The sequence below is a fragment of the Streptopelia decaocto genome (genome assembly GCF_964273445.1).
Source record: "Streptopelia decaocto genome assembly, chromosome: 22".
Classification (NCBI taxonomy): Eukaryota; Metazoa; Chordata; class Aves; order Columbiformes; family Columbidae; genus Streptopelia; species Streptopelia decaocto.
The window spans coordinates 1,642,540-1,712,859 of NC_138677.1; the positions used below are offsets into that span (position 1 = coordinate 1,642,540).

At 48.8% G+C, this 70,320-nt stretch overlaps 6 protein-coding genes and 1 pseudogene across 7 annotated transcripts; 4 read left to right on the plus strand and 3 right to left on the minus strand.

Moving 5' to 3' along the window:
* Positions 1–3,182: 3,182 nt before the first annotated feature.
* Positions 3,183–3,488, plus strand: LOC309449210 (feather keratin Cos2-2; the record flags this gene model as incomplete). Its single annotated transcript, XM_082071175.1, has 1 exon — positions 3,183–3,488. The coding sequence occupies one exon, from the start codon at positions 3,183–3,185 to the stop codon at positions 3,486–3,488; it is 306 nt and encodes a 101-aa protein (XP_081927301.1).
* A 4,028-nt stretch (positions 3,489–7,516) lies between these two features.
* On the minus strand, positions 7,517–7,822 carry LOC309449216 (feather keratin Cos1-1/Cos1-3/Cos2-1-like; the record flags this gene model as incomplete). Its single annotated transcript, XM_082071181.1, has 1 exon — positions 7,517–7,822. One exon carries the CDS (start codon positions 7,820–7,822, stop codon positions 7,517–7,519), a length of 306 nt encoding a protein of 101 aa, XP_081927307.1.
* Positions 7,823–14,083: 6,261 nt separating this feature from the next.
* Positions 14,084–42,264, plus strand: LOC309449213 (feather keratin Cos1-2; the record flags this gene model as incomplete). The annotated part of the gene is made up of 2 exons (XM_082071178.1): positions 14,084–14,151; positions 41,938–42,264. The coding sequence occupies exon 2, from the start codon at positions 41,959–41,961 to the stop codon at positions 42,262–42,264; it is 306 nt and encodes a 101-aa protein (XP_081927304.1). The 5' UTR covers positions 14,084–14,151; positions 41,938–41,958.
* LOC309449035 (feather keratin Cos1-2-like) lies at positions 35,453–35,758 on the minus strand (the record flags this gene model as incomplete). The annotated part of the gene is made up of 1 exon (XM_082070945.1): positions 35,453–35,758. The coding sequence occupies one exon, from the start codon at positions 35,756–35,758 to the stop codon at positions 35,453–35,455; it is 306 nt and encodes a 101-aa protein (XP_081927071.1).
* A 16,096-nt stretch (positions 42,265–58,360) lies between the features above and the next one.
* Positions 58,361–58,666, plus strand: LOC309449214 (feather keratin Cos1-1/Cos1-3/Cos2-1-like; the record flags this gene model as incomplete). Its single annotated transcript, XM_082071179.1, has 1 exon — positions 58,361–58,666. One exon carries the CDS (start codon positions 58,361–58,363, stop codon positions 58,664–58,666), a length of 306 nt encoding a protein of 101 aa, XP_081927305.1.
* A 3,140-nt stretch (positions 58,667–61,806) lies between these two features.
* LOC309449201 (feather keratin Cos1-2-like) lies at positions 61,807–62,562 on the minus strand (annotated as a pseudogene). Its single transcript has 2 exons — positions 62,427–62,562; positions 61,807–62,128 (listed from the first exon to the last, which is right to left on the minus strand). The product of its transcript is annotated as a feather keratin Cos1-2-like (transcript).
* Positions 62,563–67,052: 4,490 nt separating this feature from the next.
* Positions 67,053–67,358, plus strand: LOC309449211 (feather keratin Cos1-1/Cos1-3/Cos2-1-like; the record flags this gene model as incomplete). The annotated part of the gene is made up of 1 exon (XM_082071176.1): positions 67,053–67,358. The coding sequence occupies one exon, from the start codon at positions 67,053–67,055 to the stop codon at positions 67,356–67,358; it is 306 nt and encodes a 101-aa protein (XP_081927302.1).
* Between the last annotated feature and the right edge of the window lie 2,962 nt (positions 67,359–70,320).

Genomic DNA, 70,320 nt, shown 5'->3' on the forward strand with positions numbered 1-70,320 from the left:
TTCAAAGGTCCAAATGTAATTTTAGAATTCAGCGTGCAGGCCTTGTGGTTGCCCCTTGGTTATGTGCATTATACTTCTTTATCATCAATACTGTCTCATAACACAAAAGACATACTGTTTTTTCTCCTTGAAACACAAACATGTATTTGCCTTCACAGCTATCATTACATCGCCTTCCTTCTGCATCAATGTTTCTCTTACTGGACATTTTGGGATTCAGATTGTTCCACCAGAGATGGTATGGTGTGCCACCTAAGTAAAAGACCAAGATGTCCTTTAGGACCAGGTTAAATAATAGTCAGGACCTCTCACACAGGCTCACCTTTCCTTCAACCCCCCTTCCCCATAAACAGCAGTGACGCTTTCTCCATCGCTTCTCCCCCTCTGTCTGTCCCAATAACATTCTCCTTATTCTCCCATCGGCAGTTCCTTGGACAGCAACATTATCCTTAATGCCATTCCCCTGCATGAACATTTTCCTCATTCTTCATAGTGGAATAAGGACAATGTTCCTTTGGGGGTGGACATGCATACTGATATTCTCCTTTTATCACCCCCCATGAGGAGCATTTGCCTTATTTCACACCTCCCCAGTAGAGACATTTACTTTATTTCACCATTACAAATCCCAGCAGGCACTTTCCTTCTTACCCCATTTGCTCAAGGCATCCCCTCTTAAAGGGGTATTCCCACCTCAGTCACATTCCCACCGGCAGTCACATTTCATTTGATGAATTAGCCAGATGCATGAACTTTAGCAAGTGGCCATGACTGTGGGACTATGCCTAACTACTGCTTGTGCCCCAGAGCTGTCCTGTTATTAAATGACATATTATTAAATGACATCAGCATGTCACTGTGCAAGCACGGCCATGACTGCTGGACCACAGGGATGGCCTTATCCATGGAAAACAATGTAGAATTATGGAGTGGGACCCTGGCTTCTGGTTACCAAATATCTTTTTACAGGTCCTTTTAAAAATAACATGTAGTTGATAAAGCTCATGTATCTGGCTAATTTATTAAAAAATTAAATGAGAGTTGAGAGTACGCCTTTAAGCACCTCCACCCTCCCCATAATTCTTGTCTGTCTTGTTTTTCAGTGCCCCAAGGCAGTTACTGGTGTCCCACTTCAGTCTCACCTGTTACTCTTCTTACACAGGCTCACCACTCTCCTGTAGCTACAACGGCAGCTCCTGCCCTTCTCCTGCTCCTGCAGCGCAACACCTGTCACGCACGCTGCACATGGGATGCTGGCAGGACCCTGGGGTTAAGGAGCTTGGCACTGCCACTGAGTAGAAACAAAGTGCCAGGCTGGATAAAACAAGGTGGAGGGCCGAATTTGGCCCATGAGTCATGTGTTTCACATCTGTGTCATAAAGGCTTTGGTACCTAGGGGACTGACAGCATATTAGAAGATGTAGGAATAAGACCTTCTGGTAGAGAAATCACATTTCAGCATTATGCTGTGTTCCATTTGAATGGGTGTTTCTGGTGGGAATTGCAGCACAGAGACCTGCGCTTGATCTGTGCAGTCAAAACCTCATTTTTATGCTGTAGGATTGTGTATCCAGCTATGCGTCACTTTATCAGCTCACTCATTCAGCTTAGTCCATCTCACTTTCTATAATCTAAAAAATGCTGATCCATGTATCTGTACAATCTTATGCCGCAGGATCATGTAAATCCTGATACTCAAATCTGGCAGCGCATACTGCTTTCCACAGTCTCTCACAAGGGTTTGAATCAATGAAGTTTTTTCTATATTACCTAATGACCTGTAGTAACAGTCAGTTTCTTGTTCACAAGGAGGAGACCTAATCTTTGTTACTTCTCATTCTGCTTGAGCTTCTTAACAAATATTTCTTGCATAATTCATGCCACACAACCTACCCATGTCTAGTGCTTGAACATTTCATCTCTTCTAGCATTGAACTATAATTCTTTCTGTGGCTTCAAGGACTTCATCCATTCCTACAGATGTACACCTCATTTTTTCAGAATGATAGAATCGTATAATGGTTTGGTTTGGAAAGGAACTTTAAAGATCACATTATCCAACCCCTCTCCCACAAGCAGTGATGTCTTTCATTGGATGAGTCATTCAAAGCCTCATCCAGCCTGACTTTATTTTTAAAATAATTCTGGAAGAGAAGGACTATATAGTCTCTCTTTCTTTCTTCCTTTAAACATCTATGTAAGCACAATACATCAAGAGGAACTTGCAGATATTAACAAACCAAACCAAACCAAACCAAACCAAACCAAACCAAACCAAACCAAACCAAGCAACAACAACAACAAAAAAGCAAACAAAAGTGTAGAGCCTTAGTGCTGTATTTATCTAAATGGGAACAATATCAGGTCAAAGCAGATGAAGCAAGTGTGCAGGACCGGGAGCAGCTGGGGCCTTTCCTGTCAACAAGATAATAAAAAAAAAGATTTCCCCAGCTGACATCACCTGCCTCCACTGGACCCCTCTGGTCTATCTTTTCTAGCAGAACTGATGCATCCTTGCCCCGGAAATCCTGGGACCTCTCATCCCAGCACTCAAAAGAAGCATCTGTGAGGGAATGGGCATGACATAATCAAGGAAATACACAGGCAGCATAGAGGGAAACAGCAGCACATGCCATGTCATTACCTGGGATGTTTCCGTTCATTAGGAGGAAAATTGTGGCTTACATAGTGACTGCCTAGGGCCCGAGGCCCTGTGAATATAATATAAAAGCCAGATCAACTTGTCGCTCTCTCAAACACTTCAGTCACCTCCTTCTGCTTGGGAACCAGGTGAGTTGGAACTCCCTTTTCTACTTCCCCTCCTCCTATAGGTCAGGGTCCAGCCATCAATAACAGTTGAGCTGATACCAGCTCCCTGGTCTTATGTTAGTCCTCTGAGATTGTGATTGTGGGACAGGGCTGAAGAGAGACAGACTGTTACAGAGAGATTCTGATGCTGGGCTGAGGTCTCTGTTTGACACAGGCCAGGCAAAAGGATCCCTGAGTTTGGCTTCTATCCAAGGGATCCTGTTGAGCTTTTGTTCCCCACAGCACAGCTGGCACCTCCCTAGCCAGCAGGTGCCTTGGCTTCCTTTTGGCTGGATTTCAGGTGGTTCCTAAGGTGTTCCTGTGCTTTCCTTCCTCCCTGAAATCTCTCCCAGGTGAACTACCAGCTCCACAACATGTCCTGCTGCAACCCGTGCCTGCCCTGCCAGCCCTGCGGTCCGACCCCACTGGCCAACAGCTGCAATGAGCCCTGTGTCAGGCAGTGCCAGAGCTCCAGTGTCATCATTGAGCCCTCTTCTATGGTGGTGATTCTTCCTGGCCCCATCCTCAGCTCCTTCCCACAGAACACCGCTGTGGGCTCCTCCACCTCTGCTGCTGTTGGCAGCATCCTCAGCTGTGAGGGAGTTCCCATCAACTCCGGGGGCTTTGACCTCTCCTGCATTACCAGCCGCTACTGTGGCAGCAGATGCCAACCCTGCTAAAGCTGCTGGCAATGTCCTTGGGCAAGAACCATCCAAGACCTTGGAACATGGTCCTTGAAAGCAGATAGAGCTTCACAGCATTGCATTCAGAGCTTTGAACTCTTGTTTCCTTCTTCGACTCATGTCTCTCTCTCTTGCTTTTGCTGATTCTGTCTCCCAAGGGCAGTGTGGCAGGGACCTGTTCTTGTCCCTCCGTCTGCAGGGCAGGCAGACTGACACTCTGCAGGAGTTTCACTGCAATCTTATGGCTGTCCATGGTGCTCCCTCTGAGCCACCTCCTTTTCTTCTTGAGTCTTATTAAACTTGTGCTGCATTCCAGTCTGGGTCTCTGAGTCCTCCTTTGTTCTGAGGCAACTCTTCCAGTCTGCTCAGGGAAAACGTGGAGGAAGGGGAGGGTTGGACTCCCTGCAGTGGATTGTTTTATGGCCTTGCCTTTGGAGTTGAAGAACACATTCATGGCTAATGCTACAGGCAATGGCCTTAAGTGAGTAAAGGGTTCCAGAGGGTGGCAGGAGTGGGGCTGGGAAACAGCAAGTCCTGGGGACAATCCACACTTTCATCTCTCTCATTCCTTCCTCTCCATTATCCGTCAACACACATGGGCACAGAGAGCGAGACAGAGGAACTTCATGCAGTCCTTCAGCATCTGGCAGGGCCCAGTTGCTCTCCAGACATGGGTCTGCATCTTGATCATAGAATACCAGGATAAAGGGGACCACAAGGATGACCTGGACCAACCTTTCTTTTCAAAAGCGCAGGCTAGCCAAGATGGTCCAGCACCCTGTTTAACTGCATGTTGTATGTGTCCAATGTTTCAGAATCCACCACTTCCCTGGGGAGATTAATCCAACATGTCCTTGTTCTCATCATGAATAATTTTGCTCTGGTGTTCAATCAGATACCTCCCAGGAGTGGTTTGTACCTATTGCCCCTCATCTTTTCCATGTGACTTCTGGCAAAAAGGGAGTCTCCATTTTCTGTCTAGGCTCCCATGAAATACTGGAGCATACTGCTGAGGTCTCCCCTATGCTTCTCCAAGCTGAACAACCCCAGTTCTCTCAGCCTTTCCTTATGCTGCAGATTCTTATTGCATTGATCATCTTTGTGAACCTTCTTTGGAACATTTCTAGTCTGTCCACATCTTTTTTTTGTATAGCAGTGACCAAAATTGAACACAATATTTAAGATCTGGCCTGACAAGCTCTGAGTAGAGTGTGATAATGACTTATTTGTTTCCACTGGTGATGCCCTTGTTAATGTAACCGGCATCTTGTTGGCCTTCTTTGCTGCAGCAGGACGTTGTTCACTCCTATGGAGCTGCTTGTCCAGCAGGACCTTTCCACAGAGCTGCTCCCCAGCCAGCTAGGTCCCAGCCTGTGCTGGGATTATGTTTTCCCATGGGCAGCACCTTACACTTGGCTGAGATGATTCCCCAGTTAGGATTGGTATGAGCCCACCTCAGGCCACATAATAGAGACCCCTCTTGCTGTGAACCCAACGATCGTAAGGGCCACCACAGCCCCAGGACAGCGCTGAGTGTTCAAAGGTGCATTTTCTGGCCATTATCCTGTCATGATTGCACAGAGGGTGACTGGGCAGATGGCTTGCATAACAGGGTCTTCCCTGCAGTACACTCCCTGGTCGTTGGAGAGCTGTCCTGCAAGAAACCCTGCACACCCCTGGGAACCCCATGGGCACACCAAAGTGCAGGGCTGTGCCCTCATGGTAGGACACCTGTCCCCCCACCAAGCTCTACAGTAAACAGCACCAGTCTTGGCAGTTATACTGAGAGGAAAAGTACTGGTCCTTAACCCAGGAAGGCAAGCATGGTGCCATGGACCCTCTCTGCCCTGGGGCCCAGATGCTCCTATATTGAGCATCTCCATGTACAAGAAAGCTGTCACCTACAAGAAGACCCAGGCAATCTATACAGTCTTCTAGGTACGTACATCTGCTAGTCTAGATGGAAGTCTCTTATAGACCTGCTGACACAGCTTTGGGGGTTCTCATTTCTCTTGACCATGACTGTTCTTCTAGAGAAGAAGACCAAAAGTTCCTGTCCCTCTTTGCTATTCCCTGCCTGCAGAGTATGTCTTTTACAGTGAAGAAGTCTTGGAAATCAAGAGGACAATAGCCATGCACTATCCTATTTTCTCTGCAAAAAAAAAAAAGTGAATCTCAAATGCAATAAACTCTTTTGGAATGAGGATTTTCTTTGTGATGACAATGGTGCAGTAGAGTGGATGGCATATTGTAACATCAGGATTGAAGGGTATCACTGGGAGGGACAGGGAATCATAGAATATTGAATAGTGGAAGTGACCTTAAATGATCACCTGGTCCAATCTTTCATGGGAAAGAGAGACAAGATGAGATTGGCTACCACCCTGTCCAATCACATCATGGAAACTTGTGGTGATGGGAACTCTACCACATTCCTGGGAGATCATTCCAGTGAAGGATTGGTCTTACTGTAGAAAAGGTATTTCTTTTTTCAAACTGAAAACTCCCGCAGTGACACTTGGACTCATTGGCGCTTGTCTTCTCCATGTGGCTCCTTTGAATGAGAGAGCTGCCATCCTCTTTGTCGATATTATTTAAGTACTAGAATATGTTGAGGAGGTCTGCCCAAGCCTTCTGTTCATCCAGCAGAAATAGACCTATCTCCTTCAGCCTTTCCTCAGAGAACAGGTTCTCCCTCCCTTTGGTCCAATTAGATGCATACACGAGAGTGGTGGTGGCTGTCAGATCAGGATCAGGGAAGGCTGAGTCAGGGGACTTGGATTCCAGCAGTGGCTTTCTTGATGCAGAAGGGCCAGTCAGCAGAAGTGGCAATAGTGTGAAGATGACCAGAATCCCAATGCCATTGCTACCAAGGCTTGCAGGAAAGGAGTTTTCTCTCTCATGGGAGTTTTCTCTCTCATGGGAGTGTTGCAATGAATCCTCTTTGAATCCTCCTCCAGGATTCAAAGATACATGGAGAAGATAATGGCACATGGGGCCATGTGCCCACCCTGGGAGGGATGGAAGGCCCAGGGGAACGACATCAATGACAGGTGTCTTCTTCTCCATTGCCATGGCCCAATACATGACCAGAAGGAATCCAGACAAGAGGGAAGGAGCAAAGCCATGGTGGGTTAAATCTACTATTTTAGTTGCTTTCAGAAGGACAAACCACCTTTGTTTCTGACTGAGAGAAACCACTTACCCCAGATAAGGGTCTGACCATGCCAGAGCTCAGGTGTGGAAATGGACCAGAGCAGAAAGGACCTGGCAGAGTTTTGACCAACATTCCTGCTCTGCTGGAACTCACCATTGCCATGGAATGGCTGATTCTCGTTCCTCATAATTGGATGTGTGAGAGTTCCTGGGTGCATTGGTTTCTTAATTGCCTCATTCTTAATTGTTTACTTTAAATGACCACAGTGCCTATCAGGTTTAATGTAGACCATGGTTGGAGATTACATCAGGTGTGACTGGGAAGAGCAGAAAATGTTGGGTAAAAAATGCCAATGTGTTCACCCAAGGGAGCAAAGCAAGTGTGAGACACCCACTATGTTGACTGTCCCTCACGACCAGCTCCACTCAATTTATTTATGAAAATATGAAATTGATTAATTGTGTTGCAAAGTGACAAAATCCACTGCAAGGAGTCCCACCCTCCCCTTTATCCACCTTTTTCCCTGAGAAGAATAGAAGAGTTGCCGAAGAGCAAAACAGGACTCGGAAGCCCAGGCTTGGATGCAGCAAAACTTTAATGAGTCTCAAGAAGGAAAGGAGGTTGCTCAGAGTGAGCACCACAGACAGCCCCAAGGATGTGGTGAAACTCCTGCAGGAAGGTATACCAACAGGTCACTACTAGGCTGGCCTTGGAGACAGAACCGGCAGAGGAAAGAGAGAGACACACAAGTGGAAGAAGGAAACAGTGGTTTGAAGCTCGGAATGCAATGCCATGAAGCTCTATCTCCTTTCAAGTACCATATTCCAAGGTCGTGGGAGGTTCTCGCCCAAAGTAGTTGCCAGCAGCTTTAGCAGGGTCGGCACCTGTTGCCACAGTAGCGGCTGGTAATGCAGGAGAGGTCAAAGCCCCCAGAGTTGATGGGAACTCCCTCACAGCTGAGGATGCTGCCAACAGCAGCTGAGGTGGAGGAGCCCACAACGGTGTTCTGAGGGAAGGAGCTGAGGATGGGGCCAGGCAAGGTCACCACCACGGGGGAAGGCTCAATGACAACGGTGGAGTTCTGGCACTGCCTGACACAGGGCTCATTGCAGCTGTTGGCCAGTGGGGTTGGGCCACAGGGCTGGCAGGGCAGGCACGGGTTGCAGCAGGACATGTCTCTGGGCCAGAGGTTCACCTGGGAGAGAGGGCAGGAGGAAATAGAGCATGAGGGGTTGCTCTTAAGAAACAGCACTGCACTAAAACACAGTGGGGCCAAAGCACTAAAGTACCAAAAGATGAGTGCTATTTTTCTGTGTACAATTCTGGGTATGGCGTTGAGAATTTGTCTTTTTCTTGGGAGGAGAGGGGTAGGTGCTTTGGCTCCTGGCCCAGCATACATTGCCCACCTCAAATCCCAGAAGCCACCTCCACTAAGTCCTAAACTCTCTCTGCAGAAGACCTTCTCTCCCCTTCCCTCTCCCATGGAAAAATGTTCCCATCCCAAGGTCAGAACACACCCTTTTTGGCTGAGACACACATTGAGGAAAGACACCTGATTCAGAAGCAGGAGAAGAGGCTTCACACTCACCTGATTCCCAAGGAGAAGAAAAGAGAGAAGTGGATGAGATAGCAGAGAGTTGGGCTGCCTTTTAAAGGAGTCCTGCACTGCGTCAGGCCCAGGAACCCTTAGTGGAAGTAATAATTTTCTGACAAATTCATGGTGAATGCAAAACATTCCAGCTAATGGTATGGACTGTGTCCTGGTTTCCTGCACTACCACCTTTCCATGTCCTCGTGTCTGCCACATATTTTCCTGTATGAAGGCTTCTTCTGTAAGTGCCGGGATTAGAGGCCTGAGGATTTCCCAGTTTGACACGTCACTATGCATTTCTTTTTAGTTCATGCCCATTCCATCACGGATGCTGCTTTAGAAGGCTGGATGAGAAATCCCGGGATTTCTGGGGCAAGGATGAATCATTGTGTTCAGAAGACAGGGGCTAAGAGCAGGAGGGTCAAGTGGAGGCAGGTGGTGTCAGCCTGGGGAACTCTGGTGGGTTCTTTTATACGATCTTACTGACAGCAAGGGGCCCAGCTGCTCCCAGCACTGCAATCCTTGACTTTTCCCCAAGGCCTTCTGTGACTGTGTGCAATGACCTCTCTCATTCTCTCCAGGCTCCCTCCACCAGTCATTCGCTGTCGTATTCCTGGGCAGGTGGGCTCCACTTCATATTTCCATCTCTCTTTCACTCTAAGCTGGCCACAGGAGGAAATTGCAATGTCTTTGGCCTTCTCCACTCTCTGGCAGTTTGTGGACCACTGAGACTCCTCGAGCAGTGCTGCCAGTGCACCTGCCCTGCTTAGGATGCCCCATCCCTGCTATGGAGGGGGTGTCCCCAGCAGCTCCTCTGTCAGATCCATTCCTATGTGGTCATCTGCAGTAGTGTGCCTGTTAGTGTGATCGTGTACCAGTCTGTGTGATTCTCTGCATGCACATCCATGTGCTTGCCTCTCCGTCTGTGCACACACCTGTGTACCTCTGGTGAGACTGTGTTTCTATTTGCCTGTACAATTCTTTGCGCGACTAGTGCCTCGTGCACATTTGCTTGTGCACATTTCTTTAAATCCTGGTGCATATGTGAGCATATTGGATATGTGTTAGTGCATGTGTGTGTGTACATAGTTGTGCCTGACCATTCCAAAGTCGCATTGGCGCCCCTCTGTGTCAGTGCCAGGCCTTACAACAGTCTCAGTCCCTCGTGTCAGAGAGCTCAGATATGGCCACAGCACTCTGGTCTAAGTGAGGAGAATGCCCAATCCTGGACTACTCATTTTATCTTGGCTCCAGGCAACTTCAAAGGGTTGACCTGTTTCCCAGGGTCTTTGTTCCTGACTCTTGTAAAAGCTTTGAGGTTACAGGATTCACCTGGATAAATGACTGACACTTATCCAGAGGCAGGAGCTATGGGAAAATGAATGAGAGCCTGGGGAGGCTGAGAGGTGGAAGATGGTGAACACGAGGCGTATAGTTAACAGAACCAGTCGAGAGCACCAACAATGCACAGGGCCAAGGATCCCAAGTGCTAGCAACACTAGATAAGCAGTGCCATAAGGTCTCTTTCCAAGCCTCTGATGAGACACTGACTCCAAACTGTTCTTACAAACTATCTGTCTGTGGCTGAGATGCAGGAGATGTAGCTTCTGGGACCTATGGCCTGGAGAAGGAGAGTGGAACTCAAGCATCAACTTCACCATACAGGGGAAGGCAACCACTGGCTCTCCTCTGAAGAGATTTGCACAGAATCAAATCATAGAATCACATAATGCTCGAAGTTGTAAGAGTCCTCTGTAGGTCATCTAGTCCAACCCACCTTCTTGAGCAAGTCCACCTATAGCAGATTGAGCAGGAATGTGTCCAGAAGGAAACTCTACAACCTCTCTGGGCAGTCTGTTCCTGTGCGCTGTAAAACCAGAATAAAATTTTTCTGCATGTTCAGATGGAGCTCTTTTGCCTCTGTCTTTGCCTGTTGCCTATCATCCTATCATTGGGCACCACTGAAAGGACTGGTACCATCATCTTGACATCCACTCTTAAGATACCTGTAAACATTGAAAAGATCGCCTCTCAGCCTTCTCTTCTCAAGTCTGAACTGACACAGCTCTCCCAGCTTCTCCTCTTAAGAAAGATGCTGTAGGCCCTGAACATCTTTGTAGCATGCAACTGGACTCCATCCAGTAATTCCTTGTCCTTCTTAAACCTGGGGACCAGAACTGGATGCTTTTCCTTACATGCAGGCATTCTGGCTCACACCACAGTGCCTTTCCTCTTCCCCAAATGATGGAGAGAAAAACTCTCCTCAGGATCCTCAGAGTGTTCTGGCAGGTGGTGCATCCCCTGCATAAGACACCTCTCAGTGGTAGACAGAAGAGGGCACCTCTGGACTAGCTGGGCTGGGAGTCCTGACTGTGCACTGCTCCACACATGCCTCCCATCAGGCAACTGTGGGGAAAAACCTATTCCCTTGTAGGATTTGGGGTCACTGAGAAACCCCAGTGAGTTGGGAACTCTGCAGTGAGTGGAAAGGGGCATGGGGGCTCTGTCTGCCTTGAAGAACCCTTCCCATCCCACTTGTGCAGCTGCTGATAAAAAGAAAAGCTTTTTCACTGTGGAGATGCACAAACATTGGAACGGGTTGGTCAAGAGAGGTTGTGGAGACTTAGCTGTGGAGATACTCCAATCCTGTCTTGATAGAGCTCTTAGGCAATGTGCTCTAGCTGACCCTACTCTAGCAGGGGCATTGGGTGAGGTCATCTGCAAAGGTGCCTTCCAACCTCAACAATTCCAAGATTCTGTGAAATGCAGAGCTCAAGGTGCAGCAGCAATACCAGGAAATTCAGGTTTCTCTCCGGGTCAAAACACAGGGGCCCTGAATTGAATTGCCCCCCATCACTGCAATGCTCTTCTGTCCAAATCCTCCCCAGGCCCATGCTGAAGTCCAGCAAAGCTCTTGCGCTCACCCCTTCAGGAGACACCGCTGCAACCCAGCCCTGTCCAGAATGTCTCTCCAGAGCTACTCTCACTTCTTAGCCAAGCACCCTTGATGGGGCAATCAGGGCACTGTGAGGCCCTGTCATAAAGCGGGAAATCAAAGGCAGCATAAAGAGAAACAGTAACACGTGCCATGACATTACGGGCGATGTTACGGGCGATGTTACCATTCATTAGGAGCATGCAAGACAATTGTAGCTTATGCAGTGTGTGCCTTTGAGCCCGAGGCCATGTGAAGACAAATGAAAAACCAGTTCAGCTGGTCACTCCCTCAAACAGTTCACTCACCTCCTTCACCTTAGGAACCAGATGAATGGGAACTCCCTTGTCTCCTTGCCCTCCTCTTATAGGAAGGGGTCCAGCCTTCAAGGACAACTCCATTGATACATTTCCCTTGGTCCCATGTTAGTGCTCTGAGACTGTGATTATGGGAGAGGGCAGAGGAGAGTTGGTTTCTCATGGAGAGGGATTGAGGCTGGGCTGAAGTGGCTTTGTGGCTACAGGCCATGCAGGAGGATTGCTGGCCTCAGGAAAATAAACCCTTGCTCCCCGCTGCACAGCATCTACCTCCCCTCCCATCAGTTGCCCAGGGTCTTTTTTGGTGGGGTTTCAGCCCTTCCCTTGCTGTATCTCTGCTCAGAAATATTCCCCTTGGCCTCTGAGAATGCCTTAGCATGGTGATCCCAACTTGTGCTGTGTCCATGGGAAGACCCCAGTGCTGCAGGAGACCCTGGCATGACAGCAGCATCATAAGCACTCGAGGCCATTCCTCTTGGTCTGGATGGAGGTGGTCTTGGGCAGGAGGCTCAGACACAGAAGATGGCTACGGGGATGTAAGGAGAGGATTGTAGGAGAAATTGCTTTGGCCAGAGAGGCTCATCTTGAGCTTCCCAGCATCTCCAGAAACAGGGGGCATGACATGCAAAGGGATTGCATGTCCCAGGTACACGAGCACAAATATCATTTGACATTATTGCCTATCAACCCCACAGCATGGCAAGAGCAGGAGAAAGAGACTGTTTCTGATAGCACAGATAGAAAGCAGAAATAAAGCACGGAAATGACAGATGCTCCTGGCACTTCTGACTACCATTAACTGTTGCAAATCCAAGAAGACCTTGGCTGGCTTCCAGGCACCCACCCACCTGGATACTCTCTCCTTCCTCTATGAGACAGGAGGTAAACATAAGCTGGAAACTGTCATGGATCCAGGTAAAGACAGGAGTATTACTCACCAGTGATCATTAGGGGCAAAATAGGCGTGGCTTGGAGAAGAATTATTTATATTATTAATAGTAAGACATCAAGCAGAATGGTGAAAATCATCCAAAATAGCCTTAAGAATTTCCCCACATTCCATAACTCTTTTTAAAAAATTCATTTCCCTACTTCATTGGAGACTTCTCTATATGATTTACTCTTAAACAAAACAGTGGGATGTAGGATAGGGGGTTACGGTCAATACACAACAGTCCTTTTCTGATCAAACTCAGACTTTGACTACCCTACATGTGAAAATCATCAGTGTTTGTGTCTTTCTATAATTCACATCTACCTGCATTTCCAGACACAGCTGATGGGCCCTCAGACTCAGGTTTTTTATTGTTGACCTTGAAGCCCTGGTGCTTGAAAAGCAAAGAAGTTTGACTGAAAAATGCTTGACTACTCCTATTGCACCCAGAGATTTTTGTCCTCCATCTCACAGCAGAGCTACACCTGGACCCCGGTCTAATACACATTGATCAGAGCTGTCAGCCACTGCATCAACTCAGCACCAGGATGGCCAGCTGCAGAAATACATATAACATTGTCATGGACATGAGGAACCTGTGTCCCACCCCAATCACCAGCAATACTACATCAGCGGGGTATCACCACAGGGACAATGTCCTGCACAGGTGGGCAGGGTTTCTTGGACTTTCTCCTTGTTTTTAAAGCAAGAAGAGGATGGTACAGGAGGCAGAGACTGCATTTCTGTTCTCTGAGCAGCTCTTTGCCAGGACTAAGGCACCACCATTCAGCTGCAGGTGGGCTGCTTTTGGCATGGGCAACCTGCTGCTCTAGGCTGCTCTTGGACACACCAGGGAAGTCCCCTGCTACAACATGCACGTGTCTTCATGATGAGGGTTACAGAGGTACAGAGGGACACAAGTGTGCTCGTGCAGGTCTGCATCGAACCATGCAACAATCTGTATGCTCACAGAAAGCCAGAAACCCATCAGCAAATGGGTAATTTGTTGAGAACATGTTGGGGACCACTGTGCTAGAGAAGGATTCAAGTTCCAAAGGGAAAACCAGGCCCCAAACAATCTCCTGGCATTTCCTGAGGACCTGCAGAGAGTGCAAGGAGAGGGCATGAGGCAAAGGAGCCCAGCAAAATCATCCTGAGAGCACTGTTGGTGTCATGATAGTATCAGACACTCCCAGCAGAGGCCCACCTGCATCCAGCAATGAACAACCATTAGAGAGGTGGAGGAAATAAGAGAAAAGGATATGGCATGTTGTCCCAAATGTCCGTCCTTGGCCACCGGATGGGAAACATTACAGCATTGCCCTTTTCCGGACAACTTTGCCACAAAGGAGCCCACAGTAATGACCCAACTGAAAATCACCTACTTGCACAGGATGCCACCAGCACTTGGCCTGAATATTCTGCCCACGCTGACGTCTGTCTACCCTGGCAATCCTCAGGCCTTTCATCCTGGCACTTACTGAAAAAGCCTTCATATGGGAAAGCACATGGCAGAAAACAGGAAATGAAAAGGCGACAGTGCATGAAATCAGGACACAGCCCATGCCATTAGCCAATGTGTTTTACATTCATCATGGGCTTGTCAGAAAATTATTGCTTCCACAAAGGCTGCCTGAGCCTGAGGCAGTGCAGGACTCCTATAAATGGCAGCCCAACTCTCTGCTCTCTCATCCACTTCTCTCGCTTCATTCTCCTTGGGAATCAGGTGAGTGTGAAGCCTCTTGTCCTCCTGCTTCAGGATCCGGTGTCTTTTTTCAAGGTGTGTCTCAGCTGATAGGGTCTGTCCTTGCCCTGGGGTGAGAGCTGTTTCTCATGGGAGAGGGAAGGGGAGAGAATGTCTTCTGCTGAGAGAGGCAGCGACTTAGTGGAGGTGGCTCCTGGGATTTGAGGTGGGCAGCGTATGCTGGTCCAGGAGGTGTCTTGTGTCCTCTGTGGTTGGTTGCAGTGCTGCTTTTCATGTGCACGTCATGCTCTGTTTCATCCTGTCCTCTCAGGTGAGCCTCTATCCCAGAGACATGTCCTGCTGCAACCCATGCGTGCCCTGCCAGCCCTGTGGCCCGACCCCACTGGCCAACAGCTGCAATGAGCCCTGTTGCAGGCAGTGCCAGAGCTCCACCATCGCCATCCAGCCCTCCTCGGTGATTGTGACCCTGCCCGGCCCCATCCTCAGCTCCTTCCCACAGAACACCGTTGTGGGCTCCTCCACCTCTGCTGCTGTTGGCAGCATCCTCAGCTGTGAGGGAGTTCCCATCAACTCTGGTGGCTTTGACCTCTCCTGCATTACCAGCCGCTACTGTGGCAGCAGATGCCGACCCTGCTAAAGCTGCCGGCAATGTCCTTGGGCAAGAACCTTCCAAGACCTTGGAACATGGTCCTTGAAAGGAAGAAGAGCTTCATGGCATTCCATTCAGAGCTCTGAACTCTTGTTTCCTTCTTTGACTCATGTCTCTCTCTCTTGCTTTTGCTGATTCTGTCTCCCAAGGGCAGTGTGGCAGGGACCTGTTCTTGTCCCTCCGTCTGCAGGGCAGGCAGACTGACACTGCAGGAGCTTCACTGCAATCTTATGGCTGTCCATGGTGCTCCCTCTGAGCCACCTCCTTTTCTTCTTGAGTCTCATTAAACTTGTGCTGCATCCCAGTCTGGGCCTCTGAGTCCTCCTTTGTTCTGAGGCAACTCTTCCAGTCTGCTCAGGGAAAAAGTGCAGGAAGAGGAGGGTTGGACTCCCTGCAGTGGATTGTTTTATGTCCTTGCCTTTGGAGTTGAAGAACACATTCATGGCTATGCTACAGGCAATGGCCTTAAGTGAGTAATGGGTTCCAAGGTGTGGCAGGTGTGGAGCTGGGAAACAGCAAGTCCTGGGGACAATCCACACTCTCATCTCTCTCATTCCCTCCCCTCCATTACCTGATCTAGTGTGCATGGTCAACACACGTGTGTGGAGGGGTCTTGATAGATAAAGACCTGTTGCTGAATTAGTCAGGCTCAAAGGAATCTCAAGGCCTCTTCGAGAAGCTGAGATCAGAGTCTGCTGTGAGAAAGAGGGGCGTTCCACAATCACCGGGGTCCTGGCGTGGCGTGAATCATCGGACGTATCATCAGTGAGACTCCAGAGCACGGACAGCCCACGATACTCATTTAGCGAATCCATGCTTGGAGTGTGGACGCGTGATTAGAATATAGTTACGTATATAAGGAGACTTGTTTCTGTAATAAATGGCTTAGCGTGATTCACATTGAATCGACTGGTTTTGCTGAGTCCTTATCTCGCTCTGACAAATGGTGACCCCGACGTGATACTCTGAACGGCGTACCACTGAAGTTGGGGAAAAGCCTAGAGCAGGCCCAGCCGGAGGCGGATCAGCTGGACTGAAAACCGGGCGGAGTGTACGGACGCTCCGCATTAATTGAAGAAGTCACCGTAAAAGGGTGAGCGGCTGGGAGCGGGAGGAGGGGAGAATGAAGTTATGGAGCAAAATATATCCTCGAGGAAGAAGTTATAGTTAAACTCCTCCTGCCTATTCTCTCTATGAGAGGACTTAAATAAGAAGAAAGTAACATATGTAGACTATTAATTCGGTACAGAATTAATGGCTACCCGGGAGAAAACGAGAAGGCTTATAAATGTTAACTTTGGGATGATAAAGGGCAGAAATTATGGAATAAGGTCAGCAATGGAGATGATAAAGAAACTAAATCATTAGTGACTACATAGAAGCTTAAAATTTCCACCTTAAAAGACTTTAAGGCCGAGCGGGCTACCGTTGCCAGAATTTTTCCAGCGTTGCAGCCTGATAACAAACCTAAAAATGACTGTGAAGTTTACCCGGATCGTGTTTTTTGACCCCCTCCCCACTCCATCCCCCGTCGTGCCGTCCCCCCGATGATAAAGCAGTCTGGGGCGGGGGGAGGAAAAATGCCGAGCGGGTGGCCTCCTGTACCGTCATCTAACCCTGGTGAGAACAGCAAGTCCAGAGGATTGGAGTCAGACAACTTGCTCAAAGAACCTGTGACAGATGAGAATGCTAAAGTCGTAAACAAGTGTACTATCAGTCCTTTTACCAATTTTACCAATCTGCTTTTACTGTCTTTCAACCCTCTAACTCCTACAAAAGAGCAGAAGGAGTCGCCGGATGAGAGCTGGGCAAAAGAACTCTGTGAAAGGTAACAGCTATAGATCATTTAGGACAGAACAATGCGGATTCTTTGAAAGGGGCAGGTATCCCACAACTCCTGGAAGAGACACTAACTGACACACCACAGCTACAGACACGATAAATTTCTGAAATCCTGAGGCAGTCAGCAGATCTTGCATATCAAGCTATGAGAGAGGTGTCTGAAACCAACAAAACAGCCAAATAATTTGCAACTGTTAATCAGGGTCCCAATGAGAATTACATGCAATTTATTGACTATCTTCAAGAGGCCATCAGTAAGCAGGTCGAAAACTTAGAAGCTAAGGAAGCATTGGTGTTTAAATTAGCAGTAGAGAATGCTAATGTTTGCTATCAACATGTTATTTGTGAGTTTTACAGTACATATTATGTGCTCCTGTGTATTGCCTCTCTGAAAATCAAGCAGCTTGTCAGGAATGTGAGTTAATTGTTTTCAAGCAGGCCTGTGCATTCCCCCCCCTTCCCCTCTCTCCCCCTCCCTCCCTCCCTATTCTCAAGGTTTTTACTTGCAAGATGGGGTCAGGAATAATTGTTTTCAGTTGTGTTCCTAAAAAATCAGTATTGGGAGGTGTTTTAAAACTTGGGAAAGCACTCGGAATTATAAGGAAGGAAGATCTTGTAAAACATTGTAATTAGTGGTGGTTGCGGCATAAGTTAAATGATTGGGAATAGTGTCTGGGGAATAGAATCTTAAAGTATAACACCTTGTTGCAATTAATGTTGTTTTTAGGGCGAGAAGAGTGGAGCAAAGTAAATCCCTACAAGAGATCATTAAATCATTTCAGACAGCTGAGAGAGAGTTAACTGATAACACACAGGTCACAGCAAACTTGTTAGAGTCTGCAAGATGCTTTCCTTATTAACCTGTTTTCTTTGTGGGTATCTGTTTAAGTACGTTGCAATTTTAGTAGGTCTGTGCTATATGGTATGATAAGTTCACAGTCTGTTAAATCATGAGACTCCGTTGACTCAAAATGTGCATTTTGTGATAATTCAGAAAATCATGAGTAATTTGGTTCTTTACTGCGTGAATGTGATCGTAAAATTTTGCGTGTAGTAGCTGTTATTTTTCTCTCCAGCATGCTACCTTTATTCCAGCATTCAGACTTGCGCAACTCTGTGACAGGCTGTCTCTCATGTCGGTGCACTAAATTTGGCTTTTTCGTATGCACATCAAGTAAAGAATCCAGGTTTTGGAATAACAGTTGTAGCGCACCAGATGAGACACTGAAAACAAAACAAAGCAAAAAATCTCAGTCCGGCGGGGGTGCCGATGGGCTCCGGCGCCACTGACCTGTTTTGTCAGGGAGACCCAGAGGTACCTCCACCTGGCTGAGCAGTGAGCGGCCCAAAGGTGCAATGCAAAAATTGAGATATTGTCTTAAATTAGTGTGACTGTGATCCATCTGCATATTTGAACTGGGTATTTGGTTTTCACATCTGAGCTCAGTATTTTAGTTTGCATATTCATATTTGGTACCAAAAGAATCTTTTCTGGGGAGATAATTACAAAATGGGAACCGGTTCCACTGCTAAAATTCCACCTTGCTCCCCATTAGGATGCATCCTTACATATTAGAGTAATTGCTTATATTGTTAGAAAAGCATTTAAATTGTTAAAATGCTATGATAGATGTGAATTTAGAAGAGGTTGTATTTAAAAGTTGCTAGAATATTAACTGATTTAGATTTAGGAAAATAGAATAATGGATTGATGTTTATTATACTGGTTTATACTGGTTTTTGACATCTCTAAAGTGTAAAAGGTAGATGGAGCTAAGGAATGTAACTATTGTTGAGCTACTTGAAATTGCATATAAAGTGTATTATGGCTGGAATGAAATGGGAAAACAAAAGACCAAAACATCCCAGGCCTGTGTGCAGCTCATTGTAACTGAGGAGTTTCCCAGAGCCTCCCACTTTGTACCAGCCATTATGCCAGCTGCGTGACCTTGGTTATCTCTAAACTGCAGCAAGAAGAGAAAGAAAAACAAAAATGGAAAAACCTGGCTGCCTGCTTTTAAAGCAGTGAAAGGGGGGTTTTCTCTCCCCCCCACAGCAGAGATGTAATACTGAATGGAGCAGTCTGAGGGTGCAGTTTAAAGGCATCCTTAGTAGACCCACAGTTCTAATGAAACTGGAAAACTAAATCAAAAATTTGTTGATAGACTTATTCTGTGGTAATTAGTTGTAAGAGACTTCTTAGTAAATTCACCATGCTAGTTTTTGAGGTCATGGGAGAGAACGAAAGAAAGGCCATTTTTTGAGACCAATGGCATGTCAAATTTGGAACAAAGTTTTAATACGTAAATTCTTATAGTTGCCAGAAAGTCCTATAGTTCTCTTAGGTTAAGATTTGTTAAGTAAATTAAGCTCAAATAACATTTTCTGAGAATTCTGTTTAGTTGCATGGCCTACAAGAAGCTGCTGGGATGGTGCAGATCTGCTTGCTGCAAGTGAGAAATCTCCAAGGAAATTTCAAATGCTGTATTTCCACTAGTATTAACAGCCAATGTTTCGATAAAGCAAATTCTACACTGATAGATCTGAAACAGGATTTCGATCTGGTAAGGGAAAACAATATCCAATAACTATGACAGCCAAAATGGAGTTAGAAACTTTGAGGAATGAATTTATGACAACATTACAGGCTGGCTGCATTCGATTGGACTTGCAGATTTGTTTATAGCTACAACATAGAAACAACCTGTGGCTATTGTGGGACAGTATGATGAGACTGCTAGCAAACTGATATACCGACTGTTATATACCAATTGTCACTCTGATCAAGAAAATGCAGGGAATGAATTTAAGTCTTAATAGGCCATGATCCTTTTGTCATATATGTACCATTTGTGAAATTTAATTCTGATTTTTTATTTGTAATCTATGTCTTTATAGATTGCACTAGCTGATTTTCTTAACAGCACAGCTTTTGCCTAAATGTAAATTGCTGCAGAACCTGCAAGTCCTTAACATCAGGTCATAGGCCATACTTGTATTTGGTCTGATCTTACATACTTGCAAAGTTTTTGTTGATGGTTCTGGGAAGTCTCATAAAGCTGTAGTGGTTTGATGTGGAGATAACAATTGGCATCATTCTGAAAAAATTATTGAAGGTTCAACCCAATTAGCAGAACTTGGCACAGCTTTAAATTACTTAGAGCTTTTTAAGGAGGAACCTCTAAATTTGATTTGTGACTTTGAGTACGTAATCAAGATCTAACACACGTATCTGGTTCTGAACTTTTTGTTTGTTTGTTTGTTTGTTTGTTTTTATAAAAAAAAAAAAAAAAAGGGGGAAGTAGGGGAAACACCACAAAACCAATTGTCAAAAGCATTGTATGTGATGAAATACTTTGCAAGCATGACCCAAAACCATGCTAAATCAGAAAGAACCTACATTAGTTATGGTCAAATCACTAGTCATTGGAAAAGGCCTCATCAGTTGATAACCTGGGGAAAAGGTTATGTTTGTGTCATTACAGGCCGAGGATTGAAGTGGATTCAACAAAGATTCAACGGATGCACAGGAGGGAGATAAGTTGTGAGGACTGATTCAGATGTAAACCATGGATCCCAATTCAGTGTTACAGATGCTCGCAGACCTGGTGGTCTAGAAGCCTATTAGCAAGCAGGTGGTGTACCTTCTGTGGAGAATGGCAATTTGAACAATCAGCAGGAGATCCAAAAGGGTGATATTATGATTAGATAGTTAATGCATAGATAAGGTAAAATTATGAGATATCTCTACCATAGTAAACTAAGTTTAGCAACTGATAAAGTTTTAGAAGGGTTATCAAGGTTAAGCTATTGATCTTTTAAATAGGTTAAGATAACTTTTAAGATATTAATTCAATTATTAGTATATGCTGATGATATTAAGTATATTACTCTATAAACTGCGCAGTTATAGATATTTAGGAGGTTAAGAGAAAATATTGTATTAACTTGTCTGGTTATTTTGAATCTATTAAAATAGTGTGTTGATAAGGTTGTTATAGTAGAATTAAGGTTTTAAGAATAGGCAGGTAGTAGTTTGATCTTATTAAGTAAGGTTTAACTGCATTATATGTAATTGTAATTATGTTGTTAATCACGTGTTCTATGTTGCAGTATATTTCAAAAATGATGCACCGTGCGGTTTAAGGGGCCTGACTAATTCAGGAAAAGAAAGGGGGAAGTGTGGAGGGGTCTTGATAGATAAAGACCTGTTGCTGAATTAGTCAGGCTCAAAGGAATCTCAAGGCCTCTTCGAGAAGCTGAGATCAGAGTCTGCTGTGAGAAAGAGGGGCGTTCCACAATCACCGGGGTCCTGGCGTGGCGTGAATCATCGGACGTATCATCAGTGAGACTCCAGAGCACGGACAGCCCACGATACTCATTTAGCGAATCCATGCTTGGAGTGTGGACGCGTGATTAGAATATAGTTACGTATATAAGGAGACTTGTTTCTGTAATAAATGGCTTAGCGTGATTCACATTGAATCGACTGGTTTTGCTGAGTCCTTATCTCGCTCTAACACACGTGGGCACAGACAGCGAGACAGAGGAACCTCATGCAGTCCTTCAGCATCTGGCAGGGCCCAGTTGCTCTCCAGACACTGGTCTGCATCCAGATCATACAATAGCATAGAATAATTTTGCTCAGGAGTTCAATCAGATACCTCCCAGGAGTAGCTTGCACCTATTGCCCCTCGTCTTTTCCATGTGATTGCTTGTAACAAGGGAGTCTGATCTTCTTTCCAGGTGCTCTTCTAATCCTGGAGCATAGTGCTGAGGTCTCCCCTATGCTTCCCCAAGCTGAACAACCCCAGTTCTCTCAGCCTTTCCTTATGCTGCAGATTCTTATTCCATTAATCATCTTTGTGAGCCTTCTCTGGAATATTTCCAGTCCATCCACATATTTGTTGTATAGAAGTGACCGAAATTGATCACAAATTTAAGATTTGGCCTGACAAGCTCTGAGTAGAGTGTGATAATTACTTCTTGTGTCTCCACCGGTGATGCCCTTGCTAATGCAACCGGGCATCCTGTTGGCCTTCTTTGCTGCAGCAGGACATTGTTCACTCCTATGGAGCTGCTTGTCCAGCAGGACCACCAGGTCCCTTTCTACAGAGCTGCTCCCCAGCCAGCTAGGTCCCAGCCTGTGCTAGGATTATGTTTTCCCATGGGCAGCACCTTACACTTCGCTGATATAATTCCTGAGTTAGGATTTGTATCAGCCTCACTCAGGCCACAAAATGGAGTCCCCACTTGCTGAGAACCCAATGACCCTAAGGCCCACAGCAACCCCAGAACAGCACTGGTTGTTCAAAGGCGCTTTTTCTGGCCATTATTCTGTCATGATTGCACAGAGGGTGACTGGGCAGATGGCTTGCATGGCAGGATCTTCCCAGCAGTGCAGTCCCTGGTCGTTGGAGAGCTGTCCTGCAAGAAACCCTGCACACCCCTGGGAACCCCATGGGCACACCAAAGGGCAGGGCTGTGCCCTCATGATAGGACACCTCTCCCCCCACCAAGCTCTGCAGTAAACAGCACCAGTGTTGGTGGTAATACTGGGAGGAAGAGTACTGGTCCTCAACCCAGGAAGACAAGCCCCCTGCATGCGACCACTGACCTGCTCTGCCCTGGGGCCCAGGCAATGGACCCCAGCATGGAGCATCTCCATGCACATGGGAGCTGCTGCCTAGAAGACCTAGGCAATCAAGACTGTCCTCTGGATACATGCATCTGCCACTCTAGATGGAAAATGGTCTCATATGGACCTGCTGACTCACACTTTGAGGGTTCTCATTTCTCTTGATCGTGACTGTCCTTCTAGAGAAGAAGATCGAAGGTTTGTGTCACTCTTTGCTATTCCCTGCCTGCAGAGTATGTCTTTTACAGTGAAGAAATCTTGGAAATCAAGAGGACAATAGCTACGCACTATCCTATTTTCTCTTAAAAAAAAAAAAAAAAAGTGTATCTCAATTGCAATAAACTCTTTTGGAATGAGGATTTTCTTTGTGATGACAGTGGTGCAGTAGAGTGGATGGCATATTGTAACATCAGGATTGAAGGGTATCACTGGGAGGGACAGGGAATCATAGAATATTGAATAGTGGAAGTGACCTTAAATGATCACCTGGTCCAATCTTTCATGGGAAAGAGAGACAAGATGAGATTGGCTACCACCCTGTCCAATCACATCGTGGAAACTTGCAGCGATGGGAACCCTACCACATCCCTGGGAGGTCATTCCAGTGAAGGATTGGTCTTACTGTAGAAAAGGTATTTCTTATGTCAAACTGAGACCTCTCCCAGTGACACTTGGACTCATTAGCGCTTGTCTTCTCCATGTGGCTCCTTTGAATGAGAGAGCTGCCATCCTCTTTGTCGATATTATTTAAATACTAGAATATGTTGAGGAGGTCTGCCCAAGCCTTCTGTTCATCCAGCAGAAAAAGACCTATCTCCTTCAGCCTTTCCTCAGAGAACAGGTTCTCCCATCCTTTGGTCCAACTACATGCATACACGAGAGTGGTGGTGGCTGTCAGATCAGGATCAGGGAAGGCTGAGTCAGGGGACTTGGATCCCAGCAGTGGCTTTCTTGATGCAGAAGGGCCAGTCAGCAGAAGTGGCAATGGTGTGAAGATGACCAGAATCCCAATGCCATTGTTACCAAGACTTGCAGGAAAGAGGTTTTGCATATGGTGACATTACAATTCCAGGACATAAGTGAGAGGATCATGAACTCAGAGATAGCCAGGAAGACTGGAATCCATCAGAATGACTGTGCCCGGAAGCAGGCAACATAGATGATTTTCCTCAAGGCAAGGAAAGTCTCCATCATTTTTGACACAACAGTGGTGGTTTATCCTGTCTCCACCAAGGAAATACGAGGAGACAGAAGAATGGAGGTCATTCTCTTCCAGGATTCAAAGATACATGGAGAAGATAATGGCACATGGGGCCATGTGCCCACCCTGGGAGGGATGGAAGGCCCAGGGGAACGAGATCAATGACAGGTGTCTTCTTCTCCATTGCCATGGTCCAGTACATGACTAGGAGGAATCAGTTGTCCAGACAAGAGGGAAGGAGCAAAGCCACAGTGGGTTAAATCTACTATTTTAGTTACTTTCAGAAGGGCAAACCACCTTTGTTTCTGACTGAGAGAAACCACTTACCCCAGGTAAGGGTCTGACCATGCCAGGGCGCAGGTGTGGAAATGGACCAGAGCAGAAAGGACCTGGCAGAGTTTTACCAACATTCCTGCTCTGCTGGACCTCACCATTGCCATGAAATGGCTGATTCGCATTGCATATAATTGCATGTGTGACAGTTCCGGGGTGCATTGGTTTCTTAATTGCCTCATTCTTAATTGTTTACTTTAAATGACCAAAGTGCCTATTTGGTCTAATGTGGACCATGGCTGGAGATTATATCAGGTGTGACTGGGAAGAGCAGAGAATGTTGGGTAAGAAATGCCTATGTCTTTGCTCAAGGGAGCAAAGAAAGTGTGAGACAAACACTATGTTGACTGTACCTCAGGACCAGCTCCACTCAATATATTTATGAAAACATGAAATTGATTAAGTGTGTTGCAAAGTGACAAAATCCACTGCAAGGAGTCCCACCCTTCCCTTCATCCACCTTTTTCCCTGAGAAGAATGGAAGAGTTGACAAAGAGCAAAACAGGACTCGGAGGCCCAGGCTTGGATGCAGCACAACTTTAATGAGTCTCAAGAAGGAAAGGAGGTTGCTCAGAGGGAGCACCACAGACAGCCCCAAGGATGTGGTGAAACTCGTGAAGGGCGAGAGAGAAACAGGTCACTTCTAGGCTGGCCTTGGAGACAGAATCGGCACAGGAAAAAGACAGAGACACAAGTGGAAGAAGGAAACAATGGTTCAAAGGTCTGAATGCAATGCCATGAAGCTCTATTTCCTTTCAAGGACCGTGTTCCAAGGTCTTAGCAGGTTCTTGCCCAAGGACGTTGCCAGCAGCTTTAGCAGGGTCGGCATCTGCTGCCACAGTAGCGGCTGGTAATGCAGGAGAGGTCAAAGCCCCCAGAGTTGATGGGCACTCCCTCACAGCTGAGGATGCTGCCAACAGCAGCAGAGGTGGAGGAGCCCACAACGGTGTTCTGAGGGAAGGAGCTGAGGATGGGGCCGGGCAGGGTCACCACCACGGGGGAGGGCTCGATGACAACGGTGGAGCTCTGGCACTGCCTGCAACAGGGCTCATTGCAGCTGTTGGCCAGCGGGGTTGGGCCACAGGGCTGGCAGGGCACACATGGGTTGCAGCAGGACATGTCTCTGGGCCAGAGGTTCACCTGAGAGAGAGGGCAGGAGGAAATAAAGCATGAGGGGTTGCTCTTGAGAAGCACCACTGCACCAAAACACCATGGAGCCAAGGCACCTCCTGGCCAGGCATACACTGCCCACATCAAATCCGAGAAGCCACCTCCACTAAGTCCCAAACTCTCTCTGCGGAAGACCTTCTGTCCAAATTCCTGTCCCACAGGAAAAAGCTCCCATCAGGACAGACCCTTTCAGATGACACACACATTGAAAAAAGACACCCGATCCAGAAGCAGGAGAAGAAGAGACCTCATACTCACCTGATTCCCAAGGAGAAGGAGGCAAAAGAAGTGGATGAGAGAGCAGAGCGTTGGGCTGATTTTTATAGGAGTCCTGCACTGCCTCAGGCCTAGGCACCCTTTGTGGAAGTAATAATTTTCTGACAAGCTCGTGGTGAATGCAAAACACACCAGCTAATGGTATGGGCTGTGTCCTGGTTTCCTGCACTGCTGCCTTTCCATTTCCTGGTATCTGCCACATATTTTCCTACGTGAAGGCTTCCTCTTTAACTGCCGGGATTAGAGGCCTGTCGATTTCTGGGTTGGACACATGTTGGCATGTATTTCTTTTTAGTTCATGTCCATTCCATCACGGACGCTTCTTTAGAAGGCTGGATGAGAAATCCCAGGATTTCCGGGGCAAGAATGAATCATTGTGTTCAGAAGACAGGGACTCCGAGCAGGAGGGTCAAGTGGAGGCAGGTGGTGTCAGCCTGGGAAACTCTGGTGGGTTCTTTTGTATGATCTTAATGACAGCAAGGGTCCCAGCTGCTCCCAGCACTGCAATCCTTGACTTGTCCCCAAGGACTCCTGTGACTGTGTGCACTGCCCTCTGTCATTCTTCCTTTGCTCTCTCCACTAGTCTCTGGCTCTCATATTCCTAGGAGGGTGGGCTGCGCTTCAGGTTTTCATGTCTCTTTCGCTCTAAACTGCCCTCAGGAGGAAACTGCAACCTATTTGGCCTCCTCCTGTCTCTGGGCAGTCCATGGATCCCTGAGACTCCCTAAGCAATGCTGCCAGTGCATCTGTCCTGCTTAGAGTGCCCCATCCCTGCTCTGGAGGGGAGGTCCCTGGCAGCTCCTCAGTCACGTCCATTTCTATGTGCTCATCTGTAAGAATGTGCCTGTTAGCGTGACTGTGTACCAGTCTGTTTGATTTCCTACATGCTCATCCATGTGCTTGTCTGCCTGGCCGTGCACACACCTGTGTGCCTCTGGTGAGACCGTGTTTCTATTTTCCTGTACAATTCTTTGCGCGTCTCTGGCCTCGTGCAGATTTGCTTGTGTCTGTGCATCTCTGAGATTCCTGTTGCACACGCGAGCACGTTGGATACGTGTTTAGTGCATGTGTGTGTGTACATAGTTGTGCCTGACCATTCCGAGTCCCACGTTGACACCCCTCTGTGTCAGTACCAGGCACTGACACAGTCTCAGCCCCTCATGTAAGAGGTCAGGGACAGTGCCCCAGCCCTCTGGTCTCAGTGAGGAGAAAGCCCAACCCTGGACAACTCATTTTATCTTGGCTCCAGGCAGCTTCAAAGGGCTGAGCTGTTTCTCAGGGTCTTTGCATCTGACTCTTGTAAATGCTTTGGTGTTACAGGATTCACTTGGCTCTGTGAATGAGGCTTGTCCATAGCCAGGAGTTATTGGAAAAAGATTGAGAGCCTGGGGAGGCTGAGAGGAGGAAGATGGTGAACATGAGGCGTGTAGCCAACGGCACCAGTAAAGAGCACCAGTGCTGGACAGAGCCAAGCATCCCAAGTGCCAGCAATACTAGATAAGTCCAGCAGTGCTGTAAGTTCTCTTTCCAAGCCTCTAATGAGACACTGACTCCAAACTGTTCTTACAAACTCTTTGGCTGTGGCTGAGATGCAGGAGATGAAGCTTCTGGGTCCTATGGCCTGGAGAAGGAGAGTGGGATTCAAACACCAGCTAACATCACCACACAGAGGAAAGCAGAGGTCTCCAGAGAAGGAGACTCCACAACCTCTCTCGGCAGCCTGTTCCTGTGCTCTGTCACCCTAGAAGAAGTTATTCCTCATGTTCAGATGGAAGCTCCTGTGCTTCAGCCTGTGCCCATTGCTCATCATCCTATCACTGGCCAGCCCTGCAAGGATTCTGGTACCATCATTTTGAAATCCACTCTTAAGATACTTGTAAACATTGATAAGATCACCTCTCAGCCTTCTCTTCTGCAGGCTGAACTGACACAGCTGTCTCAGTCTCTCCTCTTAAGAAAGATGCTCTAGGCTCTGATTGTCTTAGTAGCATGTCGCTGGACTCCATCCAGTAATTCCTTGTCCCGCTTAAACCGGAGGCCCAGAACTGGGTGCTTTTCCTTACATGCAGGCATTCTGGCTCACACCACAGTGCCTTTCCTCCTCCCCAAATGATGGGGAGAAAGACATTCCTCAGGGTCCTCAAAGTGTTCTGGGAGATGGCGCATGTCCTGGGTAGGACACCTCTCTGCAGTAGACAGAAGAGGGCACCTCTGGACTAGCTGGGCTGAGGGTCTTGACTGTTCACTGCTCCACACCTGCCTCCCATCAGGCAACTCTGGGGAAAGACCTCTTCCCTTGTGGGATTTGGGGTCCACTGAGACACCCCAGTGACTTGGCGACTCTGCAGTGAGTTACCAGTGGTGGAAAGCCGCATGGGGGCTCTGCCTGCCTTGAAGAACCCTTCCCATTCCACTTGTGCATTCACTGCTCCAAATAAAAGCTTTTTCACTGTGGAGGTGCTCAAACACTGGAAGAAGTAGTTCAAAGAGGTTGTGGAGTCTTAGCTGTGGAGATACTACAATCCTGTCTTGATAGAGCTCTTAGGCAATGTGCTCTAACTGACCCTACTCTAGCAGAGGCATTGGGTGAGGTTGTCTGCAAAGGGGCCTTCCAACCTCAACAATTCCAAGATACTGTGAAATGCAGAGCTCAAAGTGCAGTAGCAATACCAGGAAATTCAGGTTTCTCTCCGGGTCAACACACAGGGACCCTGAATTGAATTGCCCCCTATCACTGCAGTGTTCTTCAGTCCAAATCCTCCCCAGGCCCATGCTGAAGTCCAGCAAAGCTCTTGTGCCCACCCCTTCAGGAGACACCGCTGCAGCCCAGCCCTGTCCAAAATGTCTCTCCAGAGCTACTCTCACTTCTTAGCCAAGCACTCTTGTTGGGGCACTCTGGGCGGGAATTCAAAGGCAACATAAAGAGAAACAGCAGCACGTGTGATGTCATTACCTGCAAAATAACCATTCTTTCGGAGCATGCAGGAAAATTGTAGCTTATGAACTGTGTGCCTTTTAGCTTGAGGCCATGTGAAGACAAAAGGAAAACTAGTTCAACTGGTCACTCCCTCAAAAAGTTCAGTCAACTCCTTCACATTAGGAACCAAGTGAATGAGAACTCTCTTGTCTCCTTGCCCTCCTCTTAAGAGGAAGGGGTCCAGCCTTCAAGGACAATTCCATTGATACCTTTCCCTTGGTCCCTTGTTAGTGCTCTGAGATTGTGATTATGGGAGAGGGAAGAGGAGAGCTGGTTTGTCATGAAGAGGGGTTGAGGTGGCTTTGTGGCTATAGGCCATGCAGGAGGATTGCTGGCCTCAGGAAAATAAACCCTTGCTCCCCGCTGCACAGCATCTACCTCCCCTCCCATCAGTTGCCCAGGGTCTTTTTTGGTGGGGTTTCAGCCCTTCTCTTGCTGTATCTCTGCTCAGAAATATTCCCCTTGGCCTCTGAGCATGCCTCAAGCATGGTGATCCCATTTCTGCTGTGTCCGTGGGAAGACCCCAGTGCTGCAGGAGACCCTGGGGTGACAGCAGCATCATAAGCACTCGAGGCCATTCCTCTTGGTCTGGATGGAGGTGGTCTTGGGCAGGAGGCTCAGACACAGAAGATGGCTACGGGGATGTAAGGAGAGGATTGTAGGAGAAATTGCTTTGGCCAGAGAGGCTCATGTTAGGCTTCCCAGCATCTCCAGAACCAGGGGCCATGGCATGCAAAGGGATCGTGTGTCCTGGGTACACGAGCACAAATATCAATTGACATTACCGCTGATCAAGCCCACAGCAGAGCAAGAGCGAGAGCAGAAGAAACAGGCTGGTTCTGATGGCACAGATAGGAAGCAGAAATAAAGCACGGAAATGACAGGCACTCCTGGTCCCTTTTAACTGCCATAACTGTTGCAAATCCAAGAAGACCTTGGCTGGCTTCAAGGAACCCACCCACCTGGCTACTGTCTCCTTCATCTATGGGACAGGTGGAAAACATAAGGTGAAAACTGTCATGGCTCCAGTCAAAGACAGGGGTATTACTCACCCATGATCATTAGGGGCAAAATAGGCCTGACTTGGAGAAGAATAATTGAAATTGCTAACAATAAGAAAAGAAGCGGGATGGTAAAAAACATCCAAAATAGCCTTAAGAATTTCCCCACATTCCTTAACTCTTTTTAACAGATTCAACTTCAATCCTTCAGTGCAGGCTTCTCTATTTGATTAACTCTTAAACAATACAGTGGGATGCAGACTATGGGGTTGTGGTCAATACACAACAGTTCCTTTCTGATCCAACACAGACATTGACTGACCTACCTGTGAAAACCATCAGAGTGTTTGTGGCTTTCCCTACTACACACGTCCCTGCATTCTCAGACACAGCTGATGGGCCCTCCGACTCAGTTCTTTTATGGGGACGTGGAAGCCCTGGTGCTTGAAAAGCAAAGGAGTTTGACTGAAAACTCTTGGACTCTCCCTAATGCACCCAGAGATTTGGTCCTGCATCTCACAGCAGAGCTACACCTGGACCCCAGTCTAATACACATCTGATGAGAGCTGACAGCTACTGCCTCACTCAGCCACCAGGCTGACCAGCTGCTCTCTGAGAACCTCTCTGCCAGGACAAAAGCATCACCACTCAGCTGCAGATGGGCTGCTTTTAGCATGGGCAGCCTTCTGTTCTACACTGCTCTTGGACTCACCAGGGAAGTCCCCTGCTACAACATGCATGTGTCTTCATGATGAGGGTCACAGAGGTACAGAGGGACACAAGTGTGCTCGTGCAGGTCTGCATCGAACCATGCAACAATCTGTATGCTCACAGAAAGCCAGAAAACCATCAGCAAATGGGTACATTGTTGAGGACATGTTGGGGACGACTGCGCTAGAAAAGGATTCAAGTTCCAAAGGGAAAACCAGGCCCCTAACAATCTCCTGGCATTTCCTGAGGACCTGCAGAGAGTGCAAGGAGAGGGCATGAGGCAAAGGAGCCCAGCAAAATCATCCTGAGAGCACTGTTAGTGTCGTGATAGTATCAGACACTCCCAGCAGAGGCCCACCTGCATCCAACAATGAACAACCATTAGAGAGGTGGAGGAAATAAGAGAAAAGGATATGGCATGTTGTCCCAAATGTCCGTCCTTGGTCACCGGATGGGAAACATTACAGCGTTGCCCTTTTCTGGACAGCTTTGCCACAAAGGAGCCCACAGTAATGACCCAACTGAAAATCACCTACCTGCACAGGATGCCACCAGCACTTGGCCTGAGTCTTCTGCCCACGCTGACGTCTGTCTACCCTGGAAATCCTCAGGCCTTTCATCCTGGCACTTACAGAAAAGCCTTCATATGGGAAAGCACATGGCAGAAAACAGGAAATGAAAAGGCGACAGTGCATGAAATCAGGACACAGCCCATGCCATTAGCCAATGTGTTTTACATTCATCATGAGCTTGTCAGAAAATTATTGCTTCCACAAAGGGTGCCTGAGCCTGAGGCAGTGCAGGACTCCTATAAATGGCAGCCCAACTCCCTGCTCTCTCATCCACTTCTCTCGCTTCATTCTCTTTGGGAATCAGGTGAGTGTGAAGCCTCTTGTCCTCCTGCTTCAGGATCCGGTGTCTTTTTTCAAGGTGTGTCTCAGCTGATAGGGTCTGTCCTTGCCCTGGGGTGAGAGTTGCTTCTCATGGGAGAGGGACGGGGAGAGAATGTCTTCTGCTGAGAGAGGCAGGGACTTAGTGGGGGTGGCTGCTGAGATTTGAGGTGGGCAGTGTATGCTGGTCCAGGAGGTACCTTGTGTCCTCTGTGGTTGGGTGCAGTGCTGCTTTTCATGTGCACGTCATGCTCTGTTTCATCCTGTCCTCTCAGGTGAGCCTCTATCCCAGAAACATGTCCTGCTGCAACCCATGCGTGCCCTGCCAGCCCTGTGGCCCGACCCCACTGGCCAACAGCTGCAATGAGCCCTGTTGCAGGCAGTGCCAGAGCTCCACCATCGCCATCCAGCCCTCCTCGGTGATTGTGACCCTGCCCGGCCCCATCCTCAGCTCCTTCCCACAGAACACCGTTGTGGGCTCCTCCACCTCTGCTGCTGTTGGCAGCATCCTCAGCTGTGAGGGAGTTCCCATCAACTCTGGGGGCTTTGACCTCTCCTGCATTACCAGCCGCTACTCTGGCAGCAGATGCCGACCCTGCTAAAGCTGCCGGCAATGTCCTTGGGCGAGAACCTCTCAAGACCTTGGAACATGGTCCTTGAAAGGAAGTAGAGCTTCATGGCGTTACATTCAGAGCTCTGAACTCGTTTCCTTCTTTGACTCACGTCTCTCTCTCTTGCTTTTGCCGATTCTGTCTCCCAAGGGCAGTGTGGCAGGGACCTGTTCTTGTCCCTCCCTCTGCAGGGCAGGCAGACTGACACTCTGCAGGAGCTTCACTGCAATCTTATGGCTGTCCATGGTGCTCCTTCTGAGCCACCTCCTTTTCTTCTTGAGTCTCATTAAACTTGTGCTGCATCCCAGTCTGGGCCTCTGAGTCCTCCTTTGTTCTGAGGCAACTCTTCCACTGTGCTCAGGGAAAACGTGGAGGATGGGGAGGGTTGGACTCCCTGCAGTGGATTGTTTTATGGCCTTTCCTTTGGAGCTGAAGAACACATTCATGGCTATGCTACAGGCAATGGCCTTAAGTGAGTAAAGGGTTCCAAAGTGTAGCAGGTGTGGAGCTGGGAAACAGCAAGTCCTGGGGACAATCCACATTCTCATCTCTCTCATTCCTTCCCCTCCATTACCTGATCTTGTGTGCATGGTCAACACACATGGGCACAGACAGCGAGACAGAGGAACCTCATGCAGTCCTTCAGCATCTGGCAGGGCCCAGTTGCTCTCCAGACACTGGTCTGCATCCAGATCATACAATAGCATAGAATAATTTTGCTCAGGAGTTCAATCAGATACCTCCCAGGAGTAGCTTGCACCTATTGCCCCTCGTCTTTTCCATGTGATTGCTTGTAACAAGGGAGTCTGATCTTCTTTCCAGGTGCTCTTCTAATCCTGGAGCATAGTGCTGAGGTCTCCCCTATGCTTCCCCAAGCTGAACAACCCCAGTTCTCTCAGCCTTTCCTTATGCTGCAGATTCTTATTCCGTTGATCATCTTTGTGAGCCTTTTCTGGAATATTTCCAGTCCATCCACATATTTGTTGTATAGAAGTGACCAAAATTGAACACAAATTTAAGATTTGGCCTGACAAGCTCTGAGTAGAGTGTGATAATTACTTCTTGTGTCTCCACCGGTGGTGCCCTTGCTAATGCAACCGGGCATCCTGTTGGCCTTCTTTGCTGCAGCAGGACGTTGTTCACTCCTATGGAGCTGCTTGTCCAGCAGGACCACCAGGTCCCTTTCTACAGAGCTGCTCCCCAGCCAGCTAGGTCCCAGCCTGTGCTAGGATTATGTTTTCCCATGGGCAGCACCTTACACGTGGCTGAGATAATTCCCGAGTTGGGATTTGTATCAGCCCCAATCAGGCCACAAAATGGAGTCCCCACTTGCTGTGAATCTAATGACCGTAAGGTCCACCGCAGCCCTAGGACAGCACTGAATGTTCAAAGGCGCATTTTCTGGCCATTATTCTGTCATGATTGCACAGAGGGTGCCTGGGCAGATGGCTTGCATGACAGGATCTTCCCAGCAGTGCAGTCCCTGGTCGTTGGAGAGCTGTCCTGCAAGAAACCCTGCACACCCCTGGGAACCCCATGGGCACACCAAAGGGCAGGGCTGTGTCCTCATGATAGGACACCTCTCCCCCCACCAAGCTCTGCAGTAAACAGCACCAGTGTTGGTGGTTATACTGGGAGGAATTGTATTGGTCCTCAACCCAGGAAGACAAGCCCCCCGCATGCGACCACTGACCTGCTCTGCCCTGGGGCCCAGGCAATGGACCCCAGCATGGAGCATCTCCATGCACATGGGAGCTGTTGCCTAGAAGACCCAGGCAATCAAGACTGTCCTCTGGATACATGCATCTGCCACTCTAGATGGAAGATGGTCTCATATGGACCTGCTGACTCACACTTTGAGGGTTCTCATTTCTCTTGATCGTGACTGTCCTTCTAGAGAAGAAGGTCACAGGTTTGTGTCCCTCTTTGTTATTCCCTGAGTATGTCTTTTACAATGAAGAAGTCTTGGAAATTAAGAGGACAATAGCCACGCACTATCCTAATTTCTCTGAAAAAAAAAGAAGTGTATCTCAATTGCATTAAACTCTTTTGGAATGAGGATTTTCTTGTGATGACAGTGGTGCAGAAGAGTGGATGGCATATTGTGACATCACGATTGAAGGGTATTACTGGGAGGGGCAGGGAACCATAGAATATTGAATAGTGGAAGTGACCTTGAATGATCATCTGGTCCAATATTCATGGGAAAGAGAGACAAGGTGAAATTGGCTACCACCCTGTCCAATCACATCGTGGAAACTTGCAGCGATGGGAACCCTACCACATCCCTGGGAGGTCATTCCAGTGAAGGATTGGTCTTACTGTAGAAAAGGTATTTCTTATATCAAACTGAGACCTCTCCCAGTGATGCTTGGAGTCATTGGCGCTTGTCTTCTCCATGTGACTTCTTTGAATGAGAAAGCTTCCCTCTTCTTTGTCGATATTATTTAAGTACTAGAATATGTTGAGGAGGTCTGCCCAAGCCTTCTGTTCATCCAGCAGAAAAAGACCTGTGTCCTTCAGCCTTTCCTCAGAGAACAGGTTCTCCCATCCTTTGGTCCAATTACATGCATACACGAGAGTGGTTGTGGCTGTCAGATCAGGATCAGGGAAGGCTGAGTCAGGGGACTTGGATCCCAGCAGTGGCTTTCTTGATGCAGAAGGGCCAGTCAGCAGAAGTGGCAATGGTGTGAAGATGACCAGAATCCCAATACCATTGTCACCAAGGCTTGCAGGAAAGAGGTTTTGCATATGGTGACATTACAATTCCAGGACATAAGTGAGAGGAACATGAACTCAGAGATAGCCAGGAAGACTGGAATCCATCAGAATGACTGTGCCTGGAAGCAGGCAACATAGATGATTTTCCTCAAGGCAAGGAAAGTCTCCATCATTTTTGACACAACAGTGGTGGTTTATCCTGTCTCCACCAAGGAAATACGAGGAGACAGAAGAATGGAGGTCATTCTCTTCCAGGATTCAAAGATACATGGAGAAGATAATGGCACATGGGGCCATGTGCCCACCCTGGGAGGGATGGAAGGCCAAGAGGAACGAGATTAATGACAGGTGTCTTCTTCTCCATTGCCATGGTTCAGTACATGACTAGGAGGAATCAGTTGTCCAGACAAGAGGGAAGGAGCAAAGCCACAGTGGGTTAAATCTACTATTTTAGTTACTTTCAGAAGGACAAACCACCTTTGTTTCTCACTGAGAGAAACCACTTGCCCCAGGTAACGGTCTGACCATGCCAGGGCACAGGTGTGGAAATGGACCAGAGCAGAAAGGACCTGGTAGAGTTTGACCAACATTCCTGTTCTGCTGGAACTCACCATTGCCATTAAATGGCTGATTTGCATTGCATATAATTGCATGTGTGACAGTTCCGGGGTGCATTGGTTTCTTAATTGCCTCATTCTTAATTGTTTACTTTAAATGACCAAAGTGCCTATTTGGTCTAATGTGGACCATGGCTGGAGATTATATCAGGTGTGACTGGGAAGAGCAGAGAATGTCGGTTAAGAAATGCCTATGTCTTTGCTCAAGGGAACAAAGCAAGTGTGAGACACCCACTAAGTTGACTGTCCCTCACGACCAACTCTACTCAATTTATTTATGAAAACATGAAATTAATGTATTGCAAGGAGTCCCACCCTCCCCTTCATCCACCTTTTTCCCTGAGAAGAATGGAAGAGTTGACGAAGAGCAAAACAGGACTCGGAGGCCCAGGCTTGGATGCAGCACAACTTTAATGAGTCTCAAGAAGGAAAGGAGGTTGCTCAGAGGGAGCACCACAGACAGCCCCAAGGATGTGGTGAAACTCGTGAAGGGCGAGAGAGAAACAGGTCACTTCTAGGCTGGCCTTGGAGACAGAATCGGCAAAGGAAAAAGATAAGAGACACAAGTGGAAAAAGGAAACAATGGTTCAAAGGTCTGAATGCAATGCCATGAAGCTCTATTTCCTTTCAAGGACCGTGTTCCAAGGTCTTAGCAGGTTCTTGCCCAAGGACGTTGCCAGCAGCTTTAGCAGGGTCGGCATCTGCTGCCACAGTAGCGGCTGGTAATGCAGGAGAGGTCAAAGCCCCCAGAGTTGATGGGCACTCCCTCACAGCTGAGGATGCTGCCAACAGCAGCAGAGGTGGAGGAGCCCACAACGGTGTTCTGAGGGAAGGAGCTGAGGATGGGGCCAGGCAGGGTCACCACCACGGGGGAGGGCTCGATGACAACGGTGGAGCTCTGGCACTGCCTGCAACAGGGCTCATTGCAGCTGTTGGCCAGCGGGGTTGGGCCACAGGGTTGGCAGGGCACACATGGGTTGCAGCAGGACATGTCTCTGGGCCAGAGGTTCACCTGGGAGAGAGGGCAGGAGGAAATAAAGCATGAGGGGTTGCTCTTGAGAAGCACCACTGCACCAAAACACCATGGAGCCAAGGCACCTCCTGGCCAGGCATACACTGCCCACATCAAATCCGAGAAGCCACCTCCACTAAGTCCCAAACTCTCTCTGCGGAAGACCTTCTGTCCAAATTCCTGTCCCACAGGAAAAAGCTCCCATCAGGACAGACCCTTTCAGATGACACACACATTGAAAAAAGACACCCGATCCAGAAGCAGGAGAAGAAAAGACCTCATACTCACCTGATTCCCAAGGAGAAGGAGGCAAAAGAAGTGGATGAGAGAGCAGAGCGTTGGGCTGATTTTTATAGGAGTCCTGCACTGCCTCAGGCCTAGGCACCCTTTGTGGAAGTAATAATTTTCTGACAAGCTCGTGGTGAATGCAAAACACACCAGCTAATGGTATGGGCTGTGTCCTGGTTTCCTGCACTGCTGCCTTTCCATCTCCTGGTATCTGCCACATATTTTCCTACGTGAAGGCTTCCTCTTTAACTGCCGGGATTAGAGGCCTGACGATTTCTGGGTTGGACACATGTTGGCATGTATTTCTTTTTAGTTCATGTCCATTCCATCACGGACACTTCTTTAGAAGGCTGGATGAGAAATCCCAGGATTTCCGGGGCAAGAATGAATCATTGTGTTCAGAAGACAGGGACTCTGAGCAGGAGGGTCAAGTGGAGGCAGGTGGTGTCAGCCTGGGAAACTCTGGTGGGTTCTTTTGTATGATCTTAATGACAGCAAGGGTCCCAGCTGCTCCCAGCACTGCAATCTTTGACTTGTCCCCAAGGACTCCTGTGACTGTGTGCACTGCCCTCTGTCGTTCTTCCTTTGCTCTCTCCACCAGTCTCTGGCTCTCATATTCCTAGGAGGGTGGGCTGCGCTTCAGGTTTTCATGTCTCTTTCGCTCTAAACTGCCCTCAGGAGGAAACTGCAACCTATTTGGCCTCCTCCTGTCTCTGGGCAGTCCATGGATCCCTGAGACTCCCTAAGCAATGCTGCCAGTGCATCTGTCCTGCTTAGAGTGCCCCATCCCTGCTCTGGAGGGGAGGTCCCTGGCAGCTCCTCAGTCACGTCCATTTCTATGTGCTCATCTGTAAGAATGTGCCTGTTAGCATGACTGTGTACCAGTCTGTTTGATTCCCTACATGCTCATCCATGTGCTTGTCTGCCTGGCCGTGCACACACCTGTGTGCCTCTGGTGAGACCGTGTTTCTATTTTCCTGTACAATTCTTTGCGCGTCTCTGGCCTCGTGCAGATTTGCTTGTGTCTGTGCATCTCTGAGATTCCTGTTGCACACGCGAGCACGTTGGATACGTGTTTAGTGCATGTGTGTGTGTACATAGTTGTGTCTGACCATTCTGAGTCCCACGTTGACACCCCTCTGTGTCAGTACCAGGCACTGACACAGTCTCAGCCCCTCATGTAAGAGGTCAGGGACAGTGCCCCAGCCCTCTGGTCTCAGTGAGGAGAAAGCCCAACCCTGGACAACTCATTTTATCTTGGCTCCAGGCAGCTTCAAAGGGCTGAGCTGTTTCTCAGGGTCTTTGCATCTGACTCTTGTAAATGCTTTGGTGTTACAGGATTCACTTGGCTCTGTGAATGAGGCTTGTCCATAGCCAGGAGTTATTGGAAAAAGATTGAGAGCCTGGGGAGGCTGAGAGGAGGAAGATGGTGAACATGAGGCGTGTAGCCAACGGCACCAGTAAAGAGCACCAGTGCTGGACAGAGCCAAGCATCCCAAGTGCCAGCAATACTAGATAAGTCCAGCAGTGCTGTAAGGTCTCTTTCCAAGCCTCTAATGAGACACTGACTCCAAACTGTTCTTACAAACTCTTTGGCTGTGGCTGAGATGCAGGAGATGAAGCTTCTGGGTCCTATGGCCTGGAGAAGGAGAGTGGGATTCAAACACCAGCTAACATCACCACACAGAGGAAAGCAGCCGGTCTCCAGAGAAGGAGACTCCACAACCTCTCTGGGCAGCCTGTTCCTGTGCTCTGTCACCCTAGAAGAAGTTATTCCTCATGTTCAGATGGAAGCACCTGTGCTTCAGCCTGTGCCCATTGCTCATCATCCTATCACTGGCCAGCCCTGCAAGGATTCTGGTACCATCATTTTGAAATCCACTCTTAAGATACTTGTAAACATTGATAAGATCACCTCTCAGCCTTCTCTTCTGCAGGCTGAACTGACACAGCTGTCTCAGTCTCTCCTCTTAAGAAAGATGCTCTAGGCTCTGATTGTCTTAGTAGCATGTCGCTGGACTCCATCCAGTAATTCCTTGTCCCGCTTAAACCGGAGGCCCAGAACTGGGTGCTTTTCCTTACATGCAGGCATTCTGGCCCACACCACAGTGCCTTTCCTCCTCCCCAAATGATGGGGAGAAAGACCTTCCTCAGGGTCCTCAAAGTGTTCTGGGAGATGGCGCATGTCCTGGGTAGGACACCTCTCTGCAGTAGACAGAAGAGGGCACCTCTGGACTAGCTGGGCTGAGGGTCTTGACTGTTCACTGCTCCACACCTGCCTCCCATCAGGCAACTCTGGGGAAAGACCTCTTCCCTTGTAGGATTTGGGGTCCACTGAGACACCCCAGTGACTTGGCGACTGCAGTGAGTTACCAGTGGTGGAAAGCCGCATGGGGGCTCTGCCTGCCTTGAAGAACCCTTCCCATTCCACTTGTGCATTCACTGCTCCAAATAAAAGCTTTTTCACTGTGGAGGTGCTCAAACACTGGAAGAAGTAGTTCAAAGAGGTTGTGGAGTCTTAGCTGTGGAGATACTACAATCCTGTCTTGATAGAGCTCTTAGGCAATGTGCTCTAACTGACCCTACTCTAGCAGAGGCATTGGGTGAGGTTGTCTGCAAAGGGGCCTTCCAACCTCAGCAATTCCAAGATTCTGTGAAATGCAGAGCTCAAAGTGCAGTAGCAATACCAGGAAATTCAGGTTTCTCTCTGGGTCAACACACAGGGACCCTGAATTGAATTGCCCCCTATCACTGCAGTGTTCTTCAGTCCAAATCCTCCCCAGGCCCATGCTGAAGTCCAGCAAAGCTCTTGTGCCCACCCCTTCAGGAGACACCGCTGCAGCCCAGCCCTGTCCAAAATGTCTCTCCAGAGCTACTCTCACTTCTTAGCCAAGCACCCTTGTTGGGGCACTCGGGGCGGGAATTCAAAGGCAACATAAAGAGAAACAGCAGCACGTGTGATGTCATTACCTGCAAAATAACCATTCTTTAGGCGCATGCAGGAAAATTGTAGCTTATGAACTGTGTGCCTTTTAGCTTGAGGCCATGTGAAGACAAAAGGAAAACTAGTTCAACTGGTCACTCCCTCAAAAAGTTCAGTCAACTCCTTCACATTAGGAACCAAGTGAATGAGAACTCTCTTGTCTCCTTGCCCTCCTCTTAATAGGAAGGGGTCCAGCCTTCAAGGACAATTCCATTGATACCTTTCCCTTGGTCCCTTGTTAGTGCTCTGAGATTGTGATTATGGGAGAGGGAAGCGGAGAGCTGGTTTGTCATGAAGAGAGGTTGAGGTGGCTTTGTGGCTATAGGCCATGCAGGAGGATCCCTGGCCTCAGGAAAATAAACCCTTGCTCCCCGCTGCACAGCATCTACCTCCCCTCCCATCAGTTGCCCAGGGTCTTTTTTGGTGGGGTTTCAGCCCTTCTCTTGCTGTATCTCTGCTCAGAAATATTCCCCTTGGCCTCTGAGCATGCCTCAAGCATGGTGATCCCATTTCTGCTGTGTCCATGGGAAGACCCCTGTGCTGCAGGAGACCCTGGGGTGACAGCAGCATCATAAGCACTCGAGGCCATTCCTCTTGGTCTGGATGGAGGTGGTCTTGGGCAGGAGACTCAGACACAGAAGATGGCTACGGGGATGTAAGGAGAGGATTGTAGGAGAAATTGCTTTGGCCAGAGAGGCTCATGTTAGGCTTCCCAGCATCTCCAGAACCAGGGGGCATGACATGCAAAGGGATCGTATGTCCTGGGTACACAAGCACAAATATCAATTGACATTACCACTGATCAAGCCCACAGCAGAGCAAGAGCGAGAGCAGAAGAAACAGGCTGGTTCTGATGGCACAGATAGGAAGCAGAAATAAAGCACGGAAATGACAGGCACTCCTGGTCCCTTTTAACTGCCATAACTGTTGCAAATCCAAGAAGACCTTGGCTGGCTTCAAGGCACCCACCCACCTGGCTACTGTCTCCTTCATCTACGGGACAGGTGGAAAACATAAGGTGAAAACTGTCATGGCTCCAGTCAAAGACAGGGGTATTACTCACCCATGATCATTAGGGGCAAAATAGGCCTGACTTGGAGAAGAATAATTGAAATTGCTAACAATAAGAAAAGAAGCGGGATGGTAAAAAACATCCAAAATAGCCTTAAGAATTTCCCCACATTCCTTAACTCTTTTTAACAGATTCAACTTCAATCCTTCAGTGCAGGCTTCTCTATTTGATTAACTCTTAAACAATACAGTGGGATGCAGACTATGGGGTTGTGGTCAATACACAACAGTTCCTTTCTGATCCAACACAGACATTGACTGACCTACCTGTGAAAACCATCAGAGTGTTTGTGGCTTTCCCTACTACACACGTCCCTGCATTCTCAGACACAGCTGATGGGCCCTCCGACTCAGTTCTTTTATGGGGACGTGGAAGCCCTGGTGCTTGAAAAGCAAAGGAGTTTGACTGAAAACTCTTGGACTCTCCCTAATGCACCCAGAGATTTGGTCCTGCATCTCACAGCAGAGCTACACCTGGACCCCAGTCTAATACACATCTGATGAGAGCTGACAGCTACTGCCTCACTCAGCCACCAGGCTGACCAGCTGCTCTCTGAGAATCTCTCTGCCAGGACAAAAGCAGCACCACTCAGCTGCAGATGGGCTGCTTTTAGCATGGGCAGCCTTCTGTTCTACACTGCTCTTGGACTCACCAGGGAAGTCCCCTGCTACAACATGCACGTGTCTTCATGATGAGGGTCACAGAGGTACAGAGGGACATAAGTGTGCTCGTGCAGGTCTGCATCGAACCATGCAACAATCTGTATGCTCACAGAAAGCCAGAAAACCATCAGCAAATGGGTAATTTGTTGAGGACATGTTGGGGACCACTGCGCTAGAGAAGGATTCAAGTTTGAAAGGGAAAACCAGGCCCCAAACAATCTCCTGGCATTTCCTGAGGACCTGCAGAGAGTGCAAGGAGAGGGCATGAGGCAAAGGAGCCCAGCAAAATCATCCTGAGAGCACTGTTAGTGTCGTGATAGTATCAGACACTCCCAGCAGAGGCCCACCTGCATCCAACAATGAACAACCATTAGAGAGGTGGAGGAAATAAGAGAAAAGGATATGGCATGTTGTCCCAAATGTCCGTCCTTGGTCACCGGATGGGAAACATTACAGCGTTGCCCTTTTCTGGACAGCTTTGCCACAAAGGAGCCCACAGTAATGACCCAGCTGAAAATCACCTACCTGCACAGGATGCCACCAGCACTTGGCCTGAGTCTTCTGCCCACGCTGACGTCTGTCTACCCTGGAAATCCTCAGGCCTTTCATCCTGGCACTTACAGAAAAGCCTTCATATGGGAAAGCACATGGCAGAAAACAGGAAATGAAAAGGCGACAGTGCATGAAATCAGGACACAGCCCATGCCATTAGCCAATGTGTTTTACATTCATCATGAGCTTGTCAGAAAATTATTGCTTCCACAAAGGGTGCCTGAGCCTGAGGCACTGCAGGACTCCTATAAATGGCAGCCCAACTCCCTGCTCTCTCATCCACTTCTCTCGCTTCATTCTCCTTGGGAATCAGGTGAGTGTGAAGCCTCTTGTCCTCCTGCTTCAGGATCCGGTGTCTTTCCTCAATGTGTGTCTCAGCTGATAGGGTCTGTCCTTGCCCTGGGGTGAGAGTTGCTTCTCATGGGAGAGGGAAGGGGAGAGAATGTCTCTGCTGAGAGAGGCAGGGACTTAGTGGGGGTGGCTGCTGAGATTTGAGGTGGGCAGTGTATGCTGGTCCAGGAGGTACCTTGTGTCCTCTGTGGTTGGGTGCAGTGCTGCTTCTCATGTGCACGTCATGCTCTGTTTCATCCTCTCCTCTCAGGTGAGCCTCTATCCCAGACACATGTCCTGCTGCAACCCGTGCGTGCCCTGCCAGCCCTGTGGCCCAACCCCACTGGCCAACAGCTGCAATGAGCCCTGTGTCAGGCAGTGCCAGAGCTCCACCATCGCCATCCAGCCCTCCTCGGTGATTGTGACCCTGCCCGGCCCCATCCTCAGCTCCTTCCCTCAGAACACCGTTGTGGGCTCCTCCACCTCTGCTGCTGTTGGCAGCATCCTCAGCTGTGAGGGAGTTCCCATCAACTCTGGGGGCTTTGACCTCTCCTGCATTACCAGCCGCTACTGTGGCAGCAGATGCCGACCCTGCTAAAGCTGCCGGCAATGTCCTTGGGCGAGAACCTCTCAAGACCTTGGAACATGGTCCTTGAAAGGAAGTAGAGCTTCATGGCGTTACATTCAGAGCTCTGAACTCTTGTTTCCTTCTTTGACTCACGTCTCTCTCTCTTGCTTTTGCCGATTCTGTCTCCCAAGGGCAGTGTGGCAGGGACCTGTTCTTGTCCCTCCCTCTGCAGGGCAGGCAGACTGACACTCTGCAGGAGCTTCACTGCAATCTTATGGCTGTCCATGGTGCTCCCTCTGAGCCACCTCCTTTTCTTTTTGAGTCTCATTAAACTTGTGCTGCATCCTAGTCTGGGCCTCTGAGTCCTCCTTTGTTCTGAGGCAACTCTTCCACTGTGCTCAGGGAAAACGTGGAGGAAGGGGAGGGTTGGACTCCCTGCAGTGGATTGTTTTATGTCCTTTCCTTTGGAGCTGAAGAACACATTCATGGCTAATGCTACAGGCAATGGCCTTAAGTGAGTAAAGGGTTCCAAAGTGTGGCAGGTGTGGGGCTGGGAAACAGCAAGTCCTGGGGACAATCCACACTCATCTCTCTCATTCCTTCCCCTCTATTACCTGATTTTGTGTGCATGGTCAACACACATGGGCACAGACAGCGAGACAGAGGAACCTCATGCAGTCTTTCAGCATCTGGCAGGGCCCAGTTGCTCTCCAGACACTGGTCTGCATCCAGATCATACAATAGCATAGAATAATTTTGCTCAGGAGTTCAATCAGATACCTCCCAGGAGTAGCTTGCACCTATTGCCCCATGTCTTTTCCATGTGATTGCTTGTAACAAGGGAGTCTGATCTTCTTTCCAGGTGCTCTTCTAATCCTGGAGCATAGTGCTGAGGTCTCCCCTATGCTTCCCCAAGCTGAACAACCCCAGTTCTCTCAGCCTTTCCTTATGCTGCAGATTCTTATTCCGTTGATCATCTTTGTGAGCCTTTTCTGGAGTATTTCCAGTCCATCCACATATTTGTTGTATAGAAGTGACCAAAATTGAACACAAATTTAAGATTTGGCCTGACAAGCTCTGAGTAGAGTGTGATAATTACTTCTTGTGTCTCCACTTGTCATGCCCTTGCTAATGCAACCGGGCATCCTGTTGGCCTTCTTTGCTGCAGCAGGACGTTGTTCACTCCTATGGAGCTGCTTGTCCACCAGAACCACCAGGTCCCTTTCCACAGATCTGCTCCCCAGCCAGCTAGGTCCCAGCCTGTGCTGGGATTATGTTTTCCCATGGGCAGCACCTTACACTTCGCTGATATAATTCCCGAGTTGGGATTTGTATCAGCCCCAATCAGGCCACAAAATGGAGTCCCCACTTGCTGTGAATCTAATGACCGTAAGGTCCACCGCAGCCCTAGGACAGCACTGAATGTTCAAAGGCGCATTTTCTGGCCATTATTCTGTCATGATTGCACAGAGGGTGCCTGGGCAGATGGCTTGCATGACAGGATCTTCCCAGCAGTGCAGTCCCTGGTCGTTGGAGAGCTGTCCTGCAAGAAACCCTGCACACCCCTGGGAACCCCATGGACACACCAAAGTGCAGGGCTGTGTCCTCATGATAGGACACCTCTCCCCCGACCAAGCTCTGCAGTAAACAGCACCAGTGTTGGTGGTTATACTGGGAGGAATTGTATTGGTCCTCAACCCAGGAAGACAAGCCCCCCGCATGCGACCACTGACCTGCTCTGCCCCGGGGCCCAGGCAATGGACCCCAGCATGGAGCATCTCCATGCACATGGGAGCTGTTGCCTAGAAGACCCAGGCAATCAAGACTGTCCTCTGGATACATGCATCTGCCACTCTAGATGGAGGATGGTCTCATATGGACCTGCTGACTCACACTTTGAGGGTTCTCATTTCTCTTGATCGTGACTGTCCTTCTAGAGAAGAAGGTCACAGGTTTGTGTCCCTCTTTGTTATTCCCTGAGTATGTCTTTTACAATGAAGAAGTCTTGGAAATTAAGAGGACAATAGCCACGCACTATCCTAATTTCTCTGAAAAAAAAAGAAGTGTATCTCAATTGCATTAAACTCTTTTGGAATGAGGATTTTCTTGTGATGACAGTGGTGCAGAAGAGTGGATGGCATATTGTGACATCACGATTGAAGGGTATTACTGGGAGGGGCAGGGAACCATAGAATATTGAATAGTGGAAGTGACCTTGAATGATCATCTGGTCCAATATTCATGGGAAAGAGAGACAAGGTGAAATTGGCTACCACCCTGTCCAATCACATCGTGGAAACTTGCAGCGATGGGAACCCTACCACATCCCTGGGAGGTCATTCCAGTGAAGGATTGGTCTTACTGTAGAAAAGGTATTTCTTATATCAAACTGAGACCTCTCCCAGTGATGCTTGGAGTCATTGGCGCTTGTCTTCTCCATGTGACTTCTTTGAATGAGAAAGCTTCCCTCTTCTTTGTCGATATTATTTAAGTACTAGAATATGTTGAGGAGGTCTGCCCAAGCCTTCTGTTCATCCAGCAGAAAAAGACCTGTGTCCTTCAGCCTTTCCTCAGAGAACAGGTTCTCCCATCCTTTGGTCCAATTAGATGCATACACGAGAGTGGTGGTGGCTGTCAGATCAGGATCAGGGAAGGCTGAGTCAGGGGACTTGGATCCCAGCAGTGGCTTTCTTGATGCAGAAGGGCCAGTCAGCAGAAGTGGCAATGGTGTGAAGATGACCAGAATCCCAATACCATTGTCACCAAGGCTTGCAGGAAAGAGGTTTTGCATATGGTGACATTACAATTCCAGGACATAAGTGAGAGGATCATGAACTCAGAGATAGCCAGGAAGACTGGAATCCATCAGAATGACTGTGCCTGGAAGCAGGCAACATAGATGATTTTCCTCAAGGCAAGGAAAGTCTCCATCATTTTTGACACAACAGTGGTGGTTTATCCTGTCTCCACCAAGGAAATACGAGGAGACAGAAGAATGGAGGTCATTCTCTTCCAGGATTCAAAGATACATGGAGAAGATAATGGCACATGGGGCCATGTGCCCACCCTGGGAGGGATGGAAGGCCAAGAGGAACGAGATTAATGACAGGTGTCTTCTTCTCCATTGCCATGGTTCAGTACATGACTAGGAGGAATCAGTTGTCCAGACAAGAGGGAAGGAGCAAAGCCACAGTGGGTTAAATCTACTATTTTAGTTACTTTCAGAAGGACAAACCACCTTTTTTTCTCACTGAGAGAAACCACTTACCCCATGTAACGGTCTGACCATGCCAGGGCACAGGTGTGGAAATGGACCAGAGCAGAAAGGAAATGGCAGAGTTTGACCAACATTCCTGTTCTGCTGGAACTCACCATTGCCATTAAATGGCTGATTCGCATTGCATATAATTGCATGTGTGACAGTTCCGGGGTGCATTGGTTTCTTAATTGCCTCATTCTTAATTGTTTACTTTAAATGACCAAAGTGCCTATTTGGTCTAATGTGGACCATGGCTGGAGATTATATCAGGTGTGACTGGGAAGAGCAGAGAATGTCGGTTAAGAAATGCCTATGTCTTTGCTCAAGGGAACAAAGCAAGTGTGAGACACCCACTAAGTTGACTGTCCCTCACGACCAACTCTACTCAATTTATTTATGAAAACATGAAATTAATGTATTGCAAGGAGTCCCACCCTCCCCTTCATCCACCTTTTTCCCTGAGAAGAATGGAAGAGTTGACGAAGAGCAAAACAGGACTCGGAGGCCCAGGCTTGGATGCAGCACAACTTTAATGAGTCTCAAGAAGGAAAGGAGGTTGCTCAGAGGGAGCACCACAGACAGCCCCAAGGATGTGGTGAAACTCGTGAAGGGCGAGAGAGAAACAGGTCACTTCTAGGCTGGCCTTGGAGACAGAATCGGCAAAGGAAAAAGACAGAGACACAAGTGGAAGAAGGAAACAATGGTTCAAAGGTCTGAATGCAATGCCATGAAGCTCTATTTCCTTTCAAGGACCGTGTTCCAAGGTCTTAGCAGGTTCTTGCCCAAGGACGTTGCCAGCAGCTTTAGCAGGGTCGGCATCTGCTGCCACAGTAGCGGCTGGTAATGCAGGAGAGGTCAAAGCCCCCAGAGTTGATGGGCACTCCCTCACAGCTGAGGATGCTGCCAACAGCAGCAGAGGTGGAGGAGCCCACAACGGTGTTCTGAGGGAAGGAGCTGAGGATGGGGCCGGGCAGGGTCACCACCACGGGGGAGGGCTCGATGACAACGGTGGAGCTCTGGCACTGCCTGCAACAGGGCTCATTGCAGCTGTTGGCCAGCGGGGTTGGGCCACAGGGCTGGCAGGGCACGCACGGGTTGCAGCAGGACATGTCTCTGGGCCAGAGGTTCACCTGAGAGAGAGGGCAGGAGGAAATAAAGCATGAGGGGTTGCTCTTGAGAAGCAGCACTGCACCAAAACACCATGGAGCCAAGGCACCTCCTGGCCAGGCATACACTGCCCACATCAAATCCGAGAAGCCACCTCCACTAAGTCCCAAACTCTCTCTGCGGAAGACCTTCTGTCCAAATTCCTGTCCCACAGGAAAAAGCTCCCATCAGGACAGACCCTTTCAGATGACACACACATTGAAAAAAGACACCCGATCCAGAAGCAGGAGAAGAAGAGACCTCATACTCACCTGATTCCCAAGGAGAAGGAGGCAAAAGAAGTGGATGAGAGAGCAGAGCGTTGGGCTGATTTTTATAGGAGTCCTGCACTGCCTCAGGCCTAGGCACCCTTTGTGGAAGTAATAATTTTCTGACAAGCTCGTGGTGAATGCAAAACACACCAGCTAATGGTATGGGCTGTGTCCTGGTTTCCTGCACTGCTGCCTTTCCATCTCCTGGTATCTGCCACATATTTTCCTACGTGAAGGCTTCCTCTTTAACTGCCGGGATTAGAGGCCTGACGATTTCTGGGTTGGACACATGTTGGCATGTATTTCTTTTTAGTTCATGTCCATTCCATCACGGACGCTTCTTTAGAAGGCTGGATGAGAAATCCCAGGATTTCCGGGGCAAGAATGAATCATTGTGTTCAGAAGACAGGGACTCTGAGCAGGAGGGTCAAGTGGAGGCAGGTGGTGTCAGCCTGGGAAACTCTGGTGGGTTCTTTTGTATGATCTTAATGACAGCAAGGGTCCCAGCTGCTCCCAGCACTGCAATCCTTGACTTGTCCCCAAGGACTCCTGTGACTGTGTGCACTGCCCTCTGTCGTTCTTCCTTTGCTCTCTCCACCAGTCTCTGGCTCTCATATTCCTTGGAGGGTGGGCTGCGCTTCGTTTTCATGTCTCTTTCGCTCTAAACTGCCCTCAGGAGGAAACTGCAACCTATTTGGCCTCCTCCTGTCTCTGAGCAGTCCATGGATCCCTGAGACTCCCTAAGCAATGCTGCCAGTGCATCTGTCCTGCTTAGAGTGCCCCATCCCTGCTCTGGAGGGGAGGTCCCTGGCAGCTCCTCAGTCACGTCCATTTCTATGTGCTCATCTGTAAGAATGTGCCTGTTAGCGTGACTGTGTACCAGTCTGTTTGATTTCCTACATGCTCATCCATGTGCTTGTCTGCCTGGCCGTGCACACACCTGTGTGCCTCTGGTGAGACCGTGTTTCTATTTTCCTGTACAATTCTTTGCGCGTCTCTGGCCTCGTGCAGATTTGCTTGTGTCTGTGCATCTCTGAGATTCCTGTTGCACACGCGAGCACGTTGGATACATGTTTAGTGCATGTGTGTGTGTACATAGTTGTGTCTGACCATTCCGAGTCCCACGTTGACACCCCTCTGTGTCAGTACCAGGCACTGACACAGTCTCAGCCCCTCATGTAAGAGGTCGGGGACAGTGCCCCAGCCCTCTGGTCTCAGTGAGGAGAAAGCCCAACCCTGGACAACTCATTTTATCTTGGCTCCAGGCAGCTTCAAAGGGCTGAGCTGTTTCTCAGGGTCTTTGCATCTGACTCTTGTAAATGCTTTGCTGTTACAGGATTCACCTGGCTCTGTGAATGAGGCTTGTCCATAGCCAGGAGTTATTGGAAAAAGATTGAGAGCCTGGGGAGGCTGAGAGGAGGAAGATGGTGAACATGAGGCGTGTAGCCAACGGCACCAGTAAAGAGCACCAGTGCTGGACAGAGCCAAGCATCCCAAGTGCCAGCAATACTAGATAAGTCCAGCAGTGCTGTAAGTTCTCTTTCCAAGCCTCTAATGAGACACTGACTCCAAACTGTTCTTACAAACTCTTTGGCTGTGGCTGAGATGCAGGAGATGAAGCTTCTGGGTCCTATGGCCTGGAGAAGGAGAGTGGGATTCAAACACCAGCTAACATCACCACACAGAGGAAAGCAGCCGGTCTCCAGAGAAGGAGACTCCACAACCTCTCTGGGCAGCCTGTTCCTGTGCTCTGTCACCCTAGAAGAAGTTATTCCTCTTGTTCAGATGGAAGGTCCTGTGCTTCAGCCTGTGCCCATTGCTCATCATCCTATCACTGGCCAGCCTTGCAAGGATTCTGGTACCATCATTTTGAAATCCACTCTTAAGATACTTGTAAACATTGATAAGATTACCTCTCAGCCTTCTCTTCTGCAGGCTGAACTGACACAGCTGTCTCAGTCTCTCCTCTTAAGAAAGATGCTCTAGGCTCTGATTGTCTTAGTAGCATGTCGCTGGACTCCATCCAGTAATTCCTTGTCCCGCTTAAACCGGAGGCCCAGAACTGGGTGCTTTTCCTTACATGCAGGCATTCTGGCTCACACCACAGTGCCTTTCCTCCTCCCCAAATGATGGGGAGAAAGACATTCCTCAGGGTCCTCAAAGTGTTCTGGGAGATGGCGCATGTCCTGGGTAGGACACCTCTCTGCAGTAGACAGAAGAGGGCACCTCTGGACTAGCTGGGCTGAGGGTCTTGACTGTTCACTGCTCCACACCTGCCTCCCATCAGGCAACTCTGGGGAAAGACCTCTTCCCTTGTGGGATTTGGGGTCCACTGAGACACCCCAGTGACTTGGCGACTCTGCAGTGAGTTACCAGTGGTGGAAAGCCGCATGGGGGCTCTGCCTGCCTTGAAGAACCCTTCCCATTCCACTTGTGCATTCACTGCTCCAAATAAAAGCTTTTTCACTGTGGAGGTGCTCAAACACTGGAAGAAGTAGTTCAAAGAGGTTGTGGAGTCTTAGCTGTGGAGATACTACAATCCTGTCTTGATAGAGCTCTTAGGCAATGTGCTCTAACTGACCCTACTCTAGCAGAGGCATTGGGTGAGGTTGTCTGCAAAGGGGCCTTCCAACCTCAACAATTCCAAGATACTGTGAAATGCAGAGGTCAAGGTGCAGCAGCAATACCAGGAAATTCAGGTTTCTCTCTGGGTCAACACACAGGGACCCTGAATTGAATTGCCCCCTATCACTGCAGTGTTCTTCAGTCCAAATCCTCCCCAGGCCCATGCTGAAGTCCAGCAAAGCTCTTGTGCCCACCCCTTCAGGAGACACCGCTGCAGCCCAGCCCTGTCCAAAATGTCTCTCCAGAGCTACTCTCACTTCTTAGCCAAGCACTCTTGTTGGGGCACTCTGGGTGGGAATTCAAAGGCAACATAAAGAGAAACAGCAGCACGTGTGATGTCATTACCTGCAAAATTACCATTCTTTAGGAGCATGCAGGAAAATTGTAGCTTATGAACTGTGTGCCTTTTAGCTTGAGGCCATGTGAAGACAAAAGGAAAACTAGTTCAACTGGTCACTCCCTCAAAAAGTTCAGTCAACTCCTTCACATTAGGAACCAAGTGAATGAGAACTCTCTTGTCTCCTTGCCCTCCTCTTAATAGGAAGGGGTCCAGCCTTCAAGGACAATTCCATTGATACCTTTCCCTTGGTCCCTTGTTAGTGCTCTGAGATTGTGATTATGGGAGAGGGAAGAGGAGAGCTGGTTTGTCATGAAGAGGGGTTGAGGTGGCTTTGTGGCTATAGGCCATGCAGGAGGATCCCTGGCCTCAGGAAAATAAACCCTTGCTCCCCGCTGCACAGCATCTACCTCCCCTCCCATCAGTTGCCCAGGGTCTTTTTTGGTGGGGTTTCAGCCCTTCTCTTGCTGTATCTCTGCTCAGAAATATTCCCCTTGGCCTCTGAGCATGCCTCAAGCATGGTGATCCCATTTCTGCTGTGTCCATGGGAAGAACCCAGTGCTGCAGGAGACCCTGGGGTGACAGCAGCATCATAAGCACTCGAGGCCATTCCTCTTGGTCTGGATGGAGGTGGTCTTGGGCAGGAGACTCAGACACAGAAGATGGCTACGGGGATGTAAGGAGAGGATTGTAGGAGAAATTGCTTTGGCCAGAGAGGCTCATGTTAGGCTTCCCAGCATCTCCAGAACCAGGGGCCATGGCATGCAAAGGGATCGTGTGTCCTGGGTACACGAGCACAAATATTAGTTGACATTACCACTGATCAAGCCCACAGCAGAGCAAGAGCGAGAGCAGAAGAAACAGGCTGGTTCTGATGGCACAGATAGGAAGCAGAAATAAAGCACGGAAATGACAGGCACTCCTGGTCCCTTTTAACTGCCATAACTGTTGCAAATCCAAGAAGACCTTGGCTGGCTTCAAGGCACCCACCCACCTGGCTACTGTCTCCTTCATCTACGGGACAGGTGGAAAACATAAGGTGAAAACCGTAATGGGTCCTGGTAAACACAGGGGTATTACTCACCAATGATCATTAGGGGCAAAATAGGCCTGACTTGGAGAAGAATAATTTAAATTGCTAACAATAAGAAATGAAGTGGGATGGTAAAAATCATCCAAAATAGCCTTAAGAATTTCCCCACATTCCTTAACTCTTTTTAACAGTTTTAACTTCAATCGTTCATTGCAGGCTTCTCTATTTGATTCACTCTTAAACAATACATTGGGAAAACTCTTGGACTCAGCCTAATGCACCCAGAGATTTTTCCTCCATCTCACAGCAGAGCTACACCTGGACCCCAGTCTAATACACATTTGATGAGAGCTGACAGCTGCTCTCTGAGAACCTCTCTGCCAGGACAAAAGCATCACCACTCAGATGGGCAGATGGGCTCCTTTTGGCAAGGGCAACCTGCTGCTCTAGGCTGCTCTTGGACACACCAGGGAAGAGTCCCCTGCTACAACATGCACGTGTCTTCATGATGAGGGTCACAGAGGTACAGAGGGACACAAGTGTGCTCGTGCAGGTCTGCATCGAACCATGCAACAATCTGTATGCTCACAGAAAGCTAGAAAATGATCAGCAAATGGGTACTTTGTTGAGGACATGCTGGGGACCACTGTGCTAGAAAAGGATTCAAGTTCCAAAGGGAAAACCAGGCCCCAAACAATCTCCTGGCATTTCCTGAGGACCTGCAGAGAGTGCAAGGAGAGGGCATGAGGCAAAGGAGCCCAGCAAAATCATCCTGAGAGCACTGTTAGTGTCGTGATAGTATCAGACACTCCCAGCAGAGGCCCACCTGCATCCAGCAATGAACAACCATTAGAGAGGTGGAGGAAATAAGAGAAAAGGATATGGCATGTTGTCCCAAATGTCCGTCCTTGGTCACCGGATGGGAAACATTACAGCGTTGCCCTTTTCCAGACAACTTTGCCACAAAGGAGCCCACAGTAATGACCCAACTGAAAATCACCTACATGCACAGGATGCCACCAGCACTTGGCCTGAATATTCTGCCCGCGCTGACGTCTGTCTACCCTGGAAATCCTCAGGCCTTTCATCCTGGCACTTCATATGGGAAAGCACATGGCAGAAAACAGGAAATGGAAAGGCGGCAGTGCATGAAATCAGGACACAGCCCATGCCATTAGCCAATGTGTTTTACATTCATCATGAGCTTGTCAGAAAATTATTGCTTCCACAAAGGGTGCCTGAGCCTGAGGCACTGCAGGACTCCTATAAATGGCAGCCCAACTCCCTGCTCTCTCATCCACTTCTCTCGCTTCATTCTCCTTGGGAATCAGGTGAGTGTGAAGCCTCTTGTCCTCCTGCTTCAGGATCTGGTGTCTTTTTGCAATGTGTGTCTCAGCTGATAGGGTCTGTCCTTGCCCTGGGGTGAGAGCTGCTTCTCATGGGAGAGGGAAGGGGAGAGAAGGTCTTCTGCTGAGAGAGGCAGCGACTTAGTGGGGGTGGCTGCTGGGATTTGAGGTGGGCAGTGTATGCTGGTCCAGGAGGTACCTTGTGTCCTCTGTGGTTGGGTGCAGTGCTGCTTTTCATGTGCACGTCATGCTCTGTTTCATCCTGTCCTCTCAGGTGAGCCTCTATCCCAGAGACATGTCCTGCTGCAACCCATGCGTGCCCTGCCAGCCCTGTGGCCCGACCCCACTGGCCAACAGCTGCAATGAGCCCTGTGTCAGGCAGTGCCAGAGCTCCACCATCGCCATCCAGCCCTCCCCCGTGGTGGTGACCCTGCCTGGCCCCATCCTCAGCTCCTTCCCTCAGAACACCGTTGTGGGCTCCTCCACCTCTGCTGCTGTTGGCAGCATCCTCAGCTGTGAGGGAGTGCCCATCAACTCTGGGGGCTTTGACCTCTCCTGCATTACCAGCCGCTACTGTGGCAGCAGATGCCGACCCTGCTAAAGCTGCTGGCAGTGTCCTTGGGCAAGAACCTCTCAAGACCTTGGAACATGGTCCTTGAAAGGAGGTACAGCTTCACAGCATTGCATTCAGAGCTTTGAACCCTTGTTTCCTTCTTCGACTCATGTCTCTCTCACTTTTGCCGATTCTGTCTCCCAAGGGCAGTGTGGCATGGACCTGTTTTTGTCCCTCCGTCTGCAGGGCAGGCAGAGTGACACTCTGCAGGAATTTCACTGCAATCTTATGGCTGTCCATGTTGCTCCCTCTGAGCCACCTCTTTTTCTTCTTGAGTCTCATTAAAGTTTTGCTGCATCCCAGTCTGGGCCTCTGAGTCCTCCTTTGTTCTGAGGCAACTCTTCCAGTCTGCTCAGGGGAAACATGGAGGAAGGGGAGGGTTGGACTCCCTGCAGTGGATTGTTTTATGGCCTTTCTTTTGGAGCTGAAGAACACATTCATGGCTAATGTTACAGGCAATGGCCTTAAGTGAGTAAAGGGTTCCAAAGTGTGGCAGGTGTGGGGCTGGGAAACAGCAAGTCCTGGGGACAATCCACACTCATCTCTCTCATTCCTTCCCCTCCATTACCTGATCTTGTGTGCATGGTCAACACACATGGGCACAGACAGCGAGACAGAGGAATCTCATGCAGTCCTTCAGCATCTGGCAGGGCCCAGTTGCTCTCCAGACACTGGTCTGCATCCAGATCATACAATAGCATAGAATAATTTTGCTCAGGGGTTCAATCAGATACCTCCCAGGAGTAGCTTGCAGCTATTGCCCCTCGTCTTTTCCATGTGATTGTTTGTAACAAGGGAGTCTCCATCTTATTTCCAGGCACTCTTATAATCCTGGAGCATAGTGCTGAGGTCTCCCCTATGCTTCTCCAAGCTGAACAACCCCAGTTCTCTCAGCCTTTCCTTATGTTGCAGATTCTTATGTCATTGATCATCTTTGTGAGCCTTCTCTGGAATATTTCCAGTCCATCCACATATTTATTGTACATCAGTGACCGAAATTGAACACAAAGTTAAGATTTGGCCTGACAAGCTCTGAGTAGAGTGTGATAATTACTTCTTGTGTCTCCACTTGTCATGCCCTTGCTAATGCAACCGGGCATCCTGTTGGCCTTCTTTGCTGCAGCAGGACGTTGTTCACTCCTATGGAGCTGCTTGTCCAGCAGGACCACCAGGTCCCTTTCCACAGAGCTGCTCCCCAGCCAGCTAGGTCCCAGCCTGTGCTGGGATTATGTTTTCGCATGGGCAGCACCTTACACTTGGCTGAGATAATTCCTGAGTTGGGATTTGTATCAGCCCCACTCAGGCCACATAATGGAGTCCCCACTTGCTGTGAATCTAATGACCGTAAGGTCCACCGCAGCCCCGGGACAGCACTGGTTGTTCAAAGGCGCATTTTCTGTCCATTATTCTGTCATGATTGCACAGAGAGTGACTGGGCAGATGGCTTGCATGACAGGGTCTTCCCAGCAGTGCAGTCCCTGGTCGTTGGAGAGCTGTCCTGCAAGAAACCCTGCACACCCCTGGGAACCCCATGGGCACACCAAAGTGCAGGGCTGTGCCCTCATGATAGGACACCTCTCCCCCGGCCAAGCTCTGCAGTAAACAGCACCAGTGTTGGTGGTTATACTGGGAGGAAAATTACTGGTCCTCAACCCAGAAAGACAAGCCCCTCGCATGTTGCCGCGGGCCTACTCTGCCCTCGGGCCCAGGCAATGGACCCCAGCATGGACCGTCTCCATGCACATGGGAGCTGTTGCCTAGAAGACCTAGGCAATCAAGACTGTCCTCTGGATACATGCATCTGCCACTCTAGATGCAAGTCATTTTGGGGGTACTCATTTCTCTTGATCGTCACTGTCCTTCAAGAGAAGAAGATCGAAGGTTTGTGTCCCTCTTTGCTATTTCCTGCCTGCAGAGTATGTCTTTTACGGTGAAGAAGTCTTGGAAATGAAGAGGACAATAGCCATGCACTATCCTATTTTCTCTGCAAAAAAAAAAAAAAAGTGTATCTCAATTGCCATAAACTCTTTTGGAATGAGGATTTTCTTGTTATGACAGTGGTGCAGTAGAGTGGATGGCATATTGTGATATCATGATTGAAGGGTATCACTGTGAGGGACAGGTAATCGTGGAATATTGAATAGTGGAAGTGACCTTGAATGATCACCTGGTCCAATCTTTCATGGGAAAGAGAGACAAGATGAGATTGGTTACCACCCTGTCCAATCACATCGTGGAAACTTGCAGTGATGGGAACCCTACCACATCCCTGGGAGGTCATTCCAGTGAAGGATTAGTCTTACTGTAGAAAAGGTATTTCTTTTTTTAAAACTGAAAACTCCCCCAGTGACACTTGGACTCATTGGCGCTTGTCTTCTCCATGTGGCTCCTTTGAATGAGAGAGCTGCGATCCTCTTTGTCGATATTATTTAAGTACTAGAATATGTTGAGGAGGTCTGCCCAAGCCTTCTGTTCATCCAGCAGAAAAAGACCTATCTCCTTCAGCCTTTCCTCAGAGAACAGGACTACTCTGGTCTTCTGCCCACACTGATGCATCCTTGCTCTGCACATCCTGGGATTTCTCATCCCGGTGCTCAAAAGAAGCATCCAGTCATGACATAACCACTTAATACATATGCAGTACAGAGGGAAACAACAGCAGGTGCCATGTCATCATCTCAGATGTCTCCATTCAGTAGGAGCATTCAGGAAAATTATGGTTTTCTCCTCCCCCTTCTCCTATAGGATGGGATCCAGTCCTCAAGGGCAATTGAGGTTATATCAGCTCCTCGGTCATTTGTTAGTGCTCTGAGATTGTGGTCATTTGATATGGCAGAGGAGAGGCAGTTTATCACTGAGAGAGGATGATGGTGAGCTGATGTCACTTTGTGGCTACAGGCCGGGCAGGAGGATCTCTGGGCCTGGCTCCTAACAGAGGGACCCTGCTGGGGTCAGTCAAATAAGCTCTTGTTGCCCCTGCACAGCGTCCTCCTCCCTACCCAGCAGGTGCCTTTGCTGTCTAACATTAAGTAAGGTCACAAGGTGATTGACTTTGTTCATTTTTTTCCATCCCAGCTCACATGGGCTTCCCTAGGCAATGACACAGTTAGGAGGATTATAAGGTGAAATCAGGGGTGTCTTGTTGTCCCAACTCACTCTCTGGTCAAGACAAGAACAATGTTGGCCATCCTTGTGGTCACCAAGCAAGGAGTGCTTAATTGTCTAAGCTCACTACACCCTTCAACCAAGACAAGAAGAGACACGTAATTCTGAACTATCTAATGATTACCATGTGAGGAACGCCACTTCATTTCTGCTCACTGCACCTGTGATTAAGGCAAGAACAATTGTAACCCAAGTGAGTATGCAAAGGCATCTGGGTAGAAATCACCAGGCAGCCTGGTGGGGTGGGTCTGTACCACCAAACACAGCCACACAGTGCCCTGTGCAGCCTCAGTGCCACATTACACAGGGTTGCGGGGTTGACGTGTCCTGTGGAATGCACATCCCCAATTCCATCAGACAGTCACCTCCAAGACAGAAGGTTATTCACATAGGCCTGCAAGATGATACAGATGAAACTGTAGGGAGAGCACAGATATGAACAGCCCTTGCTCTTTCTTTGCAGTGCATGGGCTAGTTTAATCCCATCATGGGATGCAGGGGTAGAACAGTTCTATGGTGGAAGCTCCCTCACCACCTTCTGCTTTTCCCTCCGGCCACTAACTCCAGCCCCTCACAGGAAGAAGATCTTTGTTGGAAGATCTCTGGGTGCACAGGGAAAATAAAGCTGCCAGGGAAGAACTGAGGGCCCTTTCTCAGTGCTCAGCCTTGCACAGAAGGGCCACCACCCAGGATGCTGGGAGAGGAGACCTGTACTATGCCCCTCCTGCCAGTTTCCTCCTCTCCTGATGTCTATAGCTCATAGGGAACAGCGTTTGGTGCTTTCACCTCAGAAACTTGGGACTAGAAAGACAGTCAAGATGTTGTGTACTGACCAATACCCATGTGGTGAGACCTCTTCGCTGCTACCTCACTCAGCACGAGGATAATGAGTTCCAGAAATGCATCTGACATTGGCATGGATGTGAGGAGCCTGTGTCCCATCCCAGTCGCTGGCAACACTGCATCAGCAGGGTATCACCACAAGGACAAAGGTCTGCGCAGGTGAGCAGGATTCTCGGCCTTTTTCCCTGTTTGTAAAGCAAGAAAGAGAGGCTGCAGAAGGCAGAGACTGCATTTCAGTTCCCTGAGCATCTCTCTTCCAGGACAAAGGCACCACCATTCAGGTGCAAACGGGCTCCAACTGGCAAGGGCAACCTGCTGCTCTACGGTGCCCATGGTCGTATCAGGGGAGAGTCTCCAGCTGTGATCTCCACATGCCCTCATGATGAGGGTCACAGAGGTACAGACTGAGACAGGTGTGCTCATGCAGGCCTGCATGGAACCATGCAAAAATCTGTACACTCACAGAAAGCCGAGGAAACATCAGCAAGTGAGGACTCTGCTGAGGAGATGTTGGGGGCCACAGTGGCAGTATTCAAGTATTCCAGGTGAAACCAAGCCCTAAACATGATCCTGTCATTCCCTGAGGACCTGCAGAGAGTGCACAGAGAGGACATGAGGTAAAGGAGCCCAGCAAAATCATACTGAAAGCAGGATTAATGTTGCTATAGTGTCAGACACTCCCACCAGAGACCCACAAGCAGCAACTATGAAGAAGGTGACAGGAGTAACAGAAAAGGATAAGTCTTGTTGTCCCAAATGGCAGTCCTTGAGCACCAGATGGGAAACAAAAGAGCATTGCCCACTTCCAGAAAACTTTGCCACAAAGAAACCCACAGGAATGACCCAGGTACAGATCACCTGCCTGCACAGGTTGCCACCAGAATTTCGGCTACAGCTTATGCCTGTGCCTTTCATCCTGGCATTAACAGAAAACTTCATATAGGAAAGAACGTGCAAGATGCCAGGAAATGAAAAGGTGGCAGTGCAGGAAACTAGGACAGAGCCCATATCATTAGCTGGTGTATTTTGCATTCACCATGAGCTTGTCAGAAAATTATTACTTCCACAAAGGGAGCCTGGGCCTGAGGCAGTGCAGGACTCCTATAAAAATCAGCCCAACTCTCTGCTCTCTCATCCACTTCTCTTGCCTCCTCCTCCTCGAGAATCAGGTTAGTGTGAAGCCTTTTCTTGTCCTGCTTCTGGATCAAGTACTTTCCTCTATGTGTGTCTCGGCTGACGGGGTCAGTCCTGGCAGTGGGACGGGGGGGATTTTTCCCATAGGAGAGGGAAGGGGATAGAAGGTATTCTGCAGAGTGGTGCTGGGACTTGATGGTGGTGGCTCCTGGGATTTGATCTGGGCAGTGTATGTTGGGCCAGGAGGTGCCTTGGCTCCACTGTGGTTGGGTGCAGTGCTGCTTCTCATGATCAATACCTCACGATCACTTTCCTCCTGCCCTCTCACCCAGGTGAGCCTCTGTCCCAGAGACATGTCCTGCTGCAACCCGTGCGTGCCCTGCCAGCCCTGCGGCCCGACCCCGCTGGCCAACAGCTGCAATGAGCCCTGTGTCAGGCAGTGCCAGAACTCCACCGTCGTCATTGAGCCCTCCCCCGTGGTGGTGACCCTGCCCGGCCCCATCCTCAGCTCCTTCCCTCAGAACACCGTTGTGGGCTCCTCCACCTCTGCTGCTGTTGGCAGCATCCTCAGCTGTGAGGGAGTGCCCATCAACTCTGGGGGCTTTGACCTCTCCTGCATTACCAGCCGCTACTGTGGCAGCAGATGCCGACCCTGCTAAAGCTGCCGGCAACATCCTCGGACAAGAAACTCCCAAGGCCTTTGAACACGGTCCTTGAAAGGAGATAAATCTCCATGACATTGCATTCAGAGCTTTGATCTGTTGCTTACTTCTTCAACTCTCATCTCTCATTCTTTCCCCTGCTGATTCTGTCTCCGAGGCCATCCTAGTGGGGACATGTTGGTCTCCTACCCTCTGCAGGGCAGGAAGACTGACACCCTGCCAGAGTTTCACTGCATCCTTGGGGCTGCCCGTGGTGCTCCCTGTGAACCACCTCCATTTCTTCTTGACACTCATTAAAGCTGTACTGCATCCAAGCCTGGACATTTGAATTTCCCTTTGTTCTGAGGCAACTCTTCCGGTCTGCTGAGGGAAAACAATGGCGGAAGGGGAGGGTGGGACTCCCTGCAGCAGATTTTATTTTGTGCCCTTTCTCTTGGATCTGAGAAAACATTCACGGCTAATCCATAGCCAATGGCCTTAAGTGGTGAAATGGCTCCAAAGGGTGGCAGGAGTGGGGCTGGGAAACAGCAATACCTGGGGAGAGCCTACAGCCTCATCTCTCTCATTCCCTCCCCTCCATTACCTGACCTCGTGTGCATGACCAACACACATGGGCACAAGTCGATACGTATCTCATATATTCCTTCAGCACCTGGCAGGGCCCTGCTGCTCTCCAGACATGCATCTGCACCATCATCATAGAATACCAGGATGAAGCAGAAGAAAAGGATGTTCTGGACCAACCGTTCTTGGCAAAAGCACCGGCTAGACAAGATGGTCCAGTACCCTGTTTAACTGCATCATATAGGTGTCCAAAGTTTCAGAATCCAGCACTTCCCCGGAGATAGTATACCAGTGTGTGCTTGTTCTCATCATGAATAATATTGCTCTGGTCTTCAGCCAGATTCCTCCCAGGAGTGGCTTGCACCTATTACCCATCGTTTCTTCCATGTGACTGCTTCCAGAAAGGGAGTCTCCATTTTCTTTCTAGGCACCCTTGAAATACTGGAGCATGGTGCTGAGTTCCCCACTATGCTTCTCAAAACTGAACATATCTAATTCTTTCAGCCTTTCCTTATGCTGCAGATTCTTATTCCGTTGATCGTCTTTGTGACCCTTCTCTGTTTAGTGCAGTCCTTAGCGGCTCTAGAGCTGTCCTGCAAGAGACCCTGCTCACCCCTGGGAACCACATGGGCACACCAAAATGCAGGGCTGTGCCCTCATGGTAGGACACCTCTCCCCACACCAGGCCCTGCAGTAAACAGCACCAGTCTTGGTGGTTACACTGGGAGGAAAACTACTTGTCTTAAGCCCAGGAAGCCAAGCCAAGCCAAGCACATGGCGCCATGGACCCACTCTGCCCTGGGGACCAGGCAATGGACCCCAGCATGGAGTGCCTCAACGCACAAAGAGAGCTGTCACCTAGAAGACCTGGACAATCAAGACACTCTTCTGGGTACATGTATCTGCCACTCTAGATGGAAGTCTCTTGTGGACTTGCTGACTCATCTTTGGGGGTTCTCATTTCTCTTGATCATGACTGTCCTTCTAGAGAAGAAGTTCAAAAGTTCATGTCCCTCTTTGCTATTCCCTGCCTACAGAGTATGTCTCTAGGTGAACAAGTCTTGGAAATGAAGAGGACAATAACCATGCACCATCCTATTTTCTCTGAAAAAAAAAAAAAAGAAGTGAATATCAATTACAATAAACTCCTTTGGAATGAGGATTTTCTTTGTGATGACAGTGGTGCAGTAGAGTGGATGGCATATTGTGACATCACGATTGAAGGGTATCACTGGGAGGGAAGTGACCTTGATTGATCACCTGGTCCAATCTTTCATGGGAAAGAGAGACAAAATGAGATTATCTACCACCCTGTCCAGTCACATCCCAATGCCCATGCTACCAGGGATTGCAAGAAGCAGATTTTGTCTCTCATGGGAGTGTTGCAGTGGAGAAGTTTGCATATGGTGACATTACAATTCCAGGGCATAAGTGAGAGGATCAAATGTCAAAATGACTGTGTCACCCAGCAGCCAACACAAACTATTTTACTCAAGGCGAGGAAAATCTACATCATTTTTGACACAACAGTGGTGGTGTATCAGGTCTCCACCAAGGAAATACGAGGAGGAAGAAGAATGGAGGTCATTTTCCACCAGGGTTGAGAAGATACATGGAGAAGAGAAGAGGGAAGGAGCAAAGCTGCGGTGGGTTAAGTCTACTATTTCAGTTGCTGCCAGAGGGACAAACCACCTTTGTTTTTGACTGAGAGAAACCACTTGCCCCAGATGAGGGTCTGACCATGCCAGGGCTCAGGTGTGGAAATGGACCAGAGCAGAAAGGACCTGACAGAGTTCTGACCAACACTTCTGCTCTGCTGGAACTCACCATTGCCGTGGAATGGTGGATTCCCGCTGCATGTAATTGGGTGTGTGACAGTTCCTGGGTGGATTGGTTTCTTAATTGCCTCATTCTTAATTGCTTATTTTAAATGGCAAAAGTCCCTTTTAGGTCTAATTCAGACTGTTGCTGGACAATATATCAGGTGTGACTGGGAAGAGCAGAGAATGTTGGGTAAGAAATGCCTATGTCTTTGCCAAAGAGAGCTAAGCAAATAGACTGTCTAAGTCACTAAGTTGACTGTCCCTCAAGAGCAACTCCAGTCAGTTGAATTATGAAAACTTGAAACTGATTAATTGTGGTGTCAAGTGACAAATTTCCACTGCAGGGAGTCCCACCTTCCCCTTGATCCATATTTTTCCCTGAGCAAAATGGAAGTGTTCTCTGTGAGCAGAAGAGGACTCGGAGACTCAGGATTAGATGCAACACAACTTTAATGAGTTTCAAGAAGAAAAGGAAGCGGTTCACAGGGAGCACCATGGACACACACAAGGATGTGGTGAGACTCCTGCCAGGAGTCAGTCTGCCTGCCCTGCAGAGGAAGGGAGACCAACAGGTCACAGCTACGCTGGCCTTGGGAGACAGAATAAGCAGAGGAACGAGTAAGAGACTTCAGTGAAAGAAGGAAACAGTGGTTCAAAGCTCTGAATCTAAAACCACGGATCTCTATCTCCTTTCAAGGACCATGTTCCAAGGTCTTGGGAGTTTCATGGCAAAAGTACTTGCCAGCATCTTTAGCAGGGGCGACATCTGCTGCCACAGTAGCGGCTGGTAATGCAGGAGAGGTCAAAGCCCCCAGAGTTGATGGGAACTCCCTCACAGCTGAGGATGCTGCCAACAGCAGCAGAGGTGGAGGAGCCCACAACGGTGTTCTGAGGGAAGGAGCTGAGGATGGGGCCAGGCAGGGTCACAATCACTGCAGAGGGCTGGATGACAACATTGGAGCTCTGGCACTGCCTGACACAGGGCTCATTGCAGCTGTTGGCCAGCGGGGTTGGGCCGCAGGGCTGGCAGGGCACGCACGGGTTGCAGCAGGACATGTCTCTGGGACAGAGGCTCACCTGGGTGAGAGGGCGGGTGGAAAGAGAACATGAGGAATTGATCATGAGAAGCAGCACTGCACCCAACCGCAGTGGAGTCAAGACACCTCCTGGCCCAACATACACTGCCCAGATCAAATCCCAGGAGCCACCATCATCAAGTCCCAGCATCTCTCTGCAGAAGACCTTCTCTCCCCCTCCTCTCTCCCATGGAAAATGTCTCTCACCCTAGGGCCAGAACAGACCCTGTCAGCTGAGACACACATAGAGGAAAGACACTTGATCCAGAAGGAGGACAAGAAGAGGCTTCACACTCACCTGATTCCCGAGGAGAAGGAGGCGAGAGAAGTGGATGAGAGAGCAGAGAATTGGGCTGCCTTTTATAGGACTCCTGCACTGCCTCAGGCCCAGGCTCCCTTTGTGGAAGTAATAATTTTCTGACAAGCTCATGATGAATGTAAAATACACCAGCTAATGGTATGGGCTGTGACCTGGTTTCCTGCACTGCCGCGTTTTCATTTCCTGGCATCTGCTACGTACTTTCCTATATGAAATTTTATTCTGTGAGTGTCAGGATTAAAGGCCTGAGGATTTCCAGCTTGGACTCATGGCACTATGTATATCTTTATAGTTCATGCCCATTGCCTCGCAGATGCTTCTTTTGAAGATCGGATGAGAAATCCTGGGATTTCCGGGGCAAGGATGAATCATTGTGTTCAGAAGACAGGGACTAAGAGCCAGAGGGGTCCAGTGGAGGCAGGCGGTGTCAGCCTGGGGAACTCTGGTGGGTTATTTCGTATGGTCTTACTGACAGGAAGGGTCCCAGCTGCTCCAAGCCCTGCAATCCTTGACTTTTCCCAAGGGCTCCTGTGACTGTGTGCAATGACCTCTCTCATTTTCTCCTGGCTCTCTCCACCAGTCATTGGCTGTCATATTCCTTGTCTGAGAGGGAAGGGACAGGGCCACAGCACGCTGTTCTCAATGAGGAGAATGTCCAGCCCTGGACAACTTATTTCATGTTGGCTCCAGGTAGCCTCAGAAGGGCTGAGTTGTTTCCCAGGGTCCTTGCTCCTGAGTCGTGTAAAAGCTTTGAAGTGACAGGATTCTCTGGGCAGCCTGTTCCAGTGCTCTGTCACCCTAGAAGAAGAAAAGAAATTTTCCTCATATTCAAATGGAAGCTCCTGTGCTTTATTCTGTGCCCGTTGTCTATCATCCTATCATTGGACACCACTGAAAGGATTCTGGTACCATCATCTTGACATCCACAATTGAGATGTTTATAAACTTTAACAAGATCGTCTCTCAGCCTTCTCCAGGCTGAACTGACACAGCTATCTCAGTCTCTCCTCGTAAGAAAGATGCTCCAGGTGTTGGTCATCTTCATAACCCACCACTGGACTCCATCCAGTAATTCCTTGTGCTGCTTAAACAGGGGGCCCAGAACTGGATGCTATTCCTTAAATGCAAGCACTCTGACTTATGCCACAGTGCCTTTCCTTTTCCCCAAATGATGGCAGAGAGACTCTCCTCAGCACCCTCAAAGTGTTCAGGGAGATGGTGCATCCCCAGCATAGGACACCTCTCAGCAGCAAACAGAAGAAGGCATCTCTGGGCTGGGGGGGTTTTGACTGTGCACTGCTCCACACCTGGTTCCCATCAGGCAGCTGTGGGGAAAGACCTCTCCCCTTGTGGGATTTGGGGTCACTGAGACATCCAGTGAGTTGGGAACTCTGCAGTGAGTGACTAGTGGTGGAAAGGGGCACAGGGGCTCTGCCTCCTTTGCAGAACCTTACTGCTATGTCCCATCCACAGGGCCAAAGAAACGCTTTTTCACTGTGGAGGTGCTCAAACTCTGAAATAGGCTGTTCAGAGAAGTTGTGGAGTCTTTTCTGTGGAGATACTCCAATCCAGTCTCAACAGAGCTCTCCACGAATGTTCTCTAGCTGACCTTACTCTAGCAGAGGCATTGGGCGATGTCGTCTGCAGAGGTGCCTTCCAACCTCAACAGTTCCATGACGCTGTGAAATGCAGAGCTCTAGGTGCAGCAGAAACACAAGGAAGTTCAGATTTTTTTCACGGCCAGCACACAGGGACCCTGAATTCAGTTGTCCCCCATCACTGTAATTCTCTTCTGTCCATGTCCTCCCCAGGACCACGCTGAAGTCCAGCAAAACTCTTGCGCCCACCCCTTCAGGAGACACCACTGTAGCCCTGTCCAATATGTCTCTCCAGAGCTAATCTCACTTCTTAGCCAAGCACCCTTGTTGGGGCACTCGGGGCACTGTGAGGCCCTGTCATATAGTGGGAAATCAAAGGCAGCATAAAGGGAAACAGTAGCACGTGCCACGACATTACCTGCAATGTTACCATTCATTAGGAGCATGCAGGAAAATTGTGGCTTATGCAGTGTGTGCCTTTGAGCCCGAGGCCATGTGAAGACAGAAGAAAAACCAGTTCAACCAGCCACTCCCTCAAACAGTTCAGTCACCTCCTTCACCTTAGGAACAAGATGAATGGGAACTGCCTTTAGACCAGGCAGGGGGATCCCTTGGTTCAGGCAAAGAATCTTTTCAGCTTCCCAGCATCTCCACAAAGCAGGGACGTAGCATGCGTCAAAGCAAAGCGATCAGATGTCCCGGGTACGCGAGCACAAGTGTCAATTGACATTATCGCCCACCAACCCCACAGGGGAGCAAGAGCAGGAGAAAGAGACTGCTTGTGATAGAATACATAGAAAGCTGAAATAAAGCATGGAAATGACAGACACTTGTGGCCCTTCTAACTACCATAACTGTTGCAAATCCAAGAAGATCTTGGCTGGCTTCCAGGCACCCACCCAGCCGGGTACTCTCTCCTTCCTCTATGGGACAGGAGGAGAACATAAGGTGGAAAAGGTCATGGGTCCAGGCAAAGACTGGGGCATTTCTCACCAACGATCACTAGGGGCAAAATAGGCATGACTTGGAGAAGATTCATTTATATTATTAACAGTAAGACATAAAGCAGAATGGTGAAAAACATCCAAAATAGTCTTAAGAATTTCCCCACATTCCTTAACTCTTTTTAACAGACTCAACTTCCCTCCTTCATTGCAGGCTTCTCTATTTGACCCACTCTTAAACAATACAGTGGGATGCAGACTATGGGGTTGTGGTCAATACACAACAGTTCCTTTCTGATCCAACACAGACTTTGACTGACCTACCTGTGAAAACCGTCAGAGTGTTTGTGGCTTTCCCTACTACACACGTCCCTGCATTCTCAGACACAGCTGATGGGCCCTCCGACTCAGTTCTTTTATGGGAACGTGGAAGCCCTGGTGCTTGAAAAGCGAAGGAGTTTGACTGAAAACTCTTGGACTTCCCCTAATGCACCCAGAGATTTCGTCCTCCATCACACAGCAGAGCTACACCTGGACTACAGTCTAATACACATCTGATGAGAGCTGACAGCCACTGCCTTACTCAGCACCAGGCTGACCAGCTGCAGAAATACATTTGGCATTGTCATGGTCATGAGGAGCCTGTGTCCCACCCCAGTCACCAGCAACACTACATCAGCGGGGTATCACCCCAGGGACAATGTCCTGCACAGGCGGGCAGGGTTTCTTGGACTTTCTCCCTGTTTTTAAAACAAGAAGGGGAGGGTACGGGATGCAGAGACTGCATTTCAGTTCTCTGAGCATCTTTCTGCCAGGACTAAGGCGCCACTATTCAGCTGCAGATGGGCTCCTTCTAGTGATGGCAACCTGCTGCTCTGCAGTGCTCATGGACACATCAGGGGAGAGTCCCCCACTGTGACGTGCACATGTCCTCATGATGAGGTTCACAGAGGTACAGAGGGACACAGGTGTGCTCATGAAGGGCTGAAGGAAACCATGCAAAACTCTGAACACTCACAGAAAGCCAGGAAACCATCAGCCAGTGGGAACTTTGCTGAGGAGATGCTGGGGACCACTGTGGTAGAAAAGGATTCAAGTACCCCAGGGAAAACCAGGCCCAAACAAGCTCCTGGTGTTTCCTGAGGACCTGCAGAGAGTGCATAGAGCAGCAAAATCATCCTGACAGCACTGTAAGTGTTCCAATAGTATCAGACACTCCCAGCAGAGGCCCGCCTGTGTGAAACAATGAGCAACCATCAGAGAGGTGGAGGGAGCAAGAGGTAAGGACATGTTTTCCTAAATGGCAGTCCTGGCAAACAGATGAGAAACATACGAGTGTTGCCCATTTTCTGACAACTTTGCCACAAAGAAGCCCACAGGAATGACCCAGGTGCACATCACCTGCCTGCACAGGATGCCACAAGTACTTGGGCTTAAACTTGTGCCTGTGCTGACATCTGTCTGCTCTGGAAATCCTGGGCTTTTCATCCCAACACTTACAAAAACCTTCATAATGAAAGCACGTGGCAGAAGCCAAGGAAATGAAAAGGCGGCAGTGCAGGAAACTAGGACACAGCCCATGCCATTAGCTGATCAGTTTTGCATTCACCATGAACTTGTCAGAAAATTATTACTTCCACAAAGGGAGCCTGGGCCTGAGGCAGTGCAGGACTCCTACAAAAGGCAGCCCAACGCTCTGCTCTCTCATCCACTTCTTTCGCCTCCTTCTCCTTGGGAATCAGGTGAGTGTGAAGCCTTTTCTTGTCCTCTTCCTTCGGGATCAGGTGTCTTTCCTCAATGTGTGTCTCAGCTGATAGGGACAGTTCTTGCTCTGGGGTGGAAGCTGCTTCTCATGGGAGAGGGAAGGGGGAGAGAAGGTCTTCTGCAGAGAGATGCTGGTACTAAGTGGAGATGTCTCCTGGGATTTGAGGTGGGCAGCATATGCTGGGCTGGGAGGTGCCTTGTGTGCACTGTGGTTGGGTGCAGTGCTGCTTCTCATGTGCCTCCTTGTTGCAGTTCTCCCTGTCCTCTCTCTCAGGTGAGCCTCTGGCCCAGAGACATGTCCTGCTGCAACCCGTGCGTGCCCTGCCAGCCCTGTGGCCCAACCCCGCTGGCCAACAGCTGCAATGAGCCCTGTGTCAGGCAGTGCCAGGACTCCACTGTTGTCATTGAGCCCTCCCCCGTGGTGGTGACCCTGCCTGGCCCCATCCTCAGCTCCTTCCCTCAGAACACCGTTGTGGGCTCCTCCACCTCCGCTGCTGTTGGCAGCATCCTCAGCTGTGAGGGAGTGCCCATCAACTCTGGGGGCTTTGACCTCTCCTGCATTACCAGCCGCTACTGTGGCAACAGATGTCGCCCCTGCTAAAGCTGCTGGCAACATCCCCAGGAAGAAGCTCCCAAGACCTTGGAACATGGTCCTTGAAAGGAGATAGAGCTTCATGGCATTGCATTCAGAGCTTTGAACCATTGTTTACTTCTTCCACTGAAGTCTCTTACTCTTTCCCCTGCTGTTTCTGTCTTTCAAGGTCAGCCTAGCAGGGACCTGTTTTTCCCCATCCCTCTGCAGGGCAGGCAGAATTACTCCCTGCTGGAGTTTCACCACATCCTTGTGGCTGTGCATGGTGCTCCCTGTGAGCCATCTGTTTTCTTCTTCAGTCTCATTAAAGTTGTGCTGCATCCATGCCTGGGCCTGCGAGTCCTCTTTTCTCTTCTGTAACTCTTCCATTCTGCTCAGGGAAAAATGTAAATGAAGGGGAGGATGGGACTTGCTGCACTGTATTTTCTCACTTTGCAACACAGGAAATAAATTTCATATCTTCATGAATAAACTCTGTCAGGTCCTTTCTGCTGTGGTCCATATCTACACCTCACCCTGGTACGGTCAGACCTTTATCTGGGGTGAGTTCTCTCAGGCAGAAACCGGGGCTGGTTTGTCCATCTGAAGGCAACAGAAATAATAGATCTAACCCACCAAATCATTGCTTCTTCCCTCTTGTCTGGGTTCTGATTCCTTCTGGTCATGTACTGGGCCATGTCAAAGGAGAACAAGACACCTGTAAACTCATCTCAATCCCCTGGATTTCCATCCCTCCCAAGGTGGACACATAGCCCCATGTGTCATTATCTTCTCCGTATATGTTTTAACCCTGTTGGATAATGACCTCCATTTTTCTGCCTCCTCATATTTTCTTTGTGGAGACCTGATACACCACCACTGTTTTGTTAGATATTATGTAGGGTTCTTTGCCGTGAAGAAAATAATTTGTATTGCCTGCTGACTGGCACAGTCATTTTGATGTTTTCCTGTCTTCCTGGCTATCACTGATTTCATGATTCTTTCAGTGATGTCCTTTAGTTTTGATGTCACCATATGCAAACTTCTCCATTGCCAAACTCCCATGAAAGAGAAGATCTCTTTCCTGCAAGCCCTGGTAGCACAGATACTTGGATTGTGGTCATCTTCACACAGGTGCCACTTCTGCTGCTTGACCCTTCCTCATCAAGAAAACCACCGCTGGGGTCCCACACCTTTGACTCAGCCTTCACTGATCCTTATCCAGGAGCCACCATCACTCTTGTATATATGTGTCTAATTGGACCAAAGGGCGGGAGAAACTGTCCTCTGAGGGAAGACTGCAGGAGATAAGTCTTTTCTTCCGGGAAAAGAGAAGGCTCAGGGGTCCACATCTCAGTACTCCAGTACTTAACGGGTATCTAGAAAGAGGGCAGAGGCTCTTTCATTCACAAGGAGCCACATGGAGAAGACAAGGGCCAGTGAATACAGGTTGCATTAGAACAGATTTTATCTTGAGAGAAGAAATACCATTTTTATAGTAAGACCAATCCCTCACTGGAATGACAATTCAGAGATGTGGCAGACTCCCCATCACTGGAAGTTTCCAAGATGTGATTGGACAGGGTAGTTGTTAATCTCATCTTGTGTCTCTTTTCCATGAAAGATTGGACTACATGATCTTTAAAGGTCTCTTCCAGTATGGAGTATTCTGTGATTCTATGACCTCTCAATGATGTGCTTCAATCATGATGAATTTATCTGAATGCTGGTGCCTTTGTAATGGCAAAGAGGTGCTCAGACAACTGACATGCAGTATCTGCCTCGTACACCATCCATTTCTTGCTTTACAAACTGAGAGAAAGGCCAAGAAACCCTGCCCACTTGGGCGAATCATTATCGCTGCAGTGAAACCCTGGTGATGCAGTGTTGCAAAGGATACTTTCAACATAGGATATGGACAGAAAAGCATTGCAGTGCTGGGGGACAATTGAATTCCAGGTCCCTGTGTGCTGACCCTGAGAGAAACTTGAATTTCCTTGTGTTGCTGGTGCACATTGAGGTAAGCATTTCACATAATCACGGAACAGTTGAGGTTAGAAGTCAGCTCTGCAGATGACCTCACCCAATGCCTCTGCTAGAGTAAGGTCAGCTAGAGCACATTGGCTAAGAGCTCTATTGAGACAGGATTGGAGTATCCCTGCAGACAGGTCTCCACAAGCTCTCTGAACAAACTGTTCAATTGTTTGAGCACCTCCAAAGTGAAAAAGCTTTTATCTGAAGCTGCAGATACACAACTGGGATGTGACACAGTGATAAGGGTTCTTCAAGGCAGACAGAGACCCTGTGTTACCTTTCCACCACTGGTCACTCACTGCAGAGTTCCCAACTCATGGGGTGTCTCAGTGGACCCCAAATCCCACATGGGAATAGGTCTTTCCCCACAGCTGCCTGATGGGAACCAGGTGTGGAGCTGTGCACAGTCAAGACCCCCCCAGCCCAGCCAGTCCAGAGGTGCCCTCTTCTGTCTACCTCTGAGAGGTGCCCTATGCAGGGGATGCACCGTCTCCCAGAACACTTTGAGGATGCTGAGGAGAGTCTCTCCACCATCATTTGGGGAAGAGGTAAGGCACTGTGGTGTGAGCCAGAATGCATGCATTTAAGGAAAAGTATCCAGTTCTGGGCTCCTGGTTTAAGAAGGACAAGTAACTAGTGGATGGAGTCCAGTGGCACGCAACAAAGATCATCAGGGCCTGGAGCATCTTTCTTACGAGGAGAGACTGAGACAGCTCTGTCAGTTCCACCTGGAGAAGGCTGAGAGGTGATCTGTTCAATGTTTACAAATATCTTAAGAGTGGATGACAAGATGATGGTACCATAATCCTTTCAGTGGTGCCCAATGATAGGATAATAGGCAATGGGCACAGACTGAAGCACAGGAGTTTCCATCTGAACATGAGGAATAACTTATTTTCTTCTAGGGTGACAGAGCACTGGAACAGGCTGCCCAGAGAATTTGTGGAGTCTCCTTCTC